The sequence below is a fragment of the Carassius gibelio genome, chromosome A5, assembly GCF_023724105.1.
Source record: "Carassius gibelio isolate Cgi1373 ecotype wild population from Czech Republic chromosome A5, carGib1.2-hapl.c, whole genome shotgun sequence".
Taxonomy (NCBI): domain Eukaryota; kingdom Metazoa; phylum Chordata; class Actinopteri; order Cypriniformes; family Cyprinidae; genus Carassius; species Carassius gibelio.
Genome location: NC_068375.1, coordinates 30,273,785 through 30,337,361, shown reverse-complemented (window position 1 = coordinate 30,337,361; position 63,577 = coordinate 30,273,785). Strand labels below are relative to the sequence as shown.

General features: G+C 36.8%; 6 protein-coding genes across 10 annotated transcripts; 3 read left to right on the top strand and 3 right to left on the bottom strand.

Moving 5' to 3' along the window:
* The first annotated feature begins 3,779 nt into the window (after nucleotides 1-3,779).
* On the top strand, nucleotides 3,780-8,658 carry LOC128011604 (histone acetyltransferase KAT5). Of its 4 annotated transcripts, none has more exons than XM_052594210.1 (14): nucleotides 3,780-3,874; nucleotides 3,983-4,049; nucleotides 4,281-4,349; nucleotides 4,483-4,619; nucleotides 5,291-5,476; nucleotides 5,640-5,720; nucleotides 6,124-6,186; nucleotides 6,472-6,720; nucleotides 7,076-7,165; nucleotides 7,345-7,485; nucleotides 7,662-7,755; nucleotides 7,873-8,032; nucleotides 8,118-8,199; nucleotides 8,340-8,658. In XM_052594210.1, the coding sequence occupies exons 1-14, from the start codon at nucleotides 3,860-3,862 to the stop codon at nucleotides 8,472-8,474; spliced, it is 1,569 nt and encodes a 522-aa protein (XP_052450170.1). In that variant the 5' UTR covers nucleotides 3,780-3,859; the 3' UTR covers nucleotides 8,475-8,658. The 4 variants fall into 4 exon arrangements, with proteins under 4 accessions (XP_052450170.1, XP_052450198.1, XP_052450189.1 ...); XM_052594220.1 differs by having other exon boundaries at nucleotides 3,781-3,874; nucleotides 5,303-5,476; XM_052594238.1 differs by lacking the exon at nucleotides 6,124-6,186 and having other exon boundaries at nucleotides 5,303-5,476.
* Nucleotides 8,659-8,844: 186 nt separating this feature from the next.
* Nucleotides 8,845-15,997, bottom strand: LOC128011596 (myotubularin-related protein 2). The gene is made up of 16 exons (XM_052594197.1): nucleotides 15,788-15,997; nucleotides 15,278-15,338; nucleotides 15,144-15,167; nucleotides 15,004-15,067; nucleotides 14,827-14,921; nucleotides 14,644-14,748; nucleotides 13,507-13,611; nucleotides 13,285-13,368; nucleotides 12,626-12,775; nucleotides 12,332-12,520; nucleotides 12,066-12,251; nucleotides 11,761-11,967; nucleotides 11,058-11,150; nucleotides 10,838-10,951; nucleotides 10,404-10,580; nucleotides 8,845-9,590 (listed from the first exon to the last, which is right to left on the bottom strand). The coding sequence occupies exons 1-16, from the start codon at nucleotides 15,829-15,831 to the stop codon at nucleotides 9,426-9,428; spliced, it is 1,863 nt and encodes a 620-aa protein (XP_052450157.1). The 5' UTR covers nucleotides 15,832-15,997; the 3' UTR covers nucleotides 8,845-9,425.
* A 978-nt stretch (nucleotides 15,998-16,975) lies between these two features.
* On the top strand, nucleotides 16,976-20,964 carry LOC128011766 (gap junction beta-1 protein-like). The gene is made up of 3 exons (XM_052594475.1): nucleotides 16,976-17,061; nucleotides 17,132-17,196; nucleotides 19,581-20,964. The coding sequence occupies exons 1-3, from the start codon at nucleotides 17,048-17,050 to the stop codon at nucleotides 20,315-20,317; spliced, it is 816 nt and encodes a 271-aa protein (XP_052450435.1). The 5' UTR covers nucleotides 16,976-17,047; the 3' UTR covers nucleotides 20,318-20,964.
* A 1,804-nt stretch (nucleotides 20,965-22,768) lies between these two features.
* LOC128011696 (gap junction alpha-3 protein-like) lies at nucleotides 22,769-25,771 on the top strand. The gene is made up of 2 exons (XM_052594379.1): nucleotides 22,769-22,932; nucleotides 24,561-25,771. The coding sequence occupies exon 2, from the start codon at nucleotides 24,578-24,580 to the stop codon at nucleotides 25,631-25,633; it is 1,056 nt and encodes a 351-aa protein (XP_052450339.1). The 5' UTR covers nucleotides 22,769-22,932; nucleotides 24,561-24,577; the 3' UTR covers nucleotides 25,634-25,771.
* Nucleotides 25,772-27,674: 1,903 nt separating this feature from the next.
* LOC128011506 (TBC1 domain family member 8B) lies at nucleotides 27,675-44,874 on the bottom strand. 2 transcript variants are annotated; one of them, XM_052593987.1, is made up of 21 exons: nucleotides 44,586-44,874; nucleotides 42,539-42,649; nucleotides 42,330-42,448; nucleotides 41,969-42,191; nucleotides 41,161-41,401; nucleotides 40,876-41,083; nucleotides 39,665-39,832; nucleotides 39,379-39,480; nucleotides 38,674-38,824; nucleotides 38,378-38,592; nucleotides 37,127-37,244; nucleotides 36,022-36,307; nucleotides 35,658-35,784; nucleotides 35,177-35,275; nucleotides 34,816-34,884; nucleotides 34,470-34,716; nucleotides 34,273-34,338; nucleotides 31,688-31,768; nucleotides 31,302-31,343; nucleotides 31,048-31,145; nucleotides 27,675-30,025 (listed from the first exon to the last, which is right to left on the bottom strand). In XM_052593987.1, exons 1-21 carry the CDS (start codon nucleotides 44,710-44,712, stop codon nucleotides 29,462-29,464), a joined length of 3,462 nt encoding a protein of 1,153 aa, XP_052449947.1. In that variant the 5' UTR covers nucleotides 44,713-44,874; the 3' UTR covers nucleotides 27,675-29,461. The 2 variants fall into 2 exon arrangements, with proteins under 2 accessions (XP_052449947.1, XP_052449955.1); XM_052593995.1 differs by lacking the exon at nucleotides 31,688-31,768 and having other exon boundaries at nucleotides 44,586-44,873.
* Nucleotides 44,875-47,820: 2,946 nt separating this feature from the next.
* Nucleotides 47,821-62,883, bottom strand: LOC128011630 (E3 ubiquitin-protein ligase RNF128). Its single transcript, XM_052594272.1, has 7 exons — nucleotides 62,294-62,883; nucleotides 60,905-61,149; nucleotides 54,591-54,662; nucleotides 53,461-53,543; nucleotides 53,241-53,337; nucleotides 50,276-50,447; nucleotides 47,821-48,568 (listed from the first exon to the last, which is right to left on the bottom strand). The coding sequence occupies exons 1-7, from the start codon at nucleotides 62,715-62,717 to the stop codon at nucleotides 48,477-48,479; spliced, it is 1,185 nt and encodes a 394-aa protein (XP_052450232.1). The 5' UTR covers nucleotides 62,718-62,883; the 3' UTR covers nucleotides 47,821-48,476.
* Nucleotides 62,884-63,577: the final 694 nt, after the last annotated feature.

Below are 63,577 nucleotides of genomic sequence, written 5' to 3'. Positions count from 1 at the left end.
TATTATTAGTGTAATTGTAGATCCTGCACTCTTCCATCTTCACAACAGTCATCTGTAAATATAACAAAGAATAGTAATATTATAACAAATAAAAGTGATATTCTTGTTTCATTCAGTCATTGCCATTGCCTAGTACCTCAATTATAACGTAATAACAGTTTACCGCTAGATGTCACTGTTGAAGAGGGTATTCAAAGGGGCGTTTGTTGTAAAATATAGATGTCAGCGAGCAGCGAGATAAAAATTAGCGATAGATGCCATTTACACAAAGTAGGCTACATTAACTGCAAATAGCAATTGATTATTTACGCTAAAAGGGTTTTTGCAACAAGGTCGTTTACCTGACTGTCGGACCATTTCCCGCTGACACAGGGACATAATACGTACACTACGTACGCTGGCAGCGATCAACCATGATGAGAGGGAACCCGGCATGTTTGATGAAGAAAGCTGTTCAAAAGCTGTTGCCCAGCTGTTCAACTCAGACACAGAAGATGAGGACTTTGATGGATCTGTGGGAGAAGATTGATTAAAAAATAATGTGAGTGTATTGTTAAATAGTAGAATAAAGTTCAACTAAACTCACTGTTTTGAGACTGTGCCTTATAATCCAGTGCAATTTATGGTGCAGAAAATACGGTAGACAGGAGAGTAGATTAACTTCGGTGGACTTAAAATTTGAAAAATGACGTGTGACATCTTTTATTTTGCGCTTCAATTAAATATGAATCAATCGGTTCATGTGTGCTGCTTGAACTGAGGCACTACAGCGATCTGTAACACATTAAATCAGCACAAAACACTATTTATTGTTTGAATTTCTTAAAAAAGAAAAAAAGAAAAAAGGGGGGCCAAATTTAAAAGCTGAACACTTGTTTCATACCAGAAGTGACCTTCTCTGTCTTCTTCTGTCTGTGTGTTGTCAGTTTCCTCTTTGGTCCACAATGTATATTTCGCTGTGTGAGAACAAGGTGTGTACTGTGAGAGCAGCATGGCTTGTCAGACATAGCTACAGTATTTAAGGAGGGACGCTTGTTTTGCGAAGGGTCAGTTGATTGCTATGATCAAAGCTGATTTTTCAGCATCATTACTTCAGTCTTAAGTGTCATATGATCCTCCAGAAATCATTATAATATGCTGCTCTTTGCCAAATAAACACTTCTGATATATATGAATGTTAAAAAAACAGCGCTGTTTTATATTTGTGTAAACCGTTTATAACAGCATAGAGTTTATTTATTTATTTTAAAGCTTGATTGTTATATAGACCCCAGACTTCTAAATGGTAATGTAGACTACATTTTTAAAAATAAATTCATATTTTTATTCAGCAAGGACACATTAAATTAATCAAAAGTTAGTGTCAAGAAGAATTTTCTATTAGCAAAGAATTCTCTCTCTCTCTCTCTCATATATATATTGAGCAGCACAACTGTTTTCAACACTGATAATAATCAGAAATGTTTCTTGAGCAGTAAATCATCATATTAAAATGATTTCTGAAGATCATGTGACACTGAAGACTGGAGGAATGATGCTGAAAATACAGCTGCACATCACAGGAATAAGTTACATTTCACCAAAAACTGCTATTTTAAATTGTAATATTATTTCAGAAATTGGTAAGGATAGCATTAGTGTATGTTTGGGGTAAACCTGCTAGTCATATGGATCAGTGTGCCTTGGAGATGTTGTTGGACAGGAGGTTTGCTCATCATGGGATGCAGAAGATCATCAAGCACTAGAAGAATATAGAAATATAACAAGCAATCTGTCACAGAGACAACAATATTCAGTATACAACGACAGTTTATCTAAATAAACCAAGCAACTAGAAATGTAGAAAATAGAAAGAATATGTATTTAATAAATATCCTGAACAGTTTTTATCAATATTTGTTTATCATTAGACTAGATCAAAATGCGTTTGAACTGTGACTCTGATGTAATGACGTCACTGATTAACGGTAACGTTAGTGTATATTTAGGTTAAATAAATAAAAAAGCCTATTTTCAATCATCCATTGAAAAATGACCAGAAAATATTTTACAGAACTGTCAATGCCTCTCATCTACACATACATGTGTTATTAAAATCCCAAACTCTTCATAAAAGCTTAGTCTATGGAGTTAGCATACATTACCTCCTCTGATAAAGGTTCAGATGCTCACGGACTTGTTCGAAAACACTTAACCATTTCTATGAAGTAAATTCAACAGATGCTGGTCAAATACAAGCAAAAGAGATGTCAGGAACAGTGGCATATGATATTTGTGCAATTTTAATTTACTAAACTTACCGAAATCAGTGAAAACAGCAGCGAGACACGGAGCGTGCAGCTTGCCAGTGTTGTCGACCGCCCGTTTCCATGCCAACTCCCTCCGCTCCAGTGTTTGAATCTGAATGAACGCGCTCCAATGTTCAGCGCGCGCTCATTAAAACACGCTGTGTGCTCACAGTGTGTGTGTGTGTGTTCACTGTGTGTGTGCATTTCGGATGGGTTAAATGCAGAGCACAAATTCTGAGTATGGGTCACCATACTTGGCTGAATGTCACTTCACTTTCAAATTTGGTTTGTTTTCAGCTGCTATGAAAGGTTACATTTTTAGCGTGTTTTATCAGTTTATTGTAATTTCAAATCGCTTACATTGTATGTCTTATGAATTTCTGCAGCAACTCAGTTAACCAAAAATAACCTGCAGGGAACGTTCTAGAAACGTTCTCTTTAGGTTATAAAAAAAGCCAAAAAAAAATAACCTGCAGGGAACGTTCTGGGAACATTCTCTTTAGGTTATAAAAAAATGCCAATAAATAACCTGCAGGGAACGTTCTGGGAACGTTCTCTTTAGGTTATAAAAAATTGCCAATAAATAACCTTGAGGGAACGTTCCCAGAACGTTCTCTTTAGGTTATAAAAAATGCCAATAAATAACCTGCAGGGAACGTTCTGGGAACGTTCTCTTTAGGTTATAAAAAAATGCCAATAAATAACCTGCAGGGAACGTTCTGGGAACGTTCTCTTTAGGTTATAAAAAATTGCCAATAAATAACCTTGAGGGAACGTTCCCAGAACGTTCTCTTTAGGTTATAAAAAAATGCCAATAAATAACCTGAAGGGAACGTTCCCAGAACGTTCTCTTTAGGGTACTAAAAAACAACCAATAGAGAACGTTCCCAGAACGTTCTTATTTGGTTCCCCCAAAAAATAACCAAACGGGAACGTTAGGGGAACGTTCTGTGTTAACTGGGTCACCCTTTCTTGTGCATTCTTGTGAAACTGAAAAGAGTACGACTGTAAGCGGCTCCATTATGGCTCAGACAGGAAATTTGAATTTGAATTTGATTACAAGTGATTTCCAGCAGGATAGTCTTCACTTTCTACATGAACTTAATGCATCCAAACTAATTGTAAGAAATGCACATTCTGTAGTAATGAAACTAAACATAGAATTCCTGCTTTTTATTATTATTATTAATTTTACATTTCAATCATTCACATTGGACACCAAATGCCACAGCGAAACATATAAGAACTATTCGTTTTAATAAATATTTCATCTAAATGTCTAATTCAATTTATCACCACATTTCATCGCAGTTAGCCTCACTGTATTTTGTATTTGCTCCTTACACTTTTTCTACACTGTCCTACATGTAAATCGACACACAAATATTTAAATTACTATGTGAATTACTTTATTACTACAAAAATAATAATAATAAAAAGATAGCCATAATGCTAAAATAACTTTTATTAATAATATCTAAGTTAGCGCGTCACTTCACGCAAAATCAACGCGACTCGTGTTCTGCAACGCACTTTTGTGTGCGCCTGATAAAAAAAAAAAAGGAAAAAAGATGGCGGATCACTCGGTAAGTAAACAGACAGTTAGTTCTTATGTAGTCTAAGTATCTATTTAAATGACATTTGTTCTGTTTTTGCTGTTCGATGTCGTTCGTAATCGCGTTATGTCCTCATAGGTGGAGATCACAGAGGGCTGTCGACTTCCCGTGCTGCGAAAAAATCAAGTAAATGAAGACGAATGGCGTAAGTATAAGAATGTACACATAACACTAAGCTGCTTCTCCGCCTTGCGCAGCGCTTATGTGTACAAAAGTAGCTACATGTGAATAGCAGTACAAAAATATATATCTATTTATACATATATCTATCTATCTATAAATATCTCGATTTATATATCTATGTATCTATAAGTAGATATTAAGGATGTAACTTTTTGCTTCACCAAAAGTGATTCATAATTTTGTCATTTCATAGCTTTGGCTGAAATTCTCAGTGTCAAAGACATCCAAGGGAAAAAGCTTTACTATGTCCACTATATTGACTGTGAGTATTAATCATTCGCTTTGGTCTTTGGTAAATATTTTGGTCGCTTACCTAGTTACATGATTTTCTTTATTGAGCCTTTAATCTCAAAGAAAAAAAAAAAAACTTTACAAAATGTTTTGTTTGTTGAAAGTCAATAAACGCCTGGATGAGTGGGTTACTCCAGACCGGCTGGATATTAAGAAACTCCAATTTCCCAAGAAGGAGGCAAAGACTCCCATGAAGGATGGCCTGCCTGGGTCTCGGCCGAGCTCTCCAGAGAGAGACGTGGTAAGAGGATCCACTCTTCACCCTGTGACTCTAGACACAGAAACAGCACTCCCCCACTTCCCTGGCAGAGATATACAGTATATCATATGCAGCTGTTTTCAAATTTGCATCATGTTCAGACTGCTTCAGCAACTTCAAGAGGCAAAACCCTTCCCAAACCGGTACAGACGATCCCTGCCCATTCTTTTTTGCCAATCAATGTGCACAGCAAGAGTTTATGATGAATGGGCTGAATTATAGACTAAGTTGAATAAGCTCATGATACACTTTTTAAACGGTGTGAGGGATGCAGTTTTTGCTTCATCTTGATTTAAACTGCAGATTGCATTTAGAATCTTTTATGTTATATTAAAAGATATGTTATATTAAAGATATTTATTGCAAAATAATTATAGCATTGTAAAAGGAATTACATAAGATTAAATCTTTGAAAGATGCCAAGTTATAATATACTAAAATAATATCTAAAATACTAGATATATTTGTAGTATTTATTGCACAGGGAACACAAAAAGATGTTTTGTTACTCCTAAAGCGATTCTATTCATTTTGCAAACTGTATGTAAAATCTCCTAATACAGCCAGACCACAGTTTTTTACTCAGTTTTGCAGTCAATGCAGAACATTGCTTCACTTTTAATGCAGAGTAAAACTAGCTGTCCTGTTTCCATTTGATCTTACAGAAAAGGAAAGCAGAGTCGGTCTCTTTGGCAACACAAGTGACCGCAGCGACTCCAGTGCCTTCACTTCCTAGTTCTACAGAGGCCAGTCAGGCCTCTGTCTATCCAGCAATGAGAGATTCCTCTTTCAGCATTAAATCCAGAGATGAGCATGAACCACTCACCTCTCTCACTACAGTAAGAAATGACTGTTCAACTATTCAAGAATAGTTTGTCTCTTATATTTATATATATATATATTCTTAATTGTTATGTATATATTATATAGTATTAATGTAATATTTAAAAAAAAATCAAACCTTTCTTTATTTGGTTTGCTTCTTCCTCTTCCTCCTGGAAGAATGGCACAACCTCCATCCAGCGTCATCTTATTCCTCCTCAGCCTGGGAGAAAAAGAAAAAGTTGTGGAGGGACAGACGAGGTATGTCCTGCAGATAAAAAGTCTCATTCTCAAAATCAACATGTCATGAATTTATCATGACAATGTTCATGTACGATGTTCAGCATCTGTTAAAATTAGGATTGTGGCTTTTTAGGGCACTTCTATTCTTTTTATCCCATGAAGGTATTTTGCTATACTATTAAGTAAAGTACTATAGTTATATAGGTGAAATATTGTGTTATACAAGTTCTGTGCTATGCAAACTGTTATATCAATAACCAACTGACTACTATTGAGAGCAGAGTGAGAACTGCGTTCCAACTGAAACCAAATGACCAGCAAAAAAAAAAAAAAAAAAAAAAAAGATGTTTTCTGCTCAACTATGATTTACCTTCCTCCATTCAAATTTCCCAAAGCTTTGCAACCCCTTGTGTTTTTCTAGATGGTAAAGATGTTCCAGAATAACAGCCCTCGCTGCTCCACCATCTATTTGCTGCCAGGAGAGGTCCGGCTCCTTTATTTCCCATTGCTTTTGCTTTTGCTTTGAGTGTCTTGTCAGAATGGAGGTTTATGGCTGTTAAAGAATCAGGTTCTAGATAGGATTCAGTAAATGAAATGATAGAGTCCATTGCACTGAATACATATATATTTTGGGAAAGAAATCAGGTAAACCTGCCATTAAAAAAAAAAACCTTTTACAGGAAACTCACAAACATGTTTTAAATATGAAGGACATTCTCATGTTTTGATGTTTCATATTATTCTTGCTGACTTTACTCTCTTATCTCAGGACTCTCAGGACAGTTCAGATGGAATCCCATCTGCCCCGCGCATGACTGGTAGTTTGGTGTCAGACCGCAGTCATGATGACATTGTTACGCGGATGAAGAACATAGACTGTATTGAGCTGGGCCGGCACAGACTGAAGCCTTGGTACTTCTCTCCATACCCACAGGAGCTCACCTCTCTGCTCATTCTCTACCTCTGTGAATTCTGTCTCAAATACCTCAAGAGCCTCAAATGTCTTCAAAGACACTTGGTAAGACTAGTTTGAAGACTTTAGGCTTAAGGTGTGGTCACATAAGCAAAATTTCCCAGGCGTTGTCAGTAGTGAAGCTATGCATGAGGCGCATCACACACTGAAGTCACATTTAAACCAAGCAGCTTTCTGTTGGTCAACACAGCGAATTTCTATGACCAACTTGAAGACCAACAAAATCTGCTTGGGGAACATTTTCACCCTCATGCAGAACTCTTGATTGCACGGATTCCTATTGAAATTTCACAATGGTAAATGTGACTACATCCTTAAATACATGTTGTAGTTACACATACTTTGTGTATGATTGGTATTACATTTAATACAATTATTAATCCTTCTGTAACTTTTAAAGACGAAATGCAACCTTCGGCATCCACCAGGAAATGAGATCTACCGGAAAGGAACAATCTCCTTTTTTGAAATAGATGGAAGAAAAAACAAGGTGTGTAATAAGAGGCAGATGACAAAATTAGAGTTTGGAAAAGTGATTTGACACAAATAACTCAAGTGGCTAAACTTAATAAAGAAGATTTCAGTGTTGCTGTTCGGACACATTATTTAGTTTTGTCTTTGTGGTCTCTTGATGGTCTTTTAAATATTTGATGCTCTTTCACTGTACAGGCATATTCCCAAAATTTGTGTTTATTGGCCAAATGCTTTCTGGACCATAAGACCCTGTACTACGACACAGACCCTTTCCTCTTCTATGTTATGACGGAGTATGACTCTAAGGGTTTCCATATAGTTGGCTACTTCTCAAAGGTATATTCTTTATCTGCTGGCATCTGTTGTTTTATGCTTTTTAATCCTTAAATCATTTGTGTGTACTATATTTCCTTAAAAATGAACGTCTCTTGATTTGATATTCTCTAATATTAAATGTCCTAATAGTCTTTGAGGCCACTATATTAAATGTATTTTTTTCTCTTTCATTAAAGGAGAAAGAATCAACAGAAGACTATAATGTGGCCTGTATACTGACCTTACCACCTTATCAGAGAAGAGGCTATGGCAAACTACTAATTGAGTTCAGTGAGTAATTTACAGTTCTCAGGACTAGTTATTTGCAGTCAATAATTTATGCCACTATGTAATTTTAATAAGCACTAATGTTGTGGGCCTTGTTTCACGTCTCATCTGGTCTCCAAGGTTATGAGCTGTCAAAGGTGGAAGGAAAGACAGGCACCCCAGAGAAACCTCTGTCTGATTTGGGCCTGCTCTCCTACCGTTCATACTGGTCCCAGACCATTCTGGAGATACTCATGGACCTCAAATCAGAGAATGGAGAGCGGCCACAGATCACCATCAAGTATGTGCCCACTGTTCGTATTGTACTAAAGAAATACCTTGTAGGCACAGTTTTCTAGCTGTGTTCTTGCCTTTGTTATTTTTAGTGAAATTAGCGAGATCACAAGTGTCAAGAAAGAGGATGTGATATCAACTCTTCAATACCTCAACCTCATCAATTATTATAAGGTAAAAAAAAAAAACTTACAGTGAAAGAATGCATTGTCTTAATTTAAACTCTCAAACTGAATTATTTTGGGATTGAAAGTCAGACAACATTAGTCATGTTCTTTGTTAATTCAGATTGGTTTTGCTCTTCTCCATTGCAGGGTCAATATATCCTCACCTTGTCTGAGGACATAGTGGAAGGTCACGAGCGTGCCATGCAGAAACGCCACCTCCGCATTGATCCCAAATGCTTGCATTTCACTCCTAAAGACTGGAGCAAAAGGGGCAAGTGGTGAAGTTCAGAGGAGGGCTGCTAGCTCACAGCTACAGAGGGGAATTAAAACCAACATAAATACTGTAAATAGTCTTGTATTTATGTTCTTTTATGGTTTTTATATCAAGCACTTGTTCGCGAATATTTTGAGCCATTTCAAAAATGTAACTGAATGTGATGTGTAAATAAACAACTGTTTGGGGTAATCGAGATGTTTTCTCAGTCACTATAGATTAAAAGATAAAGGATTGTAGCTCAGCTTCTGTGATGCGTTACATGCATTTAATCTTTCCAGTATTCAATTACACGTTGTATCCTGCTATACTCAAGACTGTACAACTACACAAACTACATGAAAACATCCACACGTGAACAAAACACTATTGTCTAGGTCCAGTTACTGCAGATGTTTTATTGCTGTGGACGAATCCTAACTGAATTAGTGTCAAGACTTTATTTGTCAACAGTGTTAATGTAGAAGCAAAACTTAGATTATAGAGCATATTCTATAACATGATTACATAGTGTCATTTTAAACAAGTGCAAGAAAGTTTGGAATTTCAAGTAAAGAGAAGTCTGTACGCAAAACCCTGAAGCTGAAAAAACTGGCCTCAACTTCCCTCTGCATCAAGATGATTCAGGCAGAATCCCAGGGACATCGCAATACTTTGGTCATGTGATGCTCAGTCAGAGGGTTCTATTACTTACAGCTCATACAGAACAGACCCTAATGTGTTTTTCTAATATGCATTAATGCTTCAATAGTCTTAATAAATGTATTAATATAATACCAGTATCGAGCAGATTAAGAGATTAAAAGCTTCTTCCTTCCATCCAGCCAGCTAGTAGCAGCGAGGTGAATGTTAGTGTGGGAATTTACATCAGTTGTGCATCACTGCAAGTAACAGGAGAACCATTTGACACGCTCATGTGGTGTGTGTGGGGATCAGCATTCCTTAAAGTTGTCAAGCATTTATACGAAGGTTTGCACAGGTGTGATGGAGCGTGTAGGAGACCCTGCCCTCTCAGAGGATGACGAAGCCGTACGATTGGCCGCCTCGCGCTGCAGCTCCTCCACCCTCTTCTGAAGCTCTGCCCGTTTTGCTAGCAACTCTTTGTATCGCTGATGGACAGGTTCCTAAAATACATTGTTCATCAAACTGAGACTTTCAAACCACACATAGACAGCACGACCCATTTTAAAACACAAGTTCTTAAAATGCTAAATAAAATGTAAGATGTTTAGTTGATGGATAATATAATAACATCACTAATTATGCATATTTATTCACACAAAAAAATATGGTTTAAAGATGGACAGATATAGTCCTGTAAATCAAACCAATAGATACTTTTTGTAGTAGCACACCTTTAGTACAGAACAGGGCTTTTCACATTTAAAATAGTTGAACCGGTGTCATTCTAAACTGTAGGTAAACCTAATTCTGGGTTACTTTGATTCGAGTTTTACATTGCTCATATTTTTCATTGGGTTAACCATTAATCCTGGGTATTCATCAATTGACACTGTACATTCCTAAACCCAATGTCAACGGCATTGCTTGGACAAATGCAGTTAAATACTGTAGTTTTTCCTGAATGGACTTAAGTGTCTCTTCTTCTTTCCAGTTCATGTTTTCCATCACCATTCAACATTTTCCCTCTCAAACTCTGAAAACTGTTTATACAACTGTGTTTCCATGAATGTTCAAGCAGGGATTCACAACTTTCGGTAAAAGCGGTGCTAACCCCGCTTCTAAATTACTAATGTGAAACAAAACTTTACCCGCAGGGAGTGGAACGACGATAACCTGGGGTTTAAGTGCAGTGTGAAAAGCCCAATTAAAATGTCTTAATTTTCAGACTAATATGAGCAAACTTCAGCTAGCAAAGTCAGATAATAAACCAGACAATTTCAGCATCTACACATCCATTAAAACCTGGAGCGTACCTGTGGTACCATGCGAGGATTCCAGCGTATGTAGTAGGTGACCCAGAGCTGGAGGTGTCGTATACCGACGGTGGGGAAGAGCACATGGGAGGGGAAGTGTACGTACAGCGGATTCACAAACTCCTCAAGCTGACTGTTCACAAATGACCATAAAGACACAGTTTGCTTTGGGACTTCCTAAACACAAAAACAGATAGTCCCTTAGACCTACACACACTCATCTTATATTTAAACACAAATCTCACTCTCATTTATAATTTAACATAATGACATAGGATTGTTTACTATAAGTTGCTTAAGACAAAAGCATCTGCCAAATTCCATTCTGATCCATTAAAAGCTAATTTTCTAACTTTAATTTTCAAACTTACTGTGCAAATGAGATGCATACAAAGTGTACACAAATGTATGCCCAAGGCCATTCTCTCTCTTACCTCTTTGAGTCTTTGCTGCTCACTGTTACACAGAAATGTGCCAAAAAGGCAGCTGTAGAGGTGATCGAGTATTGTTATGAGGAAATACTCATTGAATTCGAAAGCTGCAGGAAACTGTAAAAAGACAAACATTTATCTCTTATACAGACACAGACATAAAAAATACACCGAAGACACAGGCAGGTGTTGCTCTGATAAGTGTGGGGTGTTTTGCCCTCACCTGTCTTGTCATCTGCCAGACGCAGTCAATGAACTGCAGGAAGATCGGAGAGCGATCTGCATCTGTGTGATTCTTATCGCCATGACCCACTCTCTATATTCACAAAAATAATCATTTATGATGAATATAGAATGATGTATATTATGTTAAAAAGAGAACAGCATTTATTTAAAACATCTTTTTATAACAAAGTTACATAATAGTTACATAGCATAATGAATCTCTTATTTACATAAAGTCTACACTTTGTTATGAGATCATTTGGGCTGAGCTGCTCCGAATTGAGCGGTGAGTGGATTCTAACTTAAACGCCTCTGATTGGCTGTTGGATTCCAGAAATCAACAGATATGTCTGTGATTGGCTACATTGCTCAATGCTCCAAAAGATGTTGAAATAGAAACCGATCTCCAGAGCGCAAACCATAAACCACTGGATAGTTTGCCAAATCTGCAATGAAATGCCATTATTACACCATTATTGAGGGTGCTATTGATTTCATTTGAGGGTGCTTAGCACCCTCTAGCACCCAATAGAACTGGGCCTAATCTATCAATATAATGGTATGTGCCCAGAGTAGAGACAGTGCACTTATAGGGAATAGTGAAAGTTAACAAATAAGAAATTTGGGATACAGCAAACCTTTTTATCCCCTTATGGTCTTGCTTGTTGCTGTATCACATAGACTACAACTGGATGACTGACCTGTTGGAAGCGGTGACCGAAGCTTAGCCACTCTTTTTCCATTAGTATCTGAAACCCTCGTATGGTTCTGTAGTGAGAGTCCAGCATTATCAGGGCCAGTGAGGTCAGCTGAGGAGTTCTGTCCCAGCCGTCACTGCAATGAACCACCACTGAGGTTTTCCCAGACTCCACCTTATCAGCTATCCTTAAAGCTCCTGCCAGAATCAGCTAACACACACACATAACACACAATCAGTGCCAACTTCATCATCCTCATGTTTCTTAACACTTGAGAAAGGCGATTCACATGATCAATCTCATCTCACCTTAATGTGCTCCAACCAGTGGGTGGACTCGAGATTGGAAAGCCAATGAGAGTCCTCAATGGTGGGATAGACAACCTCCTTTAGTTTCCGTAGAGACTCACGCATTACATGAATGTTGTGGATATCCAGAAAAACCAGTTCAGCATTCTGATAAGCATCTTCACTCTCAAATCCACCCCCTTTCATCTAAAATACACATGGACACAGGCTTTCAAAGTTTCACTTTCATTTAAAACAGACACTTGACAAAAAAAGTGAATGTTCACCTTGTTAGCTGCAGCATTCACACTTGGTCTGGCATCGAATATGAACATTTTGTGTGATTGTGCATTTGCATCCATAATGGCCTGAAGGAGCTTTTCATCTTCTTTGCAGCGGCGACCGTTCTGGCCCACCATCGGTTGACTGGCACGAACCACTGTGGCCTGGCTCTCTGGGTGAATCCATGATAGCACCTAAACCGGGTCAAGCCAATAGCTTCAGTGGGGAGGCCCGAGGACGAATAACTGTGCACATACAGACTGACGTGTGACTTTTAAGTAATGTGTCATGACACTGACCGGAATGCGTCCTTTGGCCCTAAAGCTGGAGACACGTCGCAGTTCATCATCAGTAATGGTTACTGGGACAACTAGAGCTGCTGGGTATGAATCACATAGCTCATAGTGATCATTTACTTTAGAGATCCTCCAGCTCTCATTTGGAAGACCCTACACACACACACACACACACACACACACATTTGTATTTAAAACATGACTCAGATACTCGATTCTTAGCAGCTAAACAGCATTCTGCATTTAAATAAATAAATAAATATATATATATATATATATATATATATATATATATATATATATATATATATATATATATATATATATATATATATATATATATATATATATATATTATTTTTTATTTTTTAATGGTGCTAAACTGTTTAAATGATTGTTATCCTGGACAAACTATATCTGTAATATTATTTTTTAATGATACATTTATAACTACATAAATACCAGGTAATAAAATGAAACATTAATAATGAAATGTTGAATAATAAAATTGCAACAAAAAAAACCTTTAGGGTTGATAAAAACTACCTGTGCTTAGAGTCCTGATTACCCTAAAATAATTTATTTTTTCAATAAATATCAGATGACTGTTAATTATCACCTTGTAACTCAAAGACAAACAAATGAATAAACACACACTGTACCTGTCTCTTGTATTCAGCCAGGGGATCATACACCCTCCATCCATTCTCAGGAAACACTTGCTTATACTCAAATGCAAAGAGAGACTAGACAAAGAGAAGAGGAGGAGACATAGAGAGTGATACTAATTAATTTTAGGCTGAGGCTAAATCAGTTAAATTAGATATGTAAAATATATTTCATGCTGTGTTAATATATACTCTCTGTCTATTTATGTTTCTCACCATGTTGTTTGACACCGGAAAAGCAAACTTCATCAGAAACTCAAACACTGATTTCTTTAGTGAGTCTTCTGGTTCCTTGTGCACAAAACGTAGATTCCGCATATCCTACAAGACATTGAGCAAATTTTCAAAAAATAAAAATAAAATTAACTTTAAGGGTTTACTCTGCTGCTTAATTTTATGTCCTGCCCACATCTTCAACGGCCCCACCACAAAACTTTTATTTTTAGCAATGTATTTTCATATTTGCCAGATGTTCACATACATAAAATGATAAAAGCACATAGCCAAATTACTACAACTTAAACTATAAAATGAAAAGTGAAAGTATGAAAATTATAGTAAAATAAAAATACTACAATAACAACATATATATATATATACATCAGGGATGGTTGTGAGGAGGAATACAGGAGTACAATTAGGGACTATGAAGCCTGGTGTAATAATAATCACCAAAGACTTAACATCTCTAAGACCAAAGAAATAGTCATTGACTTTAGGAGGACGGGGCCCAAACCCGATCAAGTTTCCATTCTGGGAACAGATGTGGATCTTTGCAACTATAAGTATATTGGAGTACAGTTGGTTAACAAACTAGTCCAGCCACATCGTTCCTGTATATGAAAAAAGGTCAAAGCAGGCTGTACTTTTTAAGAAGGCTGTGATCTTTTAACATTTGTCAATCACTGCTGTGCACCTTCTGTAAGACTGTTGTGGCAAGTGCTCTTTTCTTTTCATGTGTGCTGGAAAGTGGGAGCACATACATCAGACAGGAATAGAATAAATTAACTGATTAAAAGGCAAGCTCCAACATCGTCATCACACAGGATCGAGTGGAAAAGGTCAGTTTTGTGAATAGTTGGTTTTGTTAATATCTTTAGTTTGATTTTAGGAATGTAGACACAGATATAGATAGATCGTTGCTGTCTGTGTGACATGCCTGCTGCTATTGTAACAAACCTAATGTCCTGTGAAGGATTAATAAAGAATGTAAATTTAAATAAAGTCTGTGCTTTTTTATGTGCTTTTGTCATTTTTATTAGTTTTAGTATAGTTTTAGTAATATAGAGTTGTCTTCACATTAACCACCTTTTTTATTTATTTAAATAAATAAATAAATAAATAACTTAAAACCTTGCAGGCAAGGCCGTATGAGACATCTCCTCTGCTAGTTGCTGCTCCGATCTTCTCTACTCTGCTCAAAACTCCAAGAGGTAGATCTAGTCGAAACACTGGCTCCTATGGTGATTTAAAGTCTTTAGTTTAGAAATTCTCTCCAACATTCATACAGAAACAGCATGAGCACATGGCTCTTACCCTGTCAGTGCACCTGAAGAAAAGTCTATAGTTAGTGACAGACAGAGATCCTCTAACAGGCCCAATGAATGGACATATATAAGTCACGTCTTTAGCTGTGGACACACACAATAAGCACATACATTTAAACCATCAGAATGATGTACAGCCATCAATATAATATAATACCACAAATACCGGAATCCTGAATCACTTCCTCTGGTAGAAGAGTAAGTTCGGCTTTACTGGGGTCTTTGTAGACCTGCACGCAGAAGAACATGAGATCATGAGAACTGAGACTTAATCCAAGTTTTACACTCACATGTACACTGAAATACCTTTTGAATTGCCCTTCCTTTACTCTGTAAGGAAGAAAAAAATGAATGAGGTTTAGTTATAAAACAGTTTAGAACATACAACAGTTTTAAGAACAGAATAAGAAACACTGGGTTGGACTTTGGTCCTGACTGACCCGCAGCTCTGTGTCTGAAACTCTGGTGCCATTTGAGCGGTCTGAGCGCGTTGTGGTAGAGCTAAAAGGATATTAGAGGATGAAGACGGATTAAAGCACACCTGTGAGCTTTACGGATTAAAGGAACAGTTTTCTCAGAAATGAACATTCTGTCATCAATTACTGATCCCCATGTTGCTCCAAATTTGATTTCATCCATGGAACATACAGTACAAAATGTTAGAGACTCGAAACCACAACCATCATTCACTCACATTACATCTGCTTTTCTATACAATAAAAATTAATCTTCTTTAATGTAACGTTACTACACAATAATGAAAGAAAGTCAGTCATACTGATTTGGAACAAAATAATGTTGAGTAAATAATGACTATCCTTATAATATATAGAAATAATATATTACACACATATATTCTGCACTCCTCCCGTTTGCGAAATTAAGTATTGTAAACATTCATTCGGTGATGTATATGTGTGAGAGAGTGTGTTTGTGATTTCTTTTGGTACCTGCACAGCGACTCCACACTGTCCACACTGCCGCTTTCCTCCATCCCGAAGAGGACCAAACCGCGCCACTGATAAAGTTGTGAAATGAACTTAACTCTGTTAATTTAGTGACTGTTCTATGCGGAAACTGAGTGAACACAAACAGCGGAAGCTGCCATGTCTTCCCAGAATTCCTCTAGGTGGGGCTGGTTGATCGTGCGCGCTCGCGCTCGCGCTTTGGGCGTTTGTGGCGAAACAATATATGAGAAACGAACACCAGAAGGAACACAAAGTAAATATATCTATATTAGCCTATAAACAACAACAACAATCAAAGTTAAACGAATGTCTTCTGTATTAGAAAACTTTATTTATTAGCTTACATATTTTTTTCACGAAAAGGTTTGTTAAATAAAACAAACTTTTTGGTTTATAAAGGGACTGAACAATGGCTTTTAATATTAAAGGATGTTGAGATTACGGTTAATAAAAATGTATGAATGAAATGCCTTTTATTTTGATTTAATATGAATTTTAAAAGCTTGATATTAATACAGGCTGGTTCAAAATTATAAAGAAAAATGTATGTGTTAGCTGATAGATATAACACTGACAGAATTCACTTTTAATAGATTTAGTAACTACTATGAAAAATAAAGAAGGACAAGACGGTAGGCTAACATTCGGGATAAGACAACAGCAAATAAAGTACAAAATGGAGTAAAGATAGACAGAGACAATTATAATTTTTTGACATGTAAAGTTTTAAAGTGGTTATTATTTTCATTTCCAGTAATAAGTTTCTAGTCAGCTGAAGTTCATTATAAAACCTCAGATTAAAATAAATCTAAGCAATCTACATTCTTGTATGTGCCATTTAACACCTCAAAAGGAAAGAGCAATTAATTTAAAAAAAATGTCCATGGTTAATACGGACCATTTGGACAATAATGATCATTTCTTTTGAAGCTGCTGTTATGGAACTTCAGTGCTTTTAATATAATACATTTATCTAAAAACAGTTTTGTTGTAAGCTATACAAATTTGTGCATACAGAGATTGTTTTAATGTACAGTGTGTGTGTTTAAACTTCCATGTTTGTACATGGCTATGAATGTGTGCAAAAGCAAAGCTATGTACAAGGTTGTGTATGTGAGCTGGTGTATGTTCATGTGTAAATCATTGTACATGATTTGCGTCACAGTGTCTGCTGGTGGGTGGGTGTCTTGGATCTTATCTGAATGGTTAAGGACTGGCAGCACAAGCATCTTTTGTGTGGAGATGATTGTTGTGGGGTGAGTAACAGCATGACACGGGTGATTAGCAATGCAAAGCTCCAGTACAGCGCCATGATCTGCTCTACAGAAACATCAACCCTTTCCTGTGCAACTTCAACCTCTTCTTCTGCTCAGGGACCTCACCAACCGCAGGTAAACATCAGCCAAATACCAACCATATCCAACATAGTACTAAACCTTCCAGTTAAACTCTGTCATAATCAACTACCAACCGTGTTCTATCCAGCAAATCATTAATCAACAAGCTACCAAATCAGTCAAGCCAGCAGTGAAACACCCATCTAAATAGGTGAACTAAAAATCAGTTTGAAGTGAAAATGTTCTGCAGAAAATGTTCTCTGGTCTTGAGGCACTTTAGTGGATTTCTGATGTATATGTATGTTTAGGATTTAGTTTATTTCTACACTGCTAAAAATAAAGTTTCCTTATTGACATTGATGGTTCCATGAAGATAAGAGCCTTTAACACTTATGGAGCCTTTCCATTGCATAAAATGTTCTTCATAGTCCAAAAATTATATATATATATATATATATATATATATATATATATATATATATATATATATATATATATATATATATATATATATGTATTATTGTATTATTATTATTATTATTATTAAGAAAAAAATGTTTTTATGGCACTGCTGCAAAAAAAAAAAAAAAAAAAAAAAAAAAAAAATATATATATATATATATATAGAGAGAGAGAGAGAGAGAGAGAGAGAGAGAGAGAGAGAGAGAGAGAGAGAGAGAGAGAGAGAGAGAGTGTATGATGAGATCCATCACTGTATTTATTTATTTCACTAAAACAATACATCCCAGTCAAGACTTTACTAGCAATAGAGGGAAAAAAAACTACCAGAGCTATTGAAGACTTTATATTTTAATTTTACCATTTTATATATATATATATATATATATATATATATATATATATATATATATATATATATATTTTTTTTTTTTTTTTTTTTTCACCAAAAATGGATAGACACAATGTAAAAAAAAACATGATATGAATGCATCATCATTTTAATGAATTACCATATGGTTGCATATTATTGATTTAGGATATTTGCAAACCAAACTGTTGGTACATTTCTTATTGTTATGTCCAATTCTAAACTTCAAAATATTTAATTCAAACCTTATAAAACTGATTTCATAATGAGTGTGCTTAAATTTGTGTAAAGAACAACAACAACAAAAAAAAAAACATAAAGAGTAAAGAAAAGACAAATGGTCCTGTGATCATTTAAAATCTATGGGGTAGAAAGGCAAAAGTAAAAGCTGGAAGATACTTGGTGACCCATATCAAACAAACGTGCACACTCTTGTTCTGTGACTGAACCCATGCTTTCATTGTGTAAAGCTGGAGACACTCCATCTGACAGAAAGTACAAACATACACACAGCTTCCGGTGAAGCATGGCGGGTCTCAGAACCTTTCTACACCGGCTTTGCCCATGCCACTAACACCACCTGCAGAGCCTGGTAATGCTGAATACTGAATAAATCTCTTTCTCTCACTCACTTTCTTTTTCTGGCTCATCTGCTGCTGTTTTCTGCTGTAGATGTGGTTGTTCTTTGTCCTTGCACCTGCTTTTCTAGTGGAATTTTTATGGTTTTCAGCCAATGAGGTACTTTTAGGAATACAGTCATTTAAATCACTTTGTTGAAGTACCAGCCTGTACAGGACATCTACAGAGAACATAAAAGTTCATTGTCGAGGCATATTCTAACTTCATATTTTTGTGTTGTGCTTTGTTTCAACGACTAAATGTGTACATTGAATCCGATGTTGTCAGTGTGTTGTTTATTATGACATCTCATGGTCATTGAACAGTAATGAGAGGGCTTAAATCAAGACTTTGATGTAATAAATTAATTTATGCAAATCTTAGTGATGGTGAACATTTTGAGTGCTGTGTGTGTGCGTAGGCCTATATGTAATGAAACATTCGGGGTTGATTTTTTTCCATTTTTAAAGACATCACTTATGTTTACCAAGGATGCATTTGTTTGATCATAATTAGATTAAAAACAGATATTGTGAAACATTACTACAATTCAAACAACTGTCTCTATTTTAATATATTTCAATTTATTAATGTAATGCTGAATTTACAACAGCAATTACTGCAGTCTTAAGTGTCACCATTCTAATATGATGATTAAGGGATCAACAAATATTTATTTTTATTATCAGTGTTTAAAACAGCTGTGCTGCTTAATTTTTGTGGAACTGATGCATTTTTTTTTTTTTTTGATGAATATGAAGTTCATAAAAAAATTCTCCACTGTAGCTTTTGACCAATTTAACCTGTGCTTGCTGAATATAAGTATTCTAAATAATCTTTCTGATTCCAATTAGTGTATGTATTGTATAAAATATTATTAAAATATTCCAGATAACAAGCAGTCAGATGGGTTGAGAGTGGCTTCTCTATCTCTCTCTCTGTGTGTGTTTGTGTTTCCAAATAACAGTGGAGTTTTTCCTCTGTCTTTCAGATCTGGAACCAAAAATGAACTGGGCGTCTTTTTACGCCCTGATCAGCGGCGTGAACCGGCATTCCACCGGCATTGGGCGGATTTGGCTGTCTGTCCTCTTCATTTTCCGGATCCTGATTCTGGTGGTGGCGGCGGAGAGCGTGTGGGGTGATGAGAAAGCGCATTTCACCTGCAACACCCAGCAGCCCGGCTGCAACAGTGTATGCTACGACCACTTCTTCCCCATCTCTCACATCCGACTGTGGGCGCTGCAGCTCATCATGGTCTCTACCCCCGCCCTGCTGGTTACCATGCACATTGCACATCGTCGGCATATCGACAAAAAGTTGTATCGCCAAGCTGGCCGTACCAGCCCAAAGGACTTAGAGCAGATTAAAAATCAAAAGATGAAGATTACCGGCGCCCTTTGGTGGACATACATGATCAGCCTACTGTTCCGTGTGTTATTCGAATCTGCCTTTATGTATCTGTTTTACATGATTTACCCAGGATACAAGATGTTCCGGCTTGTAAAGTGTGACTCGTACCCATGCCCAAACATAGTCGATTGCTTTGTGTCCCGACCAACAGAGAAAACAGTGTTCACTATATTCATGCTTGCGGTGTCTGGCGTCTGCATCCTGCTTAACATCGCAGAAATCATCTTTCTTGTTGCTCAGGCAACAAGTCGCCATCTCAATAACTCCAAGGATTCCCAAGTGGGAGCCTGGATCTCACAGAAACTGTTCTCCTCTTAGAAGTGCTCCCCTGTCACTCCCTGAAACCTAAATAGGGCACTCACTCAAACTCAAACACTTAATTCACACTTTAGGGCTAATGTCATTGAAGAAGGTTTTACATTCTATTTAATTCAGAATACGTAAAAAACATATGTACTATTACTCCACACAATTTTAGAGCAATGTATAAATAAATAAACACTGCTATAGTTTTATACTCATATTGTACCTAAAATACTACTAATAAATATTTTTTTTTTTTTTTTGTGGTAAAATCTTCATTATGAATTCAGCATTGCTTTTTCATTGTTTAAAAACTTTTGTGTGTCAAACTAATGGATAAAGTATTATTTCATGTATTCTCTTAAAGGAATACTCCACAACAAAATGAAAAATGTCATTAATCACGTATCCCTATGTAGTTTCAAACCCATAAAATCTTTGTGCATCTTCAGAACACAGTTTAAGATATTTTGGATAAAAACCGGGAGGCTTGTGACTGTCCCATAGACTGCCAAGTAAATTACACTGTCAAGGTCCAGAAAAGTATGAGAAGCATTGTCAGAATAGTCCATCTGTCATCAGTGTTTTAATCATAACGTTATGAAGTTATGAGAATACTTTATGTACACGAAGAAAACAAAAATAAAGACTTTATTCATCAATTCCTCTCCTCTGTGTCTCTCCACATTACTGTTGCACCATTTTGGAGATTATGAGCTGAATGCAAACTGTTTAACTGTGTTTTTATTTTTTACGCTTTTATTTGAAAACAACACATCAGTGCAGTGTGGCTGACAGCCTGACACAGAAGAGCGTACACTACCTGTGTTTAGCACATAATCTCCAAAATGTCACTACGGTGAAACGGAGAGACACCTCAGAGGAAACAAATTGTTGAATAAAATCATTTATTTTTGTTTTCTTCGTGTACATAAAGTATTCTCGTAGCTTCATAATGTTAAGTTTAAACCACTGATGGCAGATGGAGTATTCTGATGATGCTTTTCATACTTTTTGGGACCTTGATGGTGAAGTTTACTTGCCAGTCTATTGGACAGTCACAAGCCTCCCTGTTTTTATCCAAAATATCTTAAATTGTGTTCGGAAGATGAACAAAGCTTTTACAGGTTTGGAACGATATGGGGGTAAGTAATGAATGACAAAATTTTAATTTTGGGGTGGAGTAAGTTATCCATTCAATTGCACAAGTAGCCTATACTCCAGATTCAGACCCTTTCCACACGATGCAGTTATTTTTAAAACCGTAGCTTTTTATATGCAGTTTGGCCGTTTGTCCACACGCAAATAAAGCACCAGGTTACTGAAACCAAACATTTTTGAAAAACACCTGCCTAATTTTATTTGTAGTAGAACTATCATGGAGATAGTTGGAGTCTGGAGATATTGAGTCTGAGTGGACCATGTTCTCCACCTCCATTGTCACTGCGGTTGCTCAGAGCTGTGGCCGTAAGGTCTCCGGTGCCTGTCGAGGCGGCAATCCCGAACCCGGTGGTGGACACTGGAAGCAAGGGATGCCGTCAAGCTGAAGAAGGAGTCCTATCGGGCCTGGATGGCTTGTGGGACTCCGGAGGCAGTTGACTGGTACCGGCCAAGCGGACTGCAGCCTGGGTAGTCGTGGAGGCAAAAAATCGGGACTGGGAGGAGTTCAGTGAGGCCATGGAGAAAGACTATCGGTTGGCCTCAAAGAGATTCTGGCAAACCATTCGATGCCTCAGGAGGGGGTGCCCTACCAACACTGTTTACATTGGAGATGGGCACCTGTTGACCTCAACTGGGGATATCGTCGGGTGGTGGAAGGAATAAATAAATTTAAAATACATTTTGCACTGAAAGGAATACTTTCATGACACTTTTAGAGTAATACACAGAAATAACAACACCAGAGGGGTAAAAGTAACACTCTCAGTGCCATTTTTCATCAGTATATATATATATATATATATATATATATATATATATATATATATATATATACACCATCCCACTTATCAGCCAATCCGATGAATGAATGAACTATTTTATGAACCTGTTTTGAGTCATGGGACTTCTGTCAACAGGCAGTCTGCTTTACCTGGGCTTAGAGATGTCAAATATTCCCTTTTCTCTGTTAGACCATTACATAGCAGAGTGACACAGACTTGTCTCCTGTCTGTAAACCTCTTTGCTCTCTAACTTCTATTTGTTCTCTGTTACACTTTTAAAAAAGTAAAAAACTAAATGGAAAGAAAAAAGATGTGTTTCAGTCGCTTTCCTTCAAAGAGAGGAATGGATCTGCTTAACTGACTGTGTCCTGTGAGCTCTGCCATTGGCCCTGACAGCTGTCACTCATCGGAGAGGCTGTGAGAAACAAGGCAGGTGGTACACTCTTCCAAATTCTCCCTAGGGATTGTGTTCCCTGCCAAAATTAACCTCAACACACACTCATACATGCACACACATATATATTCAGTGTATTTGTATGGGACAGTTCTCTTTTTCTGTTTGAGCCAGTGTTGGAGAAGGGTAGAAAGCGAAATGTGTGACATAAGAAGTGCAGCACCGCGTTTTCACTTGTAGACTTATTACTATTTATGTATGAGGGGATCATTTTAGCTGGACATTTAAGAAAGGTAAGTTTCAAGCTATAGAATTAGCTGACTCTCACACACTTTGACCCTTATACATACCTGCACCTTTCAGATTCATCTCTGTCTTGTATTCACTTCTAACAGTTTTTGATTGCTTTCATTTACCAGCATGAATCAATCTATGGATCTATATGTAAAAATAATGGCTTAGTGGTAGAAATGATTGTCAGATCCATCAGATTTTGGGAAGCAAAAGGGATCCTATATTTAGTATAATGACTAATGTGATTCATTTATATATGACTGTGTGTGTATTTATTTGTGAATGACTAATCACGGTATGTGTGGGTGATTATCTGAGAAAGGGTGTGCATTTTGGTTGCGAAATACTTAGTGTTTAGAGTGTATCTGAAAACCTAATGGTCTTCATACAATTCATACAATTTGTGTGTGTGTGTTTTAGTCTAAAAATGCTAAGTTAAATAAAATAGATTCATATAAAATTCATAAATAAACTAATACATATAAAATGTACAAATTCTTTTAGAATTTTATTATTGGAATCTAAGTACATAAAGGGCAAGTTTGTCAAACTAAGGTCCGGGGACAAATTCCGGAAAAGTTCAGAGAAAAATTAATAAAAATATTATTATTAACAATAGTAATAATAAAGGTTTATTCTGTTTTCTAAATGCTTTCTCTATAAATTAAATATATAGCTGCCCCTTCGCAAAGGGCAATATTATATTTGGGGGTCTATAACTTTAAAAGTTTTGAAAAGTTAAGACACTTTAACTTTTAGTTTAAGAGAATCTGCTAACTGACATAATGCCATACAAAAAGTATGAAGTGTGTTGGAAGATCCTTATGTGTGTGTGTAGGTGTCGAGTATATCCACCTGTTTCAGGTCATGCTCAGACATGAAGACGTCAGTCAAACCTCAGGCCACGGGACCAAATATAACAACACATCCCTCTAACATGACAAAGAACCTTGCACCCCTCTGATAGTATATGTATCTTAGTGTATATGTGTGTCTTTGTGTACAGTATTTATATACTTAACCATATTTTGGGGACAATTTTATACCCAGGAGTAAGCTGACTAAAACCTCTGTTTGGGGATGTCTTGCAAAAATAGGCTAAAAATAAAATAAATATATTTTTACATTTATTTTATTTTTTTTGGGGGGGGGGGCTATAGTTTCGAGCTTACACACGCACAGAGCCCCTCTCTCTCTCTCTCTCTCTAAATATATATATGTATGTACTGTATGTATGTGTGTGTTTAAATTTTTTGCAAATATGATTTATTCTTAAGCAATATTCTCATAAATTATCTATCAACTGTGGCATATAAATCTGTAATGCAACCTTATCCCATTAATAGATGCATTATATACAGTAGCTATATCCACTATTCGCCACTTACGCTAAATGTAATAAAATCCAAATAATACTTGATATTTGGTGTCAATATAATTATTTTTGGTTGCTGATGTTTTAATCACTTTACTTGTCGGGCCTTAATGAAGCGCTAATATCGAGCCCTGGAGTATATGTGCTGGGTTGAGCCCCGGACGGCCCTGGCCCAATTTAAACCCTGACCATTACTGATTATTAGCTGAATTAAAATTGATGTAACCCTATATTTTTTCTGTGTATTTGCAGGTGGGCACACAACAGTAATGGGAGACTGGGACCTTTTTGGGAAGCTTTTGGAAAGTGCCCAGGAACACTCCACAGTGGTGGGCAAAGTCTGGCTCACTGTACTCTTCATCTTCCGCATCTTGGTGCTCTGTGCCGCCGCAGACAAGGTTTGGGGCGATGAGCAGTCCGGATTCACCTGTGACACCAAACAACCTGGTTGTCAGAATGTATGTTATGATGTAACCTTCCCAATCTCTCACATGCGATTCTGGGTGCTTCAGATCATCTTTGTCTCCACTCCGACACTGATCTACCTGGGCCACATCCTGCACCTGGTGCGCATGGAGCAGAAACAAAAATGCCACGAGGCAAGGAGGGCAGACGAACAGGCGCTTTTGAGCACCAAATCTGGTAAAGGTCCCATTCGTGATGAACAGGGGAAGATCTGTCTGGAAGGAGTCCTGCTACGCACGTATGTCTTCAACATCATCTTTAAAACACTGTTTGAAGTGGGCTTCATTGTGGCACAGTACTTCCTCTATGGGTTTGAGCTCAAGCCACTGTACACCTGCAACAGATGGCCCTGTCCCAACACTGTCAACTGCTACATCTCACGCCCTACCGAAAAAACCATTTTTATTGTGTTCATGCTGGCTGTGGCTTGTGTCTCTCTGCTACTCAACCTGGTGGAGATGTATCACCTGGGTTTCACCAAATGCCGCCAAGGTCTCCGACACAGGCGCTCACATTCTGTCTGCGACACTGAATCTAAAGTGCCCAGTGAGGTGGTTCCATTCGTGCCAAACTACCAGTATTTCCCTGCTCACGCACCACCTCCAGCTCCCTTTCCCACTGAGCCACACTTCAACCTCTCAGAACCCGATGGAACTTTCCCACCACATGTCAGTCGCTCTGCTTACAAGCAGAACCGAGAGAACATGGCTGTAGAGCGCAGCGGGAAACCAGACACTGCAGATGTCAAGATCAACAAAACAGCTAATTCTGTACCCGGATCACCAAGCCAGCAACGCAGGCCCAGCCACTCAAGTCGCTACAGCAGCAACAAGACCAGGATGGATGACCTCAAAATCTGATCAGACGGAAACAAGACTCCATCACTGATTCCAGGCTCTCTTTTTCAGAGTTCGGAACACACAAGAGATTCCCTCTTTCACTTACAGGCACGGAGCATATGATGAGAATTAATTTACAAAAGTATCTGAATGAAAATTGTTGTGATGGTTTACTTGAAATCATTTTGTGGGAACATTGCAATAACTTCATCAATAATTGAACAAACTGATGATTGAATCATAGACTAAATCATCTTTGCTTTGATAATTCATAAATGGTAAGTGGAAAAAGAGACAAAATGTAGAAATTATGATATATTAAGTCATCATTATAAATGAAAAATGTTAATTATTAGTCATTATGGAATTTTTTTGTCTTAATTATATTTTTTGTCATAATTTCGAACTTTTTTCATCATTTTGATTTTAATGTCATAATTATGAAAAGTTGTCATATTTTTTTACCTATTCCAAAATGATGACTTCCAACATTATATGTCATAATTATAGTTTACCGAAACATTTTTGTCTTGTGTGTCAGAAAAGGGAGAAAATGCTTTTCAAATAACAACAGTAAAGATGTAGGAAGCTTATGGGTAAATGTGAATATTTAAATATTGTGGGTTTTTTTGGATGGTGGAACTGACTGTGGAGGAAAACTCATTTATTTATATTTTATTTCAGTGGCGACACTAATCACATTTTACAAGTCGACAGCTTACAACAGTTATTTCATCCAGACTTGGCTGACTGTCTTTACCAGGCATTTACAATGTGTCTATGGCTTGTTTAAATCTTTTTAGCCAGAGAATCAAAACTGTATGAATGTACCGTCCACACGTGTAAACATGAATGATATAAAGCAAAGTTGCTATGTGTGTGTTCACTTCTTAAATAAACACTGGAGACTATTCTTAGAGAGCTGAAATGAGTACTCGGAGACACTTTGTATATGTGTGTGTGTCCGGTTTGAAACTTGAGACAGGTCTGGCAGACAGATGGGAAGGAGCACTGATTGGCTAAATCGGTTCCATTAGGCAAGAGTACAGACTGATTCATATTTCAGCAGATCCAAAAAGTTTAAAGTGTCATTGAGAGGTTATGGATTGTTATTGCCTCTCTTCCTCTGCTCCAAACCCTTGGGGAGCCGCCTTGCTGTCTTCTGTCCTTCAAAGGCTATCAAAGAAGACTATTCAAAGTAGACTTTTACATTTTGAAAAGCCACATGACCAGAGACTTTCCCTCAGAGGGAGACAACAACCTCTGCTTCAAGCTGACATGAAATAAAAATGTAGCCAATTTTCAAAATGCATGTTTTGTGTGTGAATAATTAATCCATGCATGTTATTAGTTTTATTATTTATAATAATAGTAGGCTAATAATTCTTAATTAAAATATCATTAACGCCGATCAGCCGGTAAAAGGACAGACTTCTCTCTGATGATGTATGTTAGACATTTCCAATAATTTATTCTGCTGAAACCTGTCCCTCCCCAATCACATTTACTTTTGAAATGCAATTCTTCAATCAGCAACCCATGAAAACAACCAAGATTTTTTTTCTTTTCCTTTCCTTTGCGACTAAATGCCACTTGAACTAAGGCGAGTGATCTTAACGTCACATTAAAGAGCAGGAAAAACTAATTTATTGCATTATATTAAAAGTAACAAAACAGGTTTATTGCGATTATTGGGTGGCTGGTGTGCTACAAATAATAAATGGACGGAAACGTTAAATATGATTTACAAGCATTTATAAGGTCAATAAAACATCTCGTCAATGTTCACGTAAATGTTATTTACCTCAGAAAATGTAACTTATCCAAGGCAGCTTCAGCATCACAGCAGGGAGTCAGGGACCTATCTGCATGCCTGTAGTCTGACATTGATCACATCTGCACCTACAGTTGGGATCGATCACACTATTATTGACAGCGCTGTGGAGGTCCTGCTTATACTGTTCTCATTGTAACAGAAGGCTTAGCTTGATATTCCCGTCCTGGATGGGCAACAATTTCAGTCCTAGAAAAACATAAAGATTAGCGAAATAGAGAGGGAGGATACTTTCTTCATACATTTTATTTTATAATTAAATGTTCATAATCTGACAGTTTATGAGGCACAAACAGACTGTAACAAATATAAGTATTTCAGACAATAAATAAATAAATAAATGAAAAATCTCAAATAAAAATCTAAATGACCACACGATTACCCTGAAGTAGCCTACATGAAGCAAACATTAAATGTTCAGCAAGAACAGCAACAGAGCGACACTGACATGAAACACTAATAATTTAACTTTCAATACAACTCCTGCAAGATGCCAAGAAGTTTTTCTATGGACTTTGGTGGTTAGTGTGCAAAAAAGCTCAACCGAAACAACTTCCTTGAAAATTCTAAGTAAATTCAAATGTAGAATATGCACTATGGCTTCCTTCTCGGAGATGCCTTTAAGCTTTAGAAGAACATAATTACTTCAGTACACACAGAACGAAAAACTCTGTTTAGCTGGTGTAGACCTGACACAACTACAAACAGGAGAACCACAAAATACCAACTTCCCTTTCGTGCATTCGTCACAAGCTCTCAACATTTACACAAATTTCTAAATTCTGCATATTCATTGGTCCATTTAAAGCATCATACAACATCTCTTATGACGGGTGAAGTGGTTTCTTACAGCTTTGACTACTTGAACTGACACAAATACTTATTCACTTTGCATATCATTTACAGCACAACAGTTCTAAATGTTTTCTTGCAAAAGCATTTCAGTATGCTCCGTATGATTTTGTTTTAATCTGTAAAATAACAGCAGAAAATATACCTCTCGTTTTATGATCAAATTCAAATATATTTGGAAACGAATCTTCAAAATGACTGTGATAAATGTTTAAAGATGAAATAGGTTTCGTTAAATGGAAGCACTTGTGATATTCGTACTGAAGTCCTGAAACAAAACTAATAAGGCATAAACCACAGATTTCGGTTTGTAGACATAAACACATTCAGTGAATCACAATTGCATAACTATAAACTGAAATCCTAATACAGACCTTCAATGCAGAGGAATATGATATGATGTAGACTAAACTCTGCCTGCTGATTAGCATAACCATTTCGGCATTCCTAATTAAGCCTATAAAGAAAAATGCTTTCATTTCACAGCTCATTTGAGCAAGGAAAGTAATGTAAGGCGACATATGTGTTGAATGTATTCTCAAGTAATATATTTTTTCCAGCCATTTGCGGTTTAACAGCATAGCATTTTGATTTGCCTAATATTCATCCTTCCTTTTATGGTCCTACATGTGCTTATGTGTGCAAGGTCAGGCTGGGAATGACAGACGTAGTTCATGTTCGTATGAGCTGGAGGAATGTTTTGAGGTTACTCATTGGATAAAGCAGGCAAAGCCTTTTAATGCCGTCATCTCAAAACACACGTGCCATTTATACTATTATTTATAACACCTCATTTAGTCATCTGTATTACCTCACAATACCTTCGTCTACATTATATCACAATATCTCACACAAATCATTTATGTTACACAAATAACAATTAACACTAATCTTTTATATTACATCAAAATACCCCGTTTTACTTCATACTATGCAATCTGAATAAATGTATACCTCTATTCTCCTTTTTTTGTTGCTTTGATTTGTACTTGTCCTGTATATGTATGTCTGTGTATAAATAAAAGGATTTCCTCATCTGTAACAGAAATAAGTGTTGCATAAACACTGACCTGTAAAAGTCGCACAGAAAGAGAGAAAGAGGAAGGGAGAGGGTTTATGGCTTTTAGGGCAGTGTTTTGCTGTGATTGCTCTGATATAGTGTGTTAGTGTGCATCTTTAAGCTGGTTTTTACGTGCATGTGCAATCCGAGAATCTGTGTCAATGGCCCGCTCAAAGAAGCGAACGACAGACGGTTCATTTAGGAGAGACGCAAGAATCTGCTCGAAGGAGAAACTCCAGTCCCCGTCTCTGACTGTAGAGGGTGAGCTGGGGGTGGTGTCTGTTGGTGTGTCCAACATGGGGCTGCTGGTTCCAGTGGGACTGCTGGTGGGCGTAGAAGGGCGTGAGGTTGAGGTCGGGGTAATGTCAGAGTGGGACAGGGCAGTTTCTTGTTGACTGACTGGAGACTCAGGTCGGTCGCCTTCATCCTTAATGAGGGTTTCAGTCTCAGGGCTGGTGGGTAATGTTGGGGAGGTCTCTGGCTGAGCCGTGCTGGGGGGTGTACTTTGGGGTGTTTTTTGCGGGCTGGTCTCCTGTAGCTTCCGCCCCACCTCCTCCATGCGCAACAGAAGACTGGTCACTCGAGCCACAGCACGGTACAGACTCTCCTCCTCCTCATCACCGTGGAACACTCCGTACAGGGTCTTTGTCAGACCAATAAACTGCGCCTGGAACACATACAGTCTATTTAATTAAACTGAACTGTATTTATATGGCTTGACCAGAACAAATGTGTCCAGAAATGACAACAAATCATTGTAGAGGTTATCATGGGCTACACTTCTATTACACTTAAGTTAAACAAATCTTCACTTGAGTTTGTGTGTGTTCAAGACAAAGAACAGTAAGAGGAGACAGACCATGCCAGAGAACAGGGATAGAACTGCACTGGACAAGGTTAGTGAGCAGAGAATGGACACTGATGAAACTATTCTCAAACACCTCAAAGCACTTGTGGAATCATCACTGATCAGGACAAAGCAAACCAGGGTCTGTTCTCAAATAATCATGAGGAATCATCTTGATGTGCCATTTCAGAATTTTTATCTCATATTCATACTAAAAATATATTCATATTCCTATTACAAGTACACTTACAATATTTTTTACTAGTATATTGGTTAAAATGTTTATATGTAGCAAATAGTTTATATATTCACTGTCACTTTATAGCTTCAAGTTTTTTTTTTATTCATGTTTGTATTTTGCAAGGATGTATTCAACTAATCAGGTGTCATAAATTTTATTCTTTTAGACTTTCTATGCATCAAAGAATCCTGAAAAATGTTTATACAAAAATATAAAGCAGCATATAAAACGTTTTTTTTAACACTTATTATTATTCATATATTAGAATGATTTTTGAAGGATCATGTGAGACTGAAGACTGTCTGAATGGAAGCTGAAAATTATAAATTAAAAAAAATATAGTAAAAAAATACTAATATTATAACAATTAACAAAGTAATAGACTTTTTTAAAGCTATAGACAGGCACACATAACAAATGAATATTTTGCTACAAGAAAGAAAGTTATCCATAATGCCATGCAGGAAATCTGTAAATTGTTATTGGACAGAATAAATCTATCCACTAAAATGAATCTGACTCCCCAACACTACATAGTACTACAACTATCAGATGTGCACACATTTAATTCTGACCACAATTTCACTTTGTGTGTGTGTACCTGATTAATTCTTGGCAGATCTTTAATATTCTCCTCTCTCCGCTGCAAGTCTTCCTGCCACTGCTTCAGATATTCCTGCAGATCTACTTTTGCACGACCTGAGGGGCAAAACACATCAGATTTGTGTTTGTGCAAATTTATGTTTTATTTATTTGTCATTGCACAGCGACCCTGACCACCGTTATAGTTCATTTCTAGATATTGTTTGATAATATATAGAGAACATGATTAGAGGACAGGGATGAATACTTCACCTCTCTCTGGACATTTTCTGATCACTCCATCCTCTGCAGAATCTACATTGAAGAGTGGAAAAAATGTACAGCCACCAAACAGAGATACTCACATGCTTGAACAGATACATACATGCATATATTTTAAAAGCTTTTAAGGCTGGGCAGGGATTTGAGTTTCTGTTTCTTGTTAAAACACCAAAACGATGTGTGTTTCTAGATATCTAGCTGCTTGGAGGTTAGGCGAGACAAGTCCCTTTAAAGTTCATATAAAAATGCTACACACAACACACAAACATTTAAAACTACACTAAATAAATCACTGACATTATAACACATGCAGAAGAAAGAAGAAAGAGTGAAAAGAAAGCAGGCATAAGGAGCCATAGAAAAGCGTGAAAGCTGACCAGAAAGACGAGTGGAGAAAGAGTGATCTTCAGCCGGAGGAAAAAATCTAGATGACGGTAAAATCTTAAACTCCTGGGTCCCTGAAGAAACAAAATATGCAAATATGCACACATTCTTCTACTTTTATTCGAATTTTTTTATTATTGTCAAAAAAGTGTCAGTCATGACCTGTCATAAGCTATTGAGAAAACTGCATTTATCAAAATTGGCCATTATTTTAAAAAGGCACATGTTACATGAATTTACATCATCAAGAGTGAGGGGGATTTAGGTCAAGTGCTGGTATCTTAGTAGTAACAGATCCAGGCTAGTAATAGTGACGTGACATTCAGCCAAGTATGGTGACCCATACTCAGAATTCGTGCTCTGCATTTAACCCATCCGAAGTGCACACACACAGAGCAGTGAACACACACACACTGTGAACACACACTCGGAGCAATGGGCAGCCATTTATGCTGTGGCGCCCGGGGGGCTGTTGTGGGTTCAGTGCCTTGCTCAGGGGCACCTAAGTCGTGTTATTGCCGGCCCGAGATTCAAACCCACAACCCTAGGGTTAGGAGTCAAACTCTCTAACCACTAGGCCCAACTTTCCCCAAAAAATACTAAGGTTAATGGCATTAAATTAAGTATGTATGTACTTAAAAATTTATTTGGATGAAAAAAAAGTGTCAAATAACTAACAAAATTTTTAATTTACAAATAAAAGAGATGTAGAGGTTAGATATAGATTATACAGGATCATAAAGCGTGCAGACATATAGATTAATCAGGGTGATAGAAGTGCATCGATTATATGATTGTCCCAACTATTACACTGTATACAAACCAGATTCCAAAAAAGTTGGGACACTTTACAAATTGTGTGTAAAAAAAATCTCATAAACTCATATTTTATCCACAATAGAATATAGATAACATATCAAATGTTGAAAGTGAGACATTGGCTCATTTTGGATTTCATGAGAGCTAAACATTCCAAAAAAGTTGGGTCAGGCAGTAATAAAAGGCTGGAAAAGTTAAATGTACATATAAGGAACAGCTGGAGGACCATTTTGCTATTTATTAGTTCAATTGGCAACATGATTGGGTATAAAAAGAGCCTCTCAGAGTGGCAGTGTCTCTCAGAAGTCAAGATGGGCAGAGGATCACCAATTCCCCCAATGCTGCGGCAAAAAATAGTGGAGCAATATCAGAAAGGAGTTTCCCAGAGAAAAATTGCAAAGAGTTTGAAGTTATCATCATCTACAGTGCATAATATCATCCTAAGATTCAGAGAATCTGGAACCATCTCTGCGCGTAAGGGTCAAGGCTGGAAAACCATACTGGATGCCCGTGATCTTCAGCTCTTAGACAGCACTGGATCACATACAGGAATGCTACTGTAATGGAAATCAAATCATGGGCTCAGGGATACTTCCAGAAAACATTGTCGGTGAACACAATCCACCGTGCCATTCGCTGTTGTCGGCTAAAACTCTATGGGTCAAAAAAGAAGCCATATCCAAACATGATCCAGAAGCACCAGGCGTTTTCTCTGGGCCAAGGCTCATTTAAAATGGACTGTGGCAAAGTGGAAAGCTGTTTTGTGGTCAGATGATTCAAAATTTTAAGTTCTTTTTGGAAAACTGGGACGTCATGTCATCCGGACTAAAGAGGACAAGGACAACCCAAGTTGTTATCAGCACTCAGTCCAGAAGCCTGCATCTCTGATGGTATGGGGTTGCATGAGTGTGTGTGGCATAAGCAGCTTACACATCTGGAAAGGCACCATCAATGCTGAAAGGTATATCCAAGTTCTAGAACAACATATGCTCTTCATCATCTCTTTCAGGGGAGACCTTGCATTTTCCAACATGATAATGCCAGACCACATACTGCATCAATTACAACATCATGGCTGCGTAGAAGAAGGATCCGGGTACTGAAATTACAAGACTGCAGTCCAGATCTTTCACCCATAGAAAATATTTGGCGCATCATAAAGAGAAAGATGCGACAAAGAAGACCCGAGACAGTTGAGCAACTAGAATCCTGTATTAGACAAGAATGGGACAACATTCCTATTCCTAAACTTGATCAACTTGTCTCCTCAGTCCCCAGATGTTTGCAGCAGACGGTTATAAAAAGAAGAGGGGATGCCACACAGTGCTAAACATGGCCTTGTCCCAGCTTTTTTGAGATGTGTTGATGCCATGACATTTAAAATCAACTTATTTTTTCCCTAAAAATGATACATTTTCTCAGTTTAAACATTTGTCAACATCATGTATGTTGTTTTCTGAATAAGATATTGAAATGTGAAACTTTCACATCATTGCATTCTGTTTTTATTCCCAATTTGTACAATGTCCCAACTTTTTTAGAATCAGGTTTGTAGATTATTAAGCATTACTGAGGGGTTTTACAGATTATGCAAGGTTATACATGGGTCAGATATATGGATTATTAAGGGTTATTGAGATATTCAGGTTGTGAAGGGGACAGATATGCAGATATTAATCATATCCATGCATAACCATATCTTATGTTCAAACTAAACTTTTACTATAGCACAGTGGCAGAGATCATGAAATTCATTTACCTGGTTGAAGGTGAAGTTTGAAGAGAAATTTTAGTTTTTCTGTGAATGATCTGTTGTTTAGAATATCTGCAATATACACACACACACACAAACACACATACTCTTGAATGAATCTGACAGGTTGTAAGCAAGCTGCTGTGTACTGAGTTAAAAGGTCAAAGGGCAGTCAGTTTAGTTCTGGGTTAGGCTCCTCTTACCCAGACCACATATGAATTCTTTGAAGTTCACAAGTCCGTCTCCATTCTCGTCCAGAATCCGGAAGGCTGATCGTGCAAGTGAGCGTGAGCGTGCGTGTGTGCGTGCGGTCCATGGCTGTAGGAGGTTAAACAGGCTACTAAACTGCGACTGATCTAGCTGGTACTGGTCCAGATATGGCAGGCTGGGGTCATGGTTCTGCAGGGCAGGACTACACACTGACCAGTAACAGCTCACGAAGTGCTGCCTCTGTAACACACAAAAGGTCAAAAGACACAAAAGCTTACACAGTTTGTGTGGCAGCGGTTGCATTTTGAAAAAAAACTGAAATCTGTTTGCTTAACTCACTTTAAAAAGCATGAAGAGCTCGTCCAGCTGAGCAGCGCTGAACTTCACATCTTGAGCAACAACACGCAACTGCGACAATAAGACACAAATGATAGACAATTAGACATTTTTTTTTAAACAGAAATGTTTTGTAACAATATGAGCATATGTACTGACTCTTTTGATCAATTTAACTAATTCTTGTTGAATAAATTATTTTCTTAAAAAAATTTAATAAATAATGCTCGAACTTTTGAACGGTATTGTATATTTCCCTAAATCAAATCAAACTCTTTGAATGTGGCTTTACAAGGCAGAATTATATTATATTATATTTAGAAAGTAAAGATTAAGGTGTATATGGCATTGCTTTTGTACTTACTACATTTTGTTTTGTTGTGTCTTCTAGGGTCTGAATGACATAAAGCTTGTTCCTCTTCCGCATGTTTTCCACTTCCTCTGTTCGAATGTCTCCATATTTCTGAAATAAAGAAACTTCATTAGTCTGAGCAACCATCTGTTTCTGGCCTTCCATTTGCTGACCCCCAGAACTCCTGTTAGAGGGGGGTTGTCCTCATTCCAAAGTGCTGAATTCTCAGGTGCTCTGACAAAGTATATCTTTTCATTGCATATTCAGATTTTACATTCCTATAAAATGTGTCACCTTGAGTAAAGGTATTAATTGCCAAAGCATTAAAGACATTAGATTCATTTTATTAGTCACTTTGTACAGACAGTTTGTTTGACTACCTTAAAAATAATAAACATTCTGCTCTTATGTTTTGATAAAACCAGAGGTAAAGTCTTTGATAAGAATATGGCTTTTAATGGTCACTACAGTATATTAAAGTGTGTAGTTTTACCTCATATGCTTCTTTGATGAGGTTGCTGATGTCAACCTTTTGTACTGATTTGTCATTGGCTGTTGCAGAAGCCTGTTGTACGGTAACTGGCAGGGGACTGTCTTTATTTGTGACACTGTCAAAAAACCTGAAGGATTAAATTGATTTAGCACAGGTTGAGTTTGTAAATAAAAAATAAAAAAACACTGGAAAAAATTATACTGTTTACAATTAAAGGGCAGCTTGTCATTAAAAGACACTCTGTATGTTTTTACTGTTTAAAATGTCCACTTTCCATTTTATTATAATGCACAAAACATAACTGACAATGTAGTTTGCTACCAACATGCTTTGGCCATGTTAAAAGGACAGTCATTTCAATCACCTGTTGAGGACTGTGACAGCTTCTGCGTCGTCATGGCAACAAAGCAGATTGTCCATATTATAGTCAAGGACAGCAAGGCCAAGTTGCAGGATGGCTTTGATTCCATCATAAAAGAAGCAGTCGACAACATTCACAGCGCTCTCTATTGGCAGTACACTGATGAAGAGAGTCAGGAACCATGACAACGACACTGACGAGAAGAACGACAAGTCTGTCATGTGTTCAGTCAGCTGGGTTAGACGCTCACGGATCAGTTCCTCGAACACAGCCTGGTCCACCAGGGCTCCTGGAAAACATACACACACACACAGACTTGTATAATACTGTATGCGAACATAAAGAAATTCTAAGCCTGGGTGATAACCCAGATAACCTGCGATATATCACAGTTTCACACCTTTTCATTATAAAGGCGCATTATGAGTGACAAGCAGACAACCAATGAGTGAAGTGCCTGCCTGCAATGAGGAGCATGTGAAGAAAAACAAAAGGGATATTATTCAAATTTAAAATAAAATTTGCATTCAAATGCAAAACAGTGTATTTGAATTTTACGTGTGTGTCAGGGAGCCTTATCGGTGGCGCGCGAGATGCAGTGATTTGATGATCTAAGTGTCACTGTTGCAATTTAATGCTTTTGTTAGCCTATATCCAGTTGAAATAACAAGATGCATTAATGTTGCATTTTTCATTCAAAATATTACTGAAATATAGAAGCTCAATGCAGAGAAGATACTGTTTAGGTTAAAACCGAAAGAAAGAACAGGTTTAACTAGAAAAAATCTCTTGAGAATTTGTGGGGATTTTATTCCATTCCACTGCATCTCTCATGTTTTAAATGCAATCATCTGATTGGCACTTTGGCTATTTGTATTAAGATAGATGTATATACAGTATACAAGATGCAGCTTTGTTTATATTGTTTATGCAATTACGAAATTATAATTGATGATAGTTTAGACGGTAAATACTTTTTCATAGACAGTCATTATTTTCATTGCATTGATTAAACAATTTAATGTGGAGCATTTTTTTTGCTCATTGCGCCCTTCAAGCCAAAAGTTTCCTTAACACTTATTTAACCAGCTCTGACACACACACCTACCAATAATTCTGCGGTTGAAGTAGTCTGGTAGCATTCGTTCACACACAGCGACCAGCAGCCAGAATGCCTCTTCCTCTTTAGCATACAGTAGCAACACAGACGTCAGGATATTCATTGCCTGGACAGACCGACATACAGAGAACAAATGTTATTGTCTTATATATGTCTTATATATGCCTTGTCTTCAACCGCAATATGATATAGCTATAAAATATAAAAATTTTATTATTATTAGAATGAGAGTAAGTGGAGTGGAGTTTTTTATGAATAAAGTGAAAAACACAAGTATGTATTTAAAATGACAGAATTTTGTTTTAAGTGAACAGTTCCTCGAAGAGTTTGTGACATCGCTGTATATACAAATTTACTAGAAATAAAAATTATTTGGCTTCCATAGGTTTAAACATTTTTTTATTCTACGCAACCACCATATCCCTTGAATACATAGACTTCCCTTTGCATATTTTCTTCACTTAAACTTTGCATACACAAAGTTTTTGATTATGTTTCATGTCCTTTCTGTTTTGCACAGAGAACTATTTTGAAATCAGTTCCATTTATGTTCTATATTGCCATAGATTAAGCTGGTTTTCATTTTACTTTTGTTTTGTTAATTATAGCTACAACCAGTCACTTAAGTAGGGTGGCCATATGCACCGTTCATACGGGACACGTCCCAGCCAGGATTTTAATAATGCCTAAAATAGCCATGTTTTGGCTATTTGCACTGTGCAGCTTGATCGTATGTGTAACATTCATGACAGCTATAAAAAGCAGAGCAGACGGCTCCTTATGCTTTCGTATCGCATTCACGTGTTTGTTCATTCGTTAGACTTGAAGCATTGTGTCGAACAAACAAACACGTGTGCATATATGAATCGCTTTGATCGTTCCCTCTAGATCTCATCTTCTCACACGCAGTCCCATGATTGGTCGATTATGTACAATACCTGCATGTTATTGGTCAAACTGCTCTGGATGTTTTAGGCAAAATTAAAATCCTGGCCGGGACGTGTCCCGTATGAACGGCACATATGGCCACCCAACACTTAAGGAATTAGTTTGCTAAGTGAGAATTTTTCAAACATTTTATTCCAAGAACCTCAAACACTACACCAGCTTTAAATTGTGCAGTCAACTTTTTAAAATTTGTGTGATCAAGATTAATCAGATATTCTATAAACTGTGCAATGTAATTCTAAGATCACGTGTTAGTCTAAATTAAAAAGTTGTACGTGTGTGTGCTTTTACCTGACAGTAGCCGATTTTAGGGTTGCGATGAGCGTAGGCAGTCAAGACACGGCGAAGAGCTGAGATTCCTGTGTCACTCTGGAATGCTGGGTGTTCTGGGAGGGAGCGATGCAGATCTCTCTCAATCTCATCACACGCAAGCGAGCTGCTGCCCATACACTCCTCCAGCAGCCGCCCATAGTACCCGGGATGAGAGGTCATGTCATGTACTGCACCTATAACACACGCAAACATAATTGTACAAACTGTAGCACACACACCTACAAATACATGCACACAACCAGAACAACACACACCTGAGAAGAGCATCCACAGTTCTCCTCTGAGAGTCTCAGGAACTCCTCGTACAATGAGGTCACGTGTTTTTTTGGTGCAAAACATTCCAGTTCCGCGGCCATATTCAGCAAAATGGATCTGCCACGACTGCTCCTTCATTCGCTCCTTCAGCTGTCATTCACAAAATTACCATGTCAACAGTGGGATCCTTACTGTTTGAAAACATACACTATCATTCAAAAGCGTAGGCTCAGAAAGATTTTTGTACAATTTTGAAGGAAAAATGTTTTACAGTAAAAAAAAACATAATATTGTGAAATAATATAAAAAGTAAAAATAACTTTTTCTATTTGAATATATTTTAAAATGTAATTAGAATTTTCAGCAGTATAATATGGTTGAGTGGTGCTCAAGAACACCTTTCTTAATATCATCAATGTTGAAAACAGTTGCACTGCTCAATATTTTTAAGGAAACTATGATACATTTTTTCAAGATTCTTTGATGAATAGAAAAAACAGCATTTATTTGATATGACCATCTTATATAGCATTATAAATGCATTTAATGTCGTTGCCGATTAATTTAATGCCTCTTGCTGATTGAATATATTAATCTCATTGACCTCCAACATTTAAAAATTAGAGTGTACCACATGTTTTGATTACATTAACCATCTTCACTAAACTAACATTACACCAATATTGCAATAAGGTTATCGGTACCATTTTGGGATCAAGGTTTTCTGCATCATGCGGATGGAAGACGTTCATTAGAGCTTCAGTGCTGACGGCTTGACTTTGCCCCACCATAACACCCTCCTCATCCTCAGAGAGAAAAACACACATGCAATCTAGTTTACTCTGGCATTTTTACAGTCACAAAATCATAGCATGAAATATGGGATATTTTTAATTTGAAGGCTACCTGTAATTTTGTATTGTTTTGATATATATTATCATGATAAGTATATGCATACCATAACACAATTTCCTATATTAGTGTAATTACTGGATTACTGATGAAATGCTGGGGGCTTCCTTCTGTCCCACACTTTCTGCGGATGGTGGCAGCAAGTCGCTCCAAATCCCGAACCTCAGAAAAACGCAAAGCTCTTTTGCCCCGAAGACAAACAGTAAGAGCACGACTACTGCGGTCTGGCAGCTCCACACTGAACACCTGCAGGCATAGATTAATGCCAAAAACACACATAAATCAGCATTACTGAAATACTGATTTATCATTTAGATACTGTAAGTAAAATGTCATATTTCAAAATTAGTTTTCATCCTCTGTTAATGGAAACCACTTAGGTGTTGAAACAAAGAGCTCTTGATTAATTTAGACAGACTATTGTAATAATTCTCTTGAATTTTCTGAGATGGACTCTTTACAATTATACTAATTCTGCAACCTTGTGAAGATAATACACCTTACCATACTTGTATTTTGGAAATATTCTGCTTTTAAAGAATATACTTTTTTTTAAAAAAATGAATGTATTGTTTTGGGGCATTCAACAGCACAATAACTGCAATTAAAGTCAATTTTATTAAAGCTAAATGGATTTAATAACAGTAAAAATTTATATATTTAAAAGTATATTATATGAAATTAGCTTTATTAACCTGCTTAAGTATAACTTAATACATCATTATATGCAATTTTTTTGTTTGAAATATGGTTAAGGTGTTAAGTGTGAGCCGAATGCACTTACAGCCATTTATGGTAAATGAAAATATACTTTAATGTCATTTCTATTAAAATTAATATGTCATGTATTTAAATATATTTGTAATTACACTGTACAGATGAAGCTGTAATTGAATACATATAAAACAATAACTTTAAGTATAATATTGAACAACACACTGCATAAATTATAATATGTATATTTACATTTGCTTTATTATCATGACAAAAAAAACTATTAAAGGATATTGAATTTAAAGTGTACTTTAAAGTAAAACTTTCAATTTGACATTATTACAAAGTGCACTTATGTGTGTTGAGAAACATAGTCATGAAAGTGCACTCCAAGTACACTTAGGTGGTGTTTTATGTGATTTATATTATCTGGAAGTACAGTTTTTTAAACATCTACTTATAAGATTTGAAGTACAAGTGCACATTCAATAGAATTACACATACTTCTTTTTCTCAAGGGCAGTCTCCATGACAGACTTATTTGCAGTTCGCAGAAATATTTGCAATATACGCACCTCCCATAGAGGGATTATGAGATGGCACTGAGAACCATCCTGACTTGCAAAGCACAGATAGTTCTCAGAGACACAGATTTTCCCAAGTGTATTGACGAGGCTGAATGGAACCCACAGGAAACTCTCATACACTTCACAGAGGTTCTCCTCCTGCGGCAACCGGAAAAATGCTCGAAATGACTGATTCCGTGCATGTATTTCCAGAGCCCTGCAAAGATTACAGTAGAGTCAGATATTGTCCAGTAAAAAAAAAAGAATGGTAAAAGAGGAATAAAACTAAGGCACCTCTGTGTGATGTGAAGGGGGTTGGCCAGTGGATGTTCAGCATGAAATGTTTCTTTGTCGAAGAACCGCACAATGGCGTAGTCGGCCAACTGCTGCATGATCAGGTATGTCTGCTGGAGCCTCAGGAGCATTGAGAAGAAATGATCCTCTCCACGCACACACACACGGATGCTTTCTGCCAACAACACACTCGACGTACGTTCCAGACGGCTCACCTCATCCCAGGGATACACCAGTTTCACTGAGCAAGAAATGCACCAACCATAAATAGTAAGAGATTTTGGCAGATGCCAACTATAACACTTTATAAGGAGAAAACCATAACATATGAAGCAAAAATGGAAATGATGTCATAAATTACCCACCCTCATGTCAAGTCTCATTTTCACAAAAAAAAATTAAAAAAAATAAAAGTTTTCTCGTAGCATCACTACGCTGAGCCACTGATGTCACATGGACAGTTTTACTGATGTATTAACTAAGTTTCTGGACCTGGGAACATTTCAGTTGCTTTGCTGTCTATGGAGGGTCAGAGAGCTCTCCAAATTCATCAAAAATATATCTTAATTTTGTGTTCTGAAGATGAATATCTTATGGTTTTGGAACGACATGAGGGTGAGTAATTAATGACATAATTTTCATTTTGGGGTGAACTAACCCTTTAAGTATAATAATATATGTGGGGGCTTAACACCAACAGATTAAAAATCCTTTTGTAAATAAACGCATTGTTTTCACATCATAACAATCATAAAATTTTACTGAGAGTTTGTGGGAATGCGTGTAAGCAGGTGAGCATGTCTCTTACCCTCATTTCCCAGCATATAGGAGTAGAAACACAGGAAGTTGGTGCTGAGGTAGATCCAGCCCTGATTTGGCACTCGTCCTCTCCAGTAGCTGCAAGAGAAATACGTCACAAGCTTCTCTCTCTGAGGCAAACCAAACAGACGTTCAAAGCGCAGCACTGCCTCCCGGTAGCGTTCAGGATCCTCCTCGTCACTGGCTGATTTGCCCTCCTCTGCTATCAGACCCTATAAACACACGACATATCGTCACTAACATCAGCAATCCAAGACCAGCTGCTTCGACAAACAACTAAGATACCACAAAACACGCAAACAAGAAAGAAAAGCATTCTAAAGTGTTCAGGAGCCAAATAACCCTCTCACCCTTATCTTTCCCTGGACAAAACTGGTGATGTCTTCGCCAGAATCAAACACCGAGAGAGTTCTGATGACGTTCTGCTGCAGCCAGTCCCAGTGCTGTGAGATCTCCTCTAAAGATGCTCCTTTACACACACAGACAAACACACACATCATATAAGGATCTAAATGAAGAGAGTCGCTTACACATTAACACTGGGTGCAGCATCTCTCACCACAGGCAATGTTCCAGTACACCTGAGAGTCGGGCGTCTGGTGTATAATGCGAAACGGTGCGACTTTGGCTGTGGAGTCCAGAACTGTGTCCAACGTTCCTACCAGCAGGCCTAAAACAATGACGTGAAACAACAAACATAACACTACAAAAACAATTGATACATTTCTTTAAATCTGCAGTCTGAGCTACAACTGAATTTGATAATATGAAAATACAACAGCGAGAAAATATGCTCTATTTCTAATGAGTAGTCATTATATACATTCAAATAGCAGCCATTTTCAACTAATTTCAACACTGATAATAATAAGGCACATTTCTTGAGCATCAGATCATCATATTAGTATAATTTCTAAAGGATCAAGGGACAATGAAGACTGGAGTAATGGTTGCCGATTTTAAAGTGTAATGATATTTCACAATATTACAGTTTTTTCTGTATTTGTGTTGAAATAAGTGCAGCCTATGTTTGCATAAGTGACTCCTTTCAAAAACATTAAAACATTATTCACACACACACACACACACACCCATATATATACATACATATATTATTAGAATAAACAATATAGAATAATGTTAAGTTTGACTGGCCCTTGATTTACTTCTTTCAATGTTTTTAATGAACATCAGGATGTTAACAGGGAATTTAATGTTAGTCACTGAAAATCTGTCCTCTCTAGTCTGCACTTCTTATACACACTGCTTCAGAAAGAAGCTGGTGTATTAATGGCCCTTAACCATGAAGCAAAGGTTTCCATGGTGATGAACTCCAAAGGAAAAAACACAGTCACTAATTAAAGTAAAACCTGTAATCAGCTCAAATATACCTCTGTACTAGCGACTGCATGACAATATGTTTATTAATAATAATTTATTTATTAATAAACTGTTATTTTATTTATTAAGTCAAGTCCCACGTATACAATAAAGATAGTTTCAAAACAGCTTTACACTAATAACAGAACGGATTTACAGAAGATAATGGTTTCATTATTCAGCTCATTTAGTCCAGCGTTGTTTCAGCTCAGTTCAATAACAGCGCTGATGTTGCAAAGTTAGGGTCATTATCCAGCCCAGTTCAGTTTATTAATAAGTTGTTATCATGAGTGACCAAACATCTACCACTGCAGAAAATTCCCATCCGACCAATGCCAATAAATATCTAATGCATTTAAATGCAGAAGCTCAGTTGGCTTTCAAGCCTATATATGTAAAGCCATCCTTCCGATTTGCATTTAATTGTAGGATTGGATTTAAAATTGAATACAACTTCCCATGACACAGCTGTGGCCCTGCCATGAACTTACATCTATCCTCATATTTTTGAATACTCAGTCAATTTGGAATGGTGCATCAATTGTATAACCTAATATATATATATATATATATATATATATATATATATATATATATATATATATATATATATATATATATATATATAGTAAGTAAAAAATATTCTTAAAAAAATAAGTTTACTGATAAGATATTTCCAAGTCGTATCACCAATAAATACGGCCTTCTTTCAGATTAACTAATGAGAAAGCATCTGCCAGTAAACATGCTGAACCACCTCAAACCTAAACAAACTGACGTCACAACGTGACGCAACAACTCCTGTCAAAGAGAACTAGCGGTCCAGACTTACCAGAGTATTTTCAGTATTAACCCCGTTTAGACTTCAGCTTCTAAATATATGATATCTGGAGGAATGTTGCATCTTTAGGTACCTTTATGCACACGGGCAGATTACCGCAGTGGTGACGTCAGCACTCAAAAGAGCACATCAGTCCCACTGACATTAAAACTTGCAAAATACCTATCTGCCAAGCTGCATTAACCCTTGAACTGCTACAAAAGCACTTGGGGTTCAAACTAAAAATCAATCGTTTGGAAAATCAACTGAAGTGTATTTTAAGGTGTAACATCGAAACAGAGATCACATTTGTATACATATTAAATGAACAACCAAAGGCTTTTTTTCTTGTCTAGTATAGTACTTGAACACGGACATCCGCGCGTTCCCGGTAACGTTAACGTACCTGTCAATCCGCCGCCGTCCTCTCCGTATCCGCGTCTGCGCTGCAGCACGAAGTAATCGTTGGATTTCTCCGTCACCCATAATTTCAGCGCGTTTTTGAGAAGCACCTCTTCGGGTTTGAGCCACATGCTGGAATCTGTTTTCAGAGATACGCGTCTTCTTGCATGACACTCGTTTCATCTCAAGCGCATACACCCATAGACTGAGTGTTGTTTGCTCTTGCACCGCTTTCCCCACGTCGACAGAAACTGATCCAAAGACGGCAACACCGGCGCCACTGGGATTGTAGTCTTCCACATCTGCGTCGCTGAGCAGAGGAGATTGCTGCCCTGAAAACTATCCACTACACTTCCCATAATCCCCGCGCCACGGCAAGACTTTGTTTCAAATTATTTAAAGGGAAAGCGGCATATGTTTACGAAGCGTTGTCATGTTACCGTCTGTAGCAGTTTTTACCTGGGGACCGTTTCAATAAGGAGGTTCAACCAACTCTGATGTAAAACTTGAATTTTGAATTGAATTACTCTGAGATTGGAAACTCAGAGATTTTTGGGTTCAGAATAGCCGAATTGTGTAAATTCAGTCAACTCTGAGTGGGCTGACTCTGTGTTTAGCGCATGCACCATGACTATGAAAAGCAATGACCAATGAAGCTCCGAAATGACGATTCACCATGGCAACAGCTCCCGTCAAAAGAAGTCTGCATACTTCAGACTCTATACAAATTTAATTCTTATCACTCATATAATATCCAGGTAAAAACTGGCAGAACGGTAAGGTAGGCTATTGAAGTAATTCACTCTTTAAAATAAAAATTCTTCACGATGCCAGAAGAACATTTTTCTCTAAATAGTTCCATAAAGAACCTTTAAAATCTGAAAAACCTTTCTGTTTCACAAAAGGTTCTTTATAATGAAAGAAAGTTATTCAGGTTATAAAAAGGTAAGAAAGAGGTGGTTCTTTAAAAAACCTTTGAATTAAAAATGGTTCTTCTATGACATCGCTTAAAGAACCTTTTGAAGCAACTTTATTTTTAAGAGTGTAGGCTATCCATTTTCATGGTATCTCAAAAATAAATAAATAAATAAATAAATAAAATACAGCAGCAGCTATTTACACTATTAACATACTTTCTAAGCCATAGATCCTATTTACAATAGTCAAAGGTGTGTATAGCTCTAGATGCTATTTACACAGTGAAAATAGTTATATATTGTATTTACCATATAAAAGTAGCAGTTCAGATGCTATTTAATCCTTATACTGGCAGATACATACTACTTGCAGCTTGGTATTGTTGTATATTCACTGGATTTAATAATACAAAGTGTAAATTATTATATTTATTACAATTATACATACTTTTATTATTATTAAACACTAGTTAGTCAATTCCACTCTAATGTAATGGGGAACGTGAGAAAGAGCGAGCTCAGCAAAAGCCTCAAGCTAGTTATCTGCACTCAACATGTTACTGTCTACACCACTGATGGCGGTTTTCACACGCGTTGTATTTAACTTTGTTTGACATTGGAGGGCAGAGCTACTGTAAATTCACACTTAGACACTCCAAATAATCTTGTTTACCATTTGCATTAAGATTATTTTATTACCACACTGGCAGATAATTTTACTTAATTTAGATCCTCCCCAAGAAACAATACTATGTATATTTGTACTTGAAATAATACAATACTTGGTAAGAAATGCATTTTTGCACTGGCATGAATGAATGAAGTATTTAAACATTGTTTGCTTTAAAAAGGGGGAGGAGATCAAAATAAACTCTTCTGCAGACCAGGGGCCTGTACTGTGGAGCTAGATTAGCTGGCTAGCCAGGTAAGTTTCAGGTAAGTTTGCACCAATCCTGGGTTTTACTGTAGGTACCACGTAAGTGGCTTGGCTTTTAGCGGCATTCATTGCCACTGTAACTTACACTCCACGGCTAACCTGCTCTGGGGCAGGTTATGTTTTGGGTTAGAGATCTCAAACTGAAGTTGGACCAATCAGATGTGAGAAAAAAAGTCTCTATTATTATATATTTTCAAATGTATAAACTAAGTTAACAAGTTCCACTTGTCACAGGACTGATAGAGTAAGATAATTTATTTTATTTGTCCTCTTTCATGTTTCATATGCCGTTTAAATTTGTCATATTCTTCAATCTCTTAACCTTTAGCAAAACCTTTAACCTTTCGTTTTAAATCTTGCTGGGTCTATCGCGAGAAGTAAATCAAATTTGTTTTGTGTTGCAAGGCTCGTGATTGGCTGTTTGCCAGTGATGTCACACATTCATGTGCACGCACTCCACAAACTCAGGATCAAAGCCTGAATTGACAAAGAAAATTGATGAACAGCATCATGGTACCAACAAAGCCATACTGGAGAGGTTTGGTTTTGTCAACTCAAAACTAATCCTGTAACTCTGAATTTGTTCAGCTACCATCATGGTACAGGCCTCAGGTTAGGTTCATAGAGTAAGTTACTATGGTAACTGACTCGGAGTACAAGTTAGCTCTCTTTCATAAACAGGCTCGACTTACCCTGCTTTCTCAGGTTTGACAAACCTCCCATTCTGAAACAGAAAATCTAGTTTGCCTCATTTCAGGGTTAACATACTCAGTTTCCACTTAACCTCCTTTCTGAAACAGGTCCCTGGAGCTCATCGGTTTCGAACATGCCAAGGCCTTTAAAAGAGATTCAGAAATAGGGATGGGAATCATAAAAAAAAAAATTAACGGTTCTTTAATTATGCAAAAGATGTGTTTACATTTTTAAAGGGTTATACGTTCAACACCTGGTTCTTAATATATATTAAAAACTCAAAAACAAAATACTGTGGCATTTTGTGGAACGCCACTGATTACAAAACAACTTGCATATCATCAACAAACCATTTCATCAGTTGCACTGGTTTAGGTCTCAAATAACCTTATTTCTTGGTGCAAGATAAAAAGACAAAAGTTAATATTTTGCGGTTCATTAAGCGTTGCAGATTAATTACAGCTCCAATTTGTATTGGGTCTTTTGATTCACTAAAAAGAACCGAATCGTAAGGTTAATTTGTTTCAAAAAGGTTAATTCGTTCAATAGTAAGGTTCATTCGTTTCATATTCTAGTTTTTTGGTTTGTTTGTTTTTATCATCGGCGGAAAAGCACATATTTGAGAATTGTTAAAGGAAACGAGCATCATAGGAAAAAATTAAATAACTGAATAAGAATAAATCACACGTGGGCAATTTCATAAAATATTTTATTTACAATGTTAATTTAAATGCAAGACTTATTCATTTGAAAGAGTAAAGAAATACTTCATCCCTTATTTAAACATTAAAATCAAAAGAACTTCATCCTTTAAAATTATCCCTATTATGTCTATGCAGTGAGTAATATACATTTGCACACATACTTAAGTGTAAGGCACAATACTTCTGAAATTTTCAATTTCCATCAAAACTGGAACAATATAATTTATTAAGCTACGAAAAGAGGGGGAAAGTACAGCCAGTCCACTGATTTACAGCAGGTGGAGCACTGTGTGTCTCTCTCTCTGTGTCTGCAAAGCTGCTCATCATTACACATAAGGCAGGCAGAGAGTCTCAAAACCTGAACAATACAACAAAGGGAATTGCACCCAGAATCAGAAATCATAATTCCCTGATTTAACCTCAGACAATTAAAATATGATCTCTGATTGATCCAGAAATCATTGTGATCACCCACAGAAAACAAAATGTCTCACACACACAGAGAGAGAGAGAGAGAGAACGTATAGGCACTTAGTCAGAAACTAATCAGAAAAGGGCTCAGCAGTGCTTTGCTAGAAGTCCTCAAATCAAAAACCCTTCATTCATCTATATGAGTGCATTATATCAGTGTTTGTTTGTGCTGCTCAGGTCCTGACTTCACTCTGGCTGTGAACCTCACCCTCGAAGGCAAGATTATCATAGTGGGGCGACACATCCAACTGCTCCTCTTGCACACCTGCAAACCAATCAGACAACAAGACTAATATCACACCATTCAAATCAGCTGACCTTATAACACTGGATCCAACAAATACCCTTTTCTATTCATTTTCTCCAATGCAGTTAAAAAAAATACAGCGTTAGTTTGCAATATTTCCATGTTTGTGCCACCAATGCCTTGTGCTTGAGGGACCAAGACCACAATTTCAGTAGTTATGTACAGAAATGTCAAAGTAACTGTTACTTGCCCTGTCCTTAACAATAATTACATAAGTACATCATGATTATTGGTGGGTATCGCTGCAAAACACCACAAATATCCTGCAAATATCACCACCATTTTTAAGACAAGCCTCAGCAAATTAAATTTTGGGCCAAATTTTTTTTTCTGGTGAAACCGATTTATAGTACTTTACCATTATGTCTGGTTATTCACCCTCACAAGTGACATGTATATGTATACTAACATGTTTTTATGACCCTAATAACATTAATGTGTGATATTCAGCACAGTCACTCTGCCTTTCTGGGGCCTGTTTCACAAAGGAGGTTAAGTGAAAACTGGGGTCTAAATTAACAGCATTTTACTTAAGTAAAATTATATGCCAGTGTGGTAATAAAAATAATCTTAATGCAAATGGAAAACAAGATTATTCTGAGTGTATATTACTAAGAGCAAATCTACTGTAGCTCCGCCCTCCATCGACACACAAGGTTAAATATGACACATGTGAATAACGGCTTCAATAGTGTAGGCAGTAATGTTTTGCGCACGGAAAACTAGCTTGTAAAAAAATGATCTAAAAGTGGAAGTAAAGTGCCTAACGTTTAGTAATGTTTAATAATGATGCAGCTATTTATAATTGTAATAAATATAATAATTTACAATCTGTTATTATTGCATCCTGTTAAAGTATAACAATACTGAGGTGCACATGGGCCTAATATGTGTCTGCCAGTATAAAGTATAACTAGCATCTAATTATTATTCACACTTGGCCTGTTGCAAAGAACTTCTACTTTTACATGGTAAAATAGAATAGATCATGATTTTCATTGTACATTTTTCTGTAAATAGCATCTACAGCTACTTGCACTTAGCCTACTGTAAATAGGATCTATCGCTAAGAAAGTATGTTAATTCCACTTAGTGTAAATAGCCGCTGCCATATTTTTCTTACTCTACTGGCAGAACATTTGTAAAATAAGAAAAATGCACTTAAAATATTATTATTAATATTATTATTTCATTTTATTTTTTGCCCATGAGATACCATAAAACGATTAGCTATTACCTCATTAATCTAACGTTCTGCCAGTTTTCACCTGTGATATTATAACACTGAGAAGAATTATATTTGTATTGAGTCTGAAGTATGCAGACGGCTTTTTGGGGGGAGCTGTTGCCATGGTGAATCATAATATCGGCGCTCCATTGATTATGGCTTTTTTATAGTTGTGGTGGACGCGCTTAACCCAGAGTCAGTCAATGTAGAGTTGATTAAACCAACTCATTTCAGCTGTTCTGTAACCGAAAACTCAAGAGTTTCCCATCTCAGGGTAAGTCAACTCAGAGTTCAAGTTTAAACTCAGAGTTGGTTGAACCTCCTTAGTGAAACGGGCCCCTGTACATTTGTATGTGAAAGGTAAGTAGTAATCACCATAAGTTAGAAGTGTGCTCCCAAATATTGGGAAAAATGCGATTGTGTGCATTATCTCATACCATTTTGTGAGCCTTCAGCAGGGCCATGGTGTTCATTTCCATGCATGGATGCATATCCAGAGGAAGCAGTCTCACTTTGTGTATGTGACACGGTTTCGCTGTGCAGGTCCTCAGAGATAGAAAAAGATCTGAAATCGTGCACCGAAATCTGTGGCTGCTCCTCTTCATCAGTCTACGAGAGAGAAATAACATTTCAGCAAATATCTGGCCAAATTTGTGCATGCATTAATTGAATGTTCAACACTGAAATCTAGAACTTTTCTCCAATTATAGACTTGGACTTGAAGGGGGAAGGAATGATATCAGCCTGCTAAATACACACTGCCAAAGGAGGAAGAACAGACTGACCTAATTCTCCTGCTTTCTGTATATGAAAGGCATGGTGACTAAGCAACAGTCCAGTTTCTGTGAGACCAATCTTTATAACAACAAATGACAGGATCCGCTAGATTTCCAGTTACTGTAATCAAGGTTCATGGTAGGACAGTCAAGATGTGGACACATCTAGGCACAGTTAAGCCCCTTTCACACTGCACGTTGGATCCGGGAAATTGCCAGAACATTGTCGGGTCACCTTCTGTGTGAAAGCAAACGCGTCCCGGGATTGATTCCAGGACTGGTCCCAGGTTGGGGACCTAGTAACATTGCAAGGTTGAGTCCCGAAAGGAGCGCTTTGTGAACAAAAGCCAGAACTAATACCATAAAGCATGTCGTAGTGATGACGCATGTTATCAAGCAACTGTTTTACCAGGCAGATCAACGTTCGCGACAAAAAAATATAAATAATAATAATAAAATAATAAAGACTTGTGCAAACAGTAATGAAGCAGAGATCAGTTAACTCCTCACTTTCAACGCGTTTTCGACTCGTACATTACACATCACATTCTGATGTCACGTGTCTTTGCGGGACCTTTATGGGTTGTGTAAGAATGAACGCGCATATTCCGGGTAATCATTGGCAGTGTGAAAGAGGCAAAATCTAGCGACCAGGGAACAACTGCTGTGACACATTACCCGTGTATTTTCAGGAATCAGACCTCTTATAACAGGTACACTGCTTTTGTCACCTTGGGTCAAGGAGATTCTTGCTCAGGCAGAACAAAGGTAAGGTCCCAAGGTGCAAGAAACACAGTGGGAGATGCTCTAGTGTTCAGAACAGTCTATCCCTAGGGTATCAACCCAGTCTTTCTAGTATACTGCCAGCCAATATCCAGTCCTTATAGGACGAGCTGCCTTATATTAGGCCCGAGATTAAATGCCAGCAGGGCAATAGAGACGGCAACAATTTCTGCCTGACTGACAGATGAAACATTCATTCTTTTCTCACTGCAAACACAGAACATCTTAAAGTAGTAAAAAGATGCGTTTTATGGTTAAAAACAAAAATGAAATTTTATTTATATCCCTGCTTGTGGAAGTTAATGAGGCATCCATCAAAAGCATCCTTTCCAGCTCTACCTGGAATGGGAGCAGGATCAAAGAAACATATAAAGGACAGTAAGGGCAACAGAATGTAACACCATAGGTGTGCTGCCCAATCTGTCAGATATTTTCTCCAAAGTCAGCATGACTAAGCATCCCAGTTATGTCTCACTGCAGCAGAAAGCCAAATACCACCATAGCCCATTAAAAGTAGCAATGTTTCTTAGTACAATACAATACAATACAGTAATTGCATAGCTGTGTAAAATGTGTGAATTTATATTGTCACAATAATATACACTATCACAAAAAAAAGTTTGGGGTCAGTAATATATATTTGTTTGTTGTTTTTAAAGTACAATTTAAAGTAATTGTTTTCTATTTCATACAATGTAATTGACTACTGTGATGGTAAAGCTGAATTTTCAGTATCATTACCCCAGTCTTCAGTGTCACGTGATCCTTCAGAAATCAATCTAAAATGCTGATTTGGTGCTAAAGAAATATTTCTTATTATTAATGTTGAACTAAAACAGTTGTACCACCTAATATTTTTTCGTGAACCATTGATCAATAGAAAGTTCAAAAGAACAACATTTATGTGACGTAGAAAGCTTATGCAACATGAAATATGTATTTACGGTCACTTTTAATCATTTTAATTGCATCTTTGCTGAATAAAAGTATTTTAACAAAATAAATCTTACTGAGGCCAAACTACCAAATGGTAGTGTAAATTCTGCCATGTCATTTTTCTAAATGCTTATGTAGTTTCAGGAAAAAACATTTTACTGCCTCAGTTGAACATGTGCCAAACAAACTTTGAGCTGAGGAGTGTCACTGCTGATGATGCTCCATCTACCTTCACTCACAGGCACAATAAATACCTTCATCCATGAAGGTGACCAAAGACCAAAGAACACAATGTCTCTCCCAGCAGCAATATTAGTCAACACAAACATAAACTGCTGTTCCTGTCACACTCTGCATGACTCAGAACTCAAATGCTCTATACACATGACATGTCTCACATGGAACCAGGATTTCACCAAAGCTTTTGAATGTCTGTTCCTCTTTTCCTACCACATGAGGAAGAGAGAGAATTTGGCCTTGTCTCCTTATCCTTTGGAAATATTAATACTTAGTAATGTTATGTTCTTTATTTTGAATTTTTTTTTTATAAATTTGTATCCCCATGCTAACATGTTAAACTGAAACAGAGAAGAGGAAATTTTTGTTTGTATTTCAGCTGTTCAGAAGTGAGATCTTTTTATTGTTTAACTGTGTTAACATCAAGACTGTGTCCGAAACCTGAAGAATTATGCCTTCTCATTATACAAAATGCAGCAAGGCACTTTTTTTTTCTTTTTTTTTTTTTTTTACTTTTGCAGCACATTGAGCTTTCTTGGCCCCTGTATTTTAACTATTTCAACTTGATTCAGTGTCTCACATAAACGTACAGAACTGAAAAAGACTACAGATTAATTAGCCAGCTTTATGAAGTGGAACGCTGGACTCCACTCTTCGTGTGAACACTCACCTCAACTCCAAGGGCTTTAAGAATGTCACACTTGCACATTGGGCAGGTTCTGTGGTCCAGTAGCCATGGCTCTATGCAAGATTTATGGAAGAAATGACTGCAAATACAAAAACACAACCGTACAGCAAAATTAAGACCACAAAGACAGGAACAATTCGGATTTATGGTGAAAACAATGATTGAGGGAGAACAGAACGGAGTGAAAGACAGAGAGACATACTTGCATGTGAGAACTGATAGTACATCTCCTGGTTTATACAACTCAATACACACTGCACAGGCATCAGCATCAGGGCCAGTCTCCTGTAAAACAAAAAAATACACACACTGTAAAATCATCATCTGCTGGAAAGCATCAAAACACTGTTCAAACTGAAGGTTCTTCAAGTTTGGGTAAATCTGTAGTTATCCTGCTGATATTAAACTATTAAAAAATTATTTTACACACACACACACACACATATATATACACACACATAACACATACAAATTTCACAATTAGATTTGATTTTCCAGTGGAAAAATTAAAATAAAAATCTCAACTAATGCTGTAAAATTTAGTCAACATATGGAAGGTTGAAATTTGCTGATTTGTATGCAAACACTTAAAATATACTCAAAGTTATAATACTTTCTTTAACTTTAAATTATATAATTATATTTCTGCTCCAAATTGTTTTTTGAAACATTTAAATGCTGGTTGTCACAAAAATTTGGCAGATTTTTTCAAACAAATAAAACATTGAAGAACCGTAAAAATTATAATGAATACGTTATATGGTGTGATTATAATTAATATGTTATATGGTGCTTATTTAGCAAAAATGCTACTTTCTAGAGTTCTTTTTTTTAGCTGACTAATAAGTTCATGGACTCAAATACTTTTTTTGTGGTTAAATGTGACGTTACAAGCTACTGTCATCTTTCTGCAGTTGAAACACTGATTGGATGATTACGTGAGACAGGATACAGATTTCAGTAAGTTGTGCTCTTTATTTGAACATGGCCTCAGATGTTCATTAATGTTTATTTCATGCTGTAACTGCTTTTAAAGCAGAGGAGATGAACAGTTCACAGCGATCTGTCACCCCATATTAAACAGCACCAAAATGGTATTTAATATTTGAATATAGTAATAAAATGGACAGAATTAGAAATCTGAGATTGGGATTTATGAATCGGTATCGTTTCATTAAAATGAGAATCGATAAAAATTGAGAAATCCAAATTTTTTACATGTCCCTAATATAAATATAAAACAACACAAAGCCACAGATCAGAACACACAAATATCAAAAGAAGGTAATTTGTCTGTATTTACATGTGGACACACAAAAAGTTCTGATGTACCTGATCCCCTTGTCTCAATGTGCGGACCTGCAGCTGGCCAATCGCCTTCTTCGCTTCAGCCTTCAACTTTTTCTGAAAAAGAGAAGAGACCAGAACAGGTTTTTCAGGAAGTGCATGAATAGTTTAGAACTGTAACGCGAGTATCAACACAAAGTGTGCTCAGGTGTGTTTGCTCTGCCACACAAACACCTACAACAAAGAACATTTCAGATAAGGACTAAGTAAATATAAAGAGAAATTTAAATTGAAATGTTACAAAAAAGAATGTTATCCCACAGTAAGTGAATGCTGATTCATTCACACATATAGTCGCCGCAACAAGAATGCAGACACTGGAGACACACTTAATGTATGAATGTCAATAAATTAGATAAAAAAAGATTAAAAACAGAAAAAGAACTTCAAGCTAAACCACATTCACACATACAAAAGAGATGACTCAATCCAGATTAAAAACTTTCACAGTCCAGACAGAAGAAGAAAGTTGATTGCTGGTTGGGTTTCGTAATGAAACACTTATGCTTATGAAACTGGGGCAAGATTTTCCTGTTATCCAAGAAATTTCCAATAAGAAAGATCACAAAAACTCTTCTCTTTTTTATGAAGTCCATCTCTCATTTCTGAACTTTCAAATAAAGCATTGTGTTTATTAAAACAGGGCAGCAGTTATCGAATTTCAATAGACATGTTGTATTCGACCTCACAAAATACTTAGCAATGAATGGAAAAGGTTTATATAACAGGCATAGACATCCCTGCCTGGCTCAAGTAACTCACCCCAGAGATGCACACATTAAACTCTTCAGTGTGTGTGTGTGTGTGTGTGTGTGTGTGTACAAGCATGAGTTCACAGACTAAACAGCAGGCCTTCTCAACCCGGTGTGTGTTTTCCACAGGGAGACAGTACTGGCACAAAGTAATATGAATCCTCTATTGAAAGAATTACTATTGAACTGAAACTAAATCCACAATATGTTACATGTTAAACTTCCTCTCAAAAGTTGTGAGAAATTAACACCAATTAAATGCCAGAGGTGGAAAGTAACGAATTACATTTACTCGCGTGACTGTAACTGAGTAACTTTTTTGTGTACTTCTACTTTTTAAAGTAGTTTTTAAAATCTTTAATAGTACTTTAACTTAGGGATATTTAGTTTGAAGGGTTGTACTGTTGTACAAAACACAATGAGTAAAAAAAAAAGATATATATAGCTGACCCAGCTGAAAACAAAACCCTGTTGTATTCTGCTGAGTGCTGCAGTTGAATTTGAAGGAAATGAAGTGAAGCCCTGGTCATATTTAAGCTCTATAATTCAGTGTAAGTTGTGTTTGCCTAGAAAGACCAAACTACTAGTTTATAAAATCTCGATATCAACCCTTTGCAAGCATGTAGAGGTCAGGTAAACACTTGCATCGTTGCACTGGTGGTTAAAATTAAGCTTTGATAGTTTGGCAAAAGGTTTTGCACAAATTACCCAAAAAAGACAGTGGTGCAGGGTGTGTGATATTTATCATCTGTAATATCGTAATTGCTATTTTAACGATGTGTAGCGTTGACATGATCAATATTTTGCCAAAAACCAAACAAAACCCTACTGTGCCGTGAAGTCTAGTACTTTAGATTAGACTAGTGCCTGCGCATTTAGAGTGCATACTTTCACAGCGTGATTCAGTCTGTTAAAATGCATTTAGAATGATCAATTGAAGATATAGGGGCAGGGGGAAAAAAATTATATATATCTCTTTATATCATTTCATATAGTAGCTAAATCAATATCACACGAAGACTGCTGTTTTTGCCTTCATGAGGCATCTGCATAATACAGATTTTTTTTTTTTTTACAACAGTTCAATAAACAAGAAGTTAAGAGACTTGCGTTTTAGACACCATTTTGACCGTTTTTGCTCTATTTCGACAACAAAAATAATTCCAAACACCCCCACCATTGCACAGTTTTGCCTCTCTCCACAATGACAGTGTTTCAATCCTGAATGAATCACCAGTTTAAATGATTCGGTTCAATCGCAATGACTCACTTATTAACAGTGACTTTCTGACACATACTGGCTGTTTTAATTGCACATTTAAAGTATCTTCTGATTTTATTAAAAAAAATATATATATTATTTCATTTTATGTCTTATATATCAAAACATTATTTCTGCATTTGTAACTGCAGGCTAAATGCTTTAATGTCCTGCATTAAACCGTTGGTAAATACACTGAAATCCCACTTCCGATTAAGCTTCTGTTTCTGTTTTTGTTGATACCGATTACATTTTTTATTCTAAATAACTGTTTCCTTTCATTAAAAACAACAGGTTTGAGATTTAAAGGCATATCCCAGGGGTGTCAACGTTCCCGGACGGCCATGATTAGCTCTTTCCACCTCTGTTAAATGCAGGTATTTTTTGCAAAGTGGCAATTAATGCGTCTAAACTACTAGCCACTGTGGTGGCTGACATCACATCTGACAAAAACACTGTAGCTTAAGATGCAGGTGAAGAAACACATTTAAACTTTTCTGGATGAACCGACAAAAACATAACCAATGTGAATGTCTCACAACTACATGTGACTATGGAATGAATAAATAAATAGAAGCATAGTAAAATCTGAAATTCACCCTGCAGTCAAAACTTGAAGGCAACTGGAATTTCAATGAAGAGGAAAAAAATAAAAAATAAAATAAAATCTGAAAGAGTTTATACTGAAGCAGTTAATAATCAAAGTTGAATGTCTATATGGCCCTATTATTGTTTAAAATAAGAAACAAGTATTTTAAAATACACGCCCGTGGCTCTTAATTTCTTTTTATTAAATTCACCAGCTGTTAACTGATGTTTACTGTTCATTTTTTAGAAATTTCAATAGCATTTGTATAAAAACTATGTAAAAAATAATATAAAAATAATAATAATTGAGTATATCGAATTTAATCGAGAGCTTGTGTATCGGAATGGAATCGGGACATCTGAATCAATACCCAGCCCCAGCTATGAGGGATAAATTTAGTCTTCACAATGGCACAAATTGAATAAAGGGTCATGTAATTTCCACAACTCACACGTTTCACAACTGTTCTATGGAAAGTTTTAAGAAAGATGTTTCATCAGCTGAACAAGCGTTGTGTTGTTAAACAGCACAAACCACTTAACACACTTCTTCTATACCTCATTTTCACTCCTGTCAAAAATCAAATACAGCGCTATCCTGAATAAGGTCCATGCATTTATGCAAGACCACAAAAAAGTCCTAGTGAGGAAATACATATCATACTAATGCCCAACAATGGAGACAATGTCAAATACCAACAAAATCATGCTAATAAACTGTCTCGAAAGCTATTTGTTTGTCTGTCAATGCTTCACAAATTGACGTTGGATGGTTCACCAGCAGCAAAACATAAATCTGAAACTCTGTTTGTAGTTTAAAGCATACAATGGTTAGTACATAAGCTAGAGCAGAAGTAAAACACATAAAAGAAGGACGAAATTTGATTTCACTTTCTTTTTTTATAATATGAGTTAACAGGAATTGCCTTTATGATTGTAAATTAATTTGACAGCTGTGTCTTAGAGGTTGTAAAAGTCTCAGCAGATCAGGGAGAAGGTTGGCAGCCCGTAGAGGAACAGAGAGGGTGAAGGTTCTGGAAAATGACTTTGTACCTCATTGTGAAGGAAGCACAGTGGTTGCATTTGCTAGCTGTAAATGGTGGGAGGGAACATACACTTAGTGTTCACTTCCAATGGTAGTCCTAATGGCCAACATTAAAGCACTGGCGTGACACAAAGAGGAATGCAACATGGACCCTCTGTGGTAGACTGTTTTGTTGCTGCAGAGGCTTGTTCTGCCCACATTCTATACAATTTTATCAACTCAGCAAAAAGTCCAAAAAAATATTAAAAAAACATGGCGCTCATTCACAGTAATGATTGCTGTGACTGAATGTTTGATTGATCAAAGATGCGCCGATAGCTTCATGGGCAGCGTGCTGACATATACAGTATAGCTCTGTTGTGCTATGGGACGACCCAGCTCTCAGACCTTTCCTAATCCTGCCCCCCTCTCTCTCCCTCTTTACTTCCTGTCTACTCACTGTCCTATCATAATAAAGGCAAAAAAGCCACACAAAAAAAGAGCTGTTCTTAGAGAAGCACCCATGTGTCATCGATGCCCGAGAGACATTTACCAATTTCTAGTTAATATTTCTAGACCTGTCTGCAAACCAGGTTTTGTAGTGTGAAATGAGTTTTGACTGTAAATGACACACAGTAATGACAGACGGTTGTATAGTGTTGAAAAAAGGCAATCTGACAACTTTGAAAGTTGTGTTGTTTATGGGCAACATTGGTTGTGTATGCTGGAAGGCAGGACAATAGTGCGTGACAGCAGTATTGCAATGACAAGAGCTCAGACAAGAAGATGAGCAGCATACTAAGAAAGGAAGGTCTAGTTTCCTGATGTTACAAAGCAAAAACCACGTATTAACCAAGCTCAAAATTGGCCTGAAATGCATCTTGTAAACCACTTACATTCCTTTTCTTCTTTCTTTCTTCTTTTTCCTTTAGCAAAATAACAAACAACTGGTACTTTTTGAGCACAGTAATGCCATTTGGTTTTCATATGCTTATATAATTCATGGTATTTCTTCATCAGTAGCAGCCGAAAAAAATTGAGTGTGTGTGTCAACAGTGGAACAGGTTGTGTTTTTAGTAAAATTTTATCCAAAAATCTAACTTTTTCTAGATACTAAACTCAGACCTAATGCCACCTTAGAACCAAACTCATTCACATACAGTGATGACATTAGGGCTGAAAAAATGAATGATCTCAGAACCCAGTAATGTGAAACCTGATCAACCAGTTAGAAGTATTTGTGTTTTGAAATCCAGTAACACTCTTAAATAGTCATGTTTATATAATCACTTGTAGGGCAGACGAACTACTGCCAGTATAAATGAGGAACTGAAGACAATTTCCTTTGTGTTCATGTTTTATCCGTGAATGACACCTGTTACAATAATGACACCGAAAGTCTTATCACAACAATGTTATATAATAAACAAGTTCAAATGAGGTGCAAGTACACTGGTGAAAACCTAATTAATAACAGACCACAATATGGTTGGAAGCAACTGGGTCTAAAAGCTTTGGCTTATGAATATATCAATGTCTCTGTGAGTTATTACAACATCACATTATATAGAACTAGATTTTTCTTGTCCACCATGCCAATTTTTAAACCATATTAAAAGTCATTTTTTCTCAGTTCCAGTGTCGGTGTAATAACGCCATATGGCATTTAAATGTGGTTGTCACTCTTTGGTTACCGAAAAATTGCAGTTACATGGCAACTGATATGATATTAAAGTGTAAAACTTTATATAATTGTACAAAACCCAAGAAACAGTAACTAGTGTTTGCTTGGGATCACTAAGACTTTTAAATGTAGTTTATGCTCACAAAGGCTGCATTTACTTGAAAAAAAAAACACAATAAAAACAGTAATACTGTGAAATATTATTACAATTTGAAATAACTGCTTTCCATTTTAACATTTTAAAAAGTAATTTATTCCTGTGATGGAAAAGCTGAATTTTCAGCAGCCATTTCTTCAGGCTTTGTGTTCTTTTAGAAATCATTTGAATATGCTGATTTGGAGTACAAGAGACATTTCTTATTAAATTGACCAATATTAAAAGACAGTTTTGCTGCTTAATATTTTTGTGGAAACCGTGATGCATTTTTAAAAGATTCATTAATTAATAGAAATAGAAAAAGAACAGTGTCTATCTGAAGTAAAAAATCTTTGCAACATTATAAATGCTGTGCTGTAATTTTGATCAATTTAATGCATCCTTGCCGAATAAAAGTATTAATTTCTTTCAGAAAATCCTACTGACCACCCTGATAATGGCAGTGTACGTCTGACAGTTTAATACACTTCCCTATACAATAAATTTACAAAAGGAAGCCATGATTTATTTATGCAAAAACATTGTTACTTCAATTAACACTGCTAGTTATCAGTATTTAGATTTTTAGATTTTGGAGATATTCAAATAGTTGTAACTCAGCCAAATATTGTCCTATCCTAACAAACAATACATCAAAGGAAATATTATTTATTCAACTTTCATGTATACATTAAAAAGTCTATGGTCTATAAGGAAGTTAATACGGTTTTATTGCATTGTAATTATTGACATAATGTGATTTTGAGTGAAACCGTGGTTACCACAGTACATTATCAGGATTGCTGTTTAAAGCCCATCAAATCAGAGCCATCTACACAGATGTAGAGCTGTACCTGTTTGCTGTTCTGCTGTCTGAGGCTGTTCAGTCTCCGTGCAGTGTAGATGATGAAGTATCCAACAGTAGCCGCAGTAACGATGAAGAAGGAGATGGAGACAAAAAACACGGAATAGTGACTTAACCAGAGACCATGCTGCTTCCCAACCTCTATTGCTATGGAAACAGCCACGCCCTGTTCTAGCAGCTGGACCAGCTCCATCCCACGAAAGTCGCCAATCATGACCGCAACGATGCTTGTGCCTGGAAACACACAGATAATGCTGAAAACATGGGCAACACGCATGCACAAACCAAAAGACACACCATAGCACTCAGCAACCTGATGGTTGACACGTCGAAACGTCAGCGTCAAATATCAAAACATCAGCAAACATGCAACTTTACATGTGTTTACTCATTCGTTTTAAATTAATTGAGAGGAAATGAAGCAAACTTGTGTGATGCACAAGACACTTGATTCTTAAGCAGTGGTGAAGGACAGAGTTTGTTTAAGGAGATGTGAGTTCTGAATTCTTACATTTTTTACTCCAAATGATGGAAAAATGACTTGTTTGCATGAGCATGACAAGAAATATAATAAACAATTTCACAATCTACCAGGGCTATTATAGTTACCTAGCCATGAAAACACATTTAGTTAAATAACAAACTAAAATAACTTTAGTTATTTGACAAGGCAACGGTCATCATTTTCATTTAGTTTAACTTTATGTATTAAAATGATTAAAATATAAATGATACATTATAATTATTAAATTATAAATGAACCATATATACATATTTAAAAAATAAACATGACAGAAAGTCATAACTAAATCACTAGAATGTTTTTTATATATTAACTAAAACTTTAAAGAAAAAATAAAATACAAGTTAACTCAAAATATTAAAAAGTACTGTAATAATATATCAATGTTGGTAAAACAGCACCGCAAATAACCCCTTTACGTCTAACGTTACACACACGAACACCCTTTCGTTTTATGACTTGACACAATGTGATAAAACGCGTTTATTACAGTCATCTGAAATGTCTTCGGGAAATTGAGTCATAACGCAGTGAGTTTCTGTCTCTGATGCTCCTTAAGTGGATTTGTGCTTTAAAAACCAGATCGCAGCAGCTCTAAATGTGGTTCTAGTCCAGTTTCTTGGACAGGCCAGAGCAGACTCGGAGTGTGCGCTCTTCTCCTGTCAGCTGTCAAGTTTACACAACTTACACAACACACCGCCCGGGTTAGAGTGCAACTGGAAACTAATAGAGATCAGAATTGATCAGAATTAAGAGAGACACGGCAACACTTGCATATATTAAAACCTATCCTTGACCCCGTCTGAAAATGTTCAGCACCTCATCTTATCGTAATGAACCCGTTGGATCACCTACCTGGGTGGGACATCTGAATGACTCGATTTTCTGTCCCGTAGTCGTTGAAAATGATAGCAGCGGCAGCTCCGTTCATGGCCGCGACGTTAATTTTATCGGTAAAAGTGCATCCGTTTCCGCGCTGGATTAAAGCGATCCAGCCCCTGGAGTCGCTCGGTCGGCGATAAACGGTGTCATCGTCACATCCGTGGATTGGATCGGCTAAATACACACTCCCCGCTACATAAGTTTGGGGAGAGTCTTGCCCATACAACCCCATCTCCTCTCGAAGCCAGGTGGTTTGGTTTGTTTTAGGGGTTGTATATGAAATGTTCAGGTATGCAGTGCACAGGTAACTGGCCTGCGCCAAACGCACACTCGATACCTGGAAAACAGATGCCACCAGCAGCCACGAAAACACATCCCGACTCGCAAGAAGCCCCATATTCGGCACTCCAGCCCTGTCGCTGCTCTCTTTGGTTCAGTTCAAAGCACACCTTGAAACAAATTTGGTTTGAAAATTATCAAAAAATGTTCCTGCAAACTCACGGAATCGATATCTCCCTACTGAGCGCCTACAGGTGTTTTATTAGTAACGCGAACTGAGTAGAAACTCTACCTCGCAGAGGTCAGTGCGCCCGGAGCCACGCCCACTCCTTTCTTAAAGCAACACACGCTGTTTTTCTTGTTTCACCCATGTTCTCGCAAAGTGGCTGAATTAGTTTATTCAGGGCGGGGAGTAAGAAGTACAGAATTCTGTTCAATTATAAGTACAGACACTACGCACAAATCTCAGTGATATATTACGCCTAAATGTTACTCCACACAAGGGGCGTCGTTTTAGCATTTGATTTTAATATTTAATGCTGTTCAGTGTTCACTGTGAATTTTATTTAATAGTGCATCATGCTCTTTATTTACATTACATTACATTATAAATTTTTAGTTGTTTAGAATTCAACACTGATGTTGAATACTTTCAATTAGTACTTTTTAACTAGTTTTACAGTGGTTTTAAAGCTGAGCTGAATATAAATATTTTTAGATAAACAATCATACAATGATCCAAGATTATGAGCTGTTCACACTTGATTTAAGTTTATCCATCTGTAGCTGAAAGTCTGTAATTGAAAGGAATAGTTGACCCAAAAATTAATATTTTGTCAGAAACCTAAATCCGCTTTTGTGTATATAGCTTTGGGGTAACGGTATACAAACATTATGGTTTGGTATGGTTTCGGTACAGAAGGGGAAAAAACAAAACATAAAAATGCTTTTTTTATATTAATCTGTGGTTTAATAAGC

Coding starts and splice junctions, on each gene's coding strand:
- LOC128011604 (XM_052594210.1), top strand. Junction 5,721..6,123: donor GTTGTGGAGGGACAGACGAG/GTATGTCCTGCA, acceptor GTGTTTTTCTAG/ATGGTAAAGATGTTCCAGAA. Junction 7,486..7,661: donor TAGTTGGCTACTTCTCAAAG/GTATATTCTTTA, acceptor CTTTCATTAAAG/GAGAAAGAATCAACAGAAGA.
- LOC128011596 (XM_052594197.1), bottom strand. CDS start 15,831: ATGGAGGAAAGCGGCAGTGTGGACAGTGTGGAGTCGCTGTGCAG. Junction 15,339..15,787: donor AGTGTGGAGTCGCTGTGCAG/GTACCAAAAGAA, acceptor ATATCCTTTTAG/CTCTACCACAACGCGCTCAG. Junction 9,591..10,403: donor ATCCTCGCATGGTACCACAG/GTACGCTCCAGG, acceptor AATGTATTTTAG/GAACCTGTCCATCAGCGATA.
- LOC128011766 (XM_052594475.1), top strand. Junction 17,197..19,580: donor AGGGACCTCACCAACCGCAG/GTAAACATCAGC, acceptor TCTGTCTTTCAG/ATCTGGAACCAAAAATGAAC.
- LOC128011696 (XM_052594379.1), top strand. CDS start 24,578: ATGGGAGACTGGGACCTTTTTGGGAAGCTTTTGGAAAGTGCCCAGGAA.
- LOC128011506 (XM_052593987.1), bottom strand. CDS start 44,712: ATGTGGCTCAAACCCGAAGAGGTGCTTCTCAAAAACGCGCTGAAATTA. Junction 42,650..44,585: donor GGACGGCGGCGGATTGACAG/GTACGTTAACGT, acceptor TCATTGTTTTAG/GCCTGCTGGTAGGAACGTTG. Junction 35,785..36,021: donor GCTGTCACAGTCCTCAACAG/GTGATTGAAATG, acceptor TTAATCCTTCAG/GTTTTTTGACAGTGTCACAA.
- LOC128011630 (XM_052594272.1), bottom strand. CDS start 62,717: ATGGGGCTTCTTGCGAGTCGGGATGTGTTTTCGTGGCTGCTGGTGGCA. Junction 61,150..62,293: donor CATTCAGATGTCCCACCCAG/GTAGGTGATCCA, acceptor GTGTGTTTCCAG/GCACAAGCATCGTTGCGGTC. Junction 48,569..50,275: donor TGCTGAAGGCTCACAAAATG/GTATGAGATAAT, acceptor ATTGGTTTGCAG/GTGTGCAAGAGGAGCAGTTG.